The sequence below is a fragment of the Ranitomeya variabilis genome, chromosome 4 (assembly GCF_051348905.1).
Source record: "Ranitomeya variabilis isolate aRanVar5 chromosome 4, aRanVar5.hap1, whole genome shotgun sequence".
Lineage (NCBI taxonomy): Eukaryota > Metazoa > Chordata > Amphibia > Anura > Dendrobatidae > Ranitomeya > Ranitomeya variabilis.
The window spans coordinates 720,409,622-720,481,710 of record NC_135235.1 but is presented as its reverse complement, the minus strand read 5'-3'; the positions used below and the strand labels follow the sequence as shown (position 1 = coordinate 720,481,710).

General features: G+C 46.0%; 3 long non-coding RNA genes across 3 annotated transcripts; all 3 read right to left on the bottom strand.

The window, feature by feature from the left end:
* Window positions 1-28,097: 28,097 nt before the first annotated feature.
* On the bottom strand, window positions 28,098-54,495 carry LOC143766632 (uncharacterized). The gene is made up of 4 exons (XR_013213606.1): window positions 54,391-54,495; window positions 54,210-54,307; window positions 51,185-51,275; window positions 28,098-28,215 (listed from the first exon to the last, which is right to left on the bottom strand). It is a non-coding gene; the product is annotated as an uncharacterized LOC143766632 (long non-coding RNA).
* Window positions 54,496-57,550: 3,055 nt separating this feature from the next.
* On the bottom strand, window positions 57,551-59,562 carry LOC143769338 (uncharacterized). Its single transcript, XR_013214357.1, has 2 exons — window positions 57,993-59,562; window positions 57,551-57,709 (listed from the first exon to the last, which is right to left on the bottom strand). It is a non-coding gene; the product is annotated as an uncharacterized LOC143769338 (long non-coding RNA).
* A 9,490-nt stretch (window positions 59,563-69,052) lies between these two features.
* LOC143769337 (uncharacterized) lies at window positions 69,053-69,651 on the bottom strand. Its single transcript, XR_013214356.1, has 2 exons — window positions 69,493-69,651; window positions 69,053-69,211 (listed from the first exon to the last, which is right to left on the bottom strand). It is a non-coding gene; the product is annotated as an uncharacterized LOC143769337 (long non-coding RNA).
* Window positions 69,652-72,089: the final 2,438 nt, after the last annotated feature.

Here is a 72,089-nt window from a genome sequence, read left to right as displayed (position 1 = left end):
AGCATCATGTGCGGTCATTATACAGTATGCAGCATCATGTGCTGTCATTATACAGTATGGAGCATCATGTGCAGTCATTATACAGTATGGAGCATCATGTGCGGTCATTATACAGTATGGAGCATCATGTGCGGTCATTATACAGTATGGAGCATCATGTGTGGTCATTATACAGTATGGACCACTGTGTGGCCATTATACAGTATGGAGCACTGTGTGGCCATTATACAGAATGGAGCATCATGTGCGGTCATTATACAGTATGGAGCATCATGTGCGGCCATTATACAGTATGGAGCATCATGTGTGGCCATTATGCAGTATGGAGCAGCATGTGCGGTCATTAGACAGTATGGAGCATCATGTGCGGTCATTAGACAGTATGGAGCATCATGTGGGGCCATTATACAGTATTGAGCATCATGTGCGGTCATTATACAGTATTGAGCATCATGTGCGGTCATTATACAGTATGGAGCATCATGTGTGGTTATTATACAGTATGGAGCATCATGTGTGGTCATTATACAGTATGGAGCACTGTGTGGCCATTATACAGTATAGAGCACTGTGTGGCCATTATACAGTATGGAGCATCATGTACGGTCATTATACAGTATGGAGCATCATGTGCGGCCATTATACAGTATGGAGCATCATGTGTGGCCATTATGCAGTATGGAGCATCATGTGTGGCCATTATGCAGTATGGAGCATCATGTGTGACCATTATACAGTATGGAGCACTGTGTGGCCATTATACAGTATGGAGCACTGTGTGGCCATTATACAGTATGGAGCATCATGTGCGGTCATTATACAGTATGGAGCACTGTGTGGCCATTATACAGTATGGAGCACTGTGTGGCCATTATACAGTATGGAGCATCATGTGCGGTCATTATACAGTATGGAGCATCATGTGCGGTCATTATACAGTATGGAGCGTCATGTGTGGCCATTATACAGTATGGGGCATCATGTGTGGTCATTATACAGTATGGAGCACTGTGTGGCCATTATACAGTATGGAGCATCATGTGTGACCATTATACAGTATGGAGCATCATGTGTGGCCATTATACAGTATGGAGCACTGTGTGGCCATATTTTTTTGTTTATAATTATTGTATATGAAACGGTTGGGACGTGGATATGGGTGTGACTAATTATGAATGAGTGTGGTCAGAGGCGTGGCCTAAAATTTGCCGCGGCGCGCGAACTTTTTCCCTCTTCAAAAGTTGGGAGGTATGCAGACCCCCTGTGTAGGCTGTATACACCCGTGCACCTCCAGCTTCAGTCATAGACCCCTCTGTGCACTCTTTAAACACCCATATACCCCCTTCTTCGGTCACAGACCCCTCTGTGTATGCTGTGTACAACCATATACCCCCTGCTTCGGTCGCAGACCCCTCTGTACTCTGTATTCACCCGTATACCCTCAGCTTCAGTCCAAGACCCCTCTGTGTACACTGTATACACCCGTATACCCCCAGCTTCGTTCACAGACCCCTCTGTGTACACTATATACACCCGGATACCCCCAGCTTCGGTCACAGACCCCTCTGTGTACACTGTATACACCTGTATACCCTCAGCTTCGGTCACAGACCCCTCTGTGTACACTGACATCCTGACACCTGGACCTATGAAAGGTAGGAGAATTCTTTAACTACAACACAACCTATAGACTTGTTACAAATTAATCTTCTTAGAAATAAGGATTATAATTAACATATAACTACAAAATGGAAAACACAAATTTGGAACAAGTAAATGAACAAAGCCCAGAGCCAGAGACACAGGAAGGCTGGGGGTTAGATCTGGAGATAACACAGGGGCAGTGGAGCAATAAACCCAAGAAGGACTATATTAGAGAGAATCCTGAGACTCTTTATGCAGATTTCACAAAGGAAGAACCAAAAAGAAAAACCAATTTATTATTCTATACAGACCAACTCTCAGCCTGGCACACTGCCCTGTGCAATCAATATAAACATGTATCTAAAAGCAACACTAATAATACCCAGCGGATTAAAAATAACAGCCAAGCAGATGATGACACCAATGTGCTCACCATAAGCCTATACAACAGTGGCACAGTCATGGTGCAGGGGACTGAGGAGATTCTGCAGCAATTTGAAAATTGTTTTTCTTATATCAAAGCGCAGGCACAAACCTATAAAGGACTACAAGCCCCAGCAGCTACCTCTAATGCTCACATAGAGATTCCCACCAGACAGAGCCGCCTAACCCCCGACACTTCACACCTCTCGCCTGATAACATCAGAGACTTCTTATCTCAATTAGAAAGAGACTTAAGGCTGAGTCACACATAACGATATCGTTAACGATATCGTTGCAACGTCACGCTTTTGGTGACGTAGCAACGATCCCGCTAACGATCTCGTTATAGTGTGACAGCGACCAACGATCAGGCCCCTGCTGGGAGATCGTTGGTCGTTGGGGAATGATCAGGACCATTTTTTGGTCGCTGATCACCCGCTGTCATCGCTGGATCGGCGTGTGTGACGCCAATCCAGCGATGTGTTCACTTGTAACCAGGGTAAACATCGGGTTACTAAGCGTAGGGCCACTGACACATTCAGTGCAGGGAAGCTCTCGGCAGCAGCGCGTGCATTTAGCAGCGCTCTTGCCGAAAGCAGTTTTAACTGCTCAATGCACTGTGCAGCAGACTAATGTGGCTGGATGGAACCAAGCACTTCTATAAAACAGTCAGAAATCCAGTTTGTCCCACACAGCCATACTCATTACAAGGTATATACACACAAAATACACTGAAAAATGTCTTCACTTACAATCAGCAGCTGGAATATTCAGGGTCTCAACGCCTCAACCTTTGGATCTAAAACAAAGGACCCTGATTTTATACAAAGACTAAAAAATATAGACATTCAGATCCTCCTGGAAACATGGACTAGAGCCGAAAACGAATCCTTGGTACCTATTGGATATAAGGAATTCTCGGTCCATGCCCAGAAAAATAAAAACATCAAACAGGGCCAGGGCTCAGGAGGAGTATTGATCTGGTATAAAGAGGAGCTCCACCAGTACATCAAACCGGTGAAAAAAGGAGGCAGCCACATATGGATCAGAATCAGCAGCTCCATCCTCACCTGCCAGTCTGACGTCCACCTCTGTGCCACCTATATACCACCACCAGAGTCCCCCTACTTCAATCCAGACTGCTTCGAGATCTTACAAAGAGAAGCCGCCCATTATCAAGCCCTGGGCAAAATTCTCATCTTTGGAGACCTCAATGCAAGAACAGGGAGAGAGAGAGACTTCCTAACCACGGATGGAAACATCTACATACTTGGAGCAGAGAATGACGGCCAAGACCCTGTACACACTGAGAGAAACAGCTATGACAGTACAGTCAACAAAAGTGGCAGAAAGCTCCTGAACGTATGTACAAGTTTAGGACTTCATATCCTTTATGGACGAAGCAAGGGTGACTCCTTAGGAAGGTATACACTTAACTCCCATGTAGGGAGGAGTATAGTAGATTACGCCATTACAGAACTGAACCTGGCAGATGTCAGCGCCTTCATAGTCACCCCACAAACGCACCTGTCAGACCACAGCCAACTTCTTCTGTACATGAAATCTACAGAGAAACCATCCACTCAGAAGCCACAGCAGAGCAGCCTCTTCATCCGGCCTCCATCCTATAAATGGTCCAAAATGTCGGCACTAAAGTATAAAGAAGCTTCCAGCAGACCTGAAATACAGCGGATGCTCCACCACTTCTACAACCTCGAGTACAAGCCAAACCCAGAGTGAGTGAGCCAAGCCGCAAAGGACCTCAACAATATATTCTATGAAATGGCCAGACTGTCCGACCTTAAAAAAGTCGACTACAAGAGACCAAAAGAAACACAGGTCAATGGCTGGTTTGACAAAGAATGTAAAGCTGTATGGAAGACCCTGAGAACAGCCTCCAACAAGAAACACAGAGACCCCAACCACCTGGGTCTGAGGGAAGCCTATGACTCCATACAACGGCAGTACACAACCATCCTCAGGAGGAAGAAGCAGAGTTACATCTCTACCAAGCTTAACCAACTCCAAGACGCCCTCCAAGACAACTCCTTCTGGAAACTATGGAACCACATGGGCACCAAAGACAAGAAAAACAACACCCATATCCAAAATGGCAACCTCTGGCTCCAATACTTCAGAGACCTCTATAAAGTTATTCCAAAGGAAGAACTAAGCCAAGAACAGGAAAACATAATGGCGAAACTAAAAGCAATGGAGGAAAAAATCAAAAACTTCCAAAACCCGGTGGATACACCTATAACACTACAGGAAGTAGCCGAGAAACTCTCCTCCATAAGATGTAGAAAAGCCGGTGGCCTGGATGGAATCCTACCAGAAATGCTGAAGTACAGCCCACCAGAAATACAGGCTGCAATGGTTAAACTCTTCAATATTGTGCTGTGTGCCAGCTACTTCCCTCATACCTGGAACCAAGGCCTTATCACACCCATCCACAAGAGTGGGGACAGGTATGACCCAGCCAACTACAGAGGCATATGTGTCAGCAGCAACCTGGGAAAACTGTTCAACAGTATCCTGAACAAGAGGATCCTCACCTTCCTCACCGAGCACAACGTCCTCAGCAAGAGCCAAGCAGGGTTCATGCCGAACCACCGCACCACGGACCACATCTACACTCTGCACAGCCTCATTCAGAGACACGTCTACAATACAAAGAATGGGAAGATATACGCCTGCTTTGTGGACGTTAAAAAGGCCTTTGATTCAGTGTGGCACCCGGGCTTATTCCTGAAACTGCTGGAGAGCGGAATAGGAGGAAAGACCTACAATGTCATCAAAAGCTCCTACACCGAGAACCGCTGCAGCGTGAGTGTGAATGGCAGAAGAACAGCTTATTTCCAGCAGAGCCGCGGTGTCAGACAAGGCTGCAGCCTAAGTCCATCGCTCTTCAATATTTACATCAACAAGCTGGCTACCGCCCTGGAATCCTCCTCAGCACCAGGTCTCACCCTCCACGACGCTCAGGTGAAATTCCCGCTGTATGCAGATGACCTGCTGCTGCTGTCACCAACCGAGAAAGGCCTCCAGGACAAGCTGAAAATCCTAGAGAAATTCAGCTCCACCTGGGCTCTACTGGTCAACCTAAAGAAAACCAACACCATGGTATTCCAGAGGAGAAAGAGAAGATCAGACCAGCACCCATCATTTGTCCTCAACAACTGCGACCTCACAGGAACGGACAAATATACCTACCTGGGCCTAGAGATTCACCAGTCAGGGAGCTTCAAACAAGCCATAGAGACCCTGAAAGACAAGGCCTGCAAAACCTTCTATGCCATCCAAAGGAAACTCTACCATCTGAAGCCACCAGTGAGGGTCTGGCTAAAAATTTTCAACTCCATCATCGCCCCAATCCTCCTGTATGGCAGCGAAGTCTGGGGTCCTCACACCTACCCAGACTGGTCAAGGTGGGATTCCAGTCCAATGGAAATATTCCACCTGGAATTCTGCAAGCACCTTCTCCAGGTCCATCGGAGCACCTTCAACAGTGCTTGTTGGGCCAAGCTGGGCAGATTCCCTCTGCACCTAACAGTTCTAAAGAGGGCGCTGTTATTCCGGGCTCACCTGCATAGGAGTAATCCAAGCTCCCATCACCATAAAGCCCTGATACATGTAGGTGAAACAGAAAAACCAGAACCCTCGAACAGCCCAGCCAAACCCAACCGGACCAGAACACCAATCACAACAACCTGACAAAAGCCGAAATCAGGACGATGGCAGACGAAGGCCAGGAGAGGTATGTCAGTGACTGGAAGAATGATATCATCAGCTCACAGAAACTGATCATGTACCGGAGCCTACAGAGAGACTACAGACTGGCCCCATATCTGGAGAAGCTCCCGGACCCCAGAGATCGCAAGATCCTGAGCCGATATAGACTCAGTGCCCACAGTCTGGCCATCCAATGTGGCCAACACAGGCAGAACTACAAGCCCAGGGAGGAAAGACTGTGCCAACACTGTGATCAGGAGGCCATAGAGGACGAAACCCACTTCCTGCTACACTGCTCCAAATACTCAGCAGTGAGGGACACTCACTTCAGGAGACTCTCACATCTCTTCCCGGACTTCATCACCATGAAGGAGGAAGAGAAAACATATATCCTGCTGGGAGAAGAAGAGAGAGCAGTGGAGATAGCAGCGTGCTATGTGAGCGAATGTCAAAGACTGCGAGAAAGAGAACTATGATGCCATGGACTATAGCCCCCACAATGGATCTGCCCCCATCCACCTTCCCTATGCCATGGACTATAGCCCCCACCCTGGATCTGCCCCCATCCACCTCCCCTATGCCATGGACTATAGCCCCTACCCTGGATCTGTCCCCATCCACCTCCCCTACAGCTCCTACCCAACATCCCCACAGTCCCTATCCCTATTGCCTTTATACACTTGCTTTGGCAAAACTGATGTGTATTTGGTCCTGCCAATAAAGCTTCTTTGAATCTTGAATCTGTATACACCCGTATACCCTCAGCTTCGATCGCAGACCCCCTCCTGTGTACACTGTATACACTCTTATACCCCCAGCTTCGGCCGCACACCCCTCTGTGTACACTGTATACACCCGTATACCCTCAGCTTCAGTCATAGACCCCTCTGTGTACACTGTATACACCCGTATACCCTCAGCTTTGGTCACAGACCCCTCTGTGTACACTGTATACACCCATATACCCTCAGCTTCGGTTGCAGACCCCCCTGTGTACGCTATATACACCCGTATATCCCTTGCTTCGGCTGCCACATCCCTCTGTGTACACTGTATACACCCGTATACCCCCATCTTCAGTCGCAGACCCCCTGTGTACACTTTATACCGCCGTATACCCCCAGCTTCGGTCACACACCCCTCTGTGTACACTGTATACACCCATATACCCTCAGCTTCGGTCACAGACCCCTCTGTGTACATTGTATACACCCGTTTACCCCCGTTTTCGGTCACACACCCCTCTGTGTACACTGTATACACCCATATACACCCAGCTTCGCTCACAGACCCCTCTGTGTATGCTGTTTACACCCATATACCCCAAGCTTCGGTCACAGACCCCTCTGTGTACGCTGTATACACCCGTATACCCCCAGCTTCGGTCGCCGACCCCTCTGTGTACGCTGTATACATCCATATACCCCCAGCTTCAGTCGCAGACCCCTGTGTGTATGCTGTATACACCCGTATACCTTAAGCTTCGGTCACAGACCCCCCTGTGTACGCTGTATACACCCGTGTACCCCCAGCTTCAGTCGCAGACCCTTCTTGGGTATACTGTATACACCTGTATACCCCCAGCTTTGGTCACAGACTCCCCTGTGTACGCTTTATACACCCTTATACCCCCTTCTTTGGTCACAGACCCCTCTGTGTACGCTGTATACACCCATATACCCCCAGCTTCGGTCGCAGACCCCTCTGTGTATGATGAATACACCCGTATAACCCCAGCTTCGGTCACAGACCCCCCTGTTTAGGCTGTATACACCCGTATACCCCCAGCTTCGGTCACAGACCCCCTGTGTACGCTGTATACACCCATATACCCCCAGCTTCAGTCGCAGACCCCACTGTGTATGCTGTATACACCCTTATAACCCCAGCTTCGGTCACAGACCCCCCTGTTTAGGCTGTATACACCCGTATACCCCCAGCTTCGGTCACAGACCCCCCTGTGTACACTGTATAAACCCGTATACCCCCAGTTTCAGTCGCAGACCCCTCTGTGTATGCTGTATACACCCTTATAACCCCAGCTTCGGTCACAGACCCCTCTGTGTATGCTGTATACACCCTTATAACCCCAGCTTCGGTCACAGACCCCCCTGTGTAGGCTGTATACACCCGTATACCCCAGCTTCAGTGACAGACCCCTGTGTACTGTATACACCCCGTATACCCCCAGCTTCGGTCACAGACCCCTACGTGTACAGTGTATACACCTTATACCCCCAGCTTCGGTCGCAGACCCCCCTGTGTACGCTGTATACACCCGTATACCCCAGCTTCGGTCATAGACCCCCCTGTGTACTGTATACACCCATATACCCCAGCTTCGGTCACAGACCCCTCTGTGTATGCTGTATACACCCTTATAACCATAGCTCCCAACCGTCCCTCATTGTGCCGTACTGTCCTGGTTTTGAGCGTTTGCCCCGCTGTCCAGCACGGGACACTCTGCTTCCCGCAGACAGCAGGACCGACACGCCCCCTTGTGTTAAGCCATGCCCCGGGCCCTTACCCTTCCGTATGGCTGCTTGCTTTCTGCACACAGGACCTGTGATGAGGTCACAGGAGGGGAGAAGTCAGGGGTCACATGATCAGGACTTCCGTGGATTGCAGGACTCGGCTGTGCTGGTTGGCAACTTGCCACATGGTGCTGCAGGATGAGGTAAGTAATGCCTTGTGTGGGGTCAGGAGGTGTGTACAGTGTGGATGTAGCAGAGCCATGTGTGTACGAGGTGTATGGAGCGGAGCCCTGTGTGTATGAGGTGTATGGAGCGGAGCCGTGTGTGTATGAGGTGTATGGAGCGGAGCCATGTGTGTATGAGGTGTATGGAGCGGAGCCGTGTGTGTATGAGGTGTATGGAGCGGAGCCATGTGTGTACGAGGTGTACGGAGCGGAGCCGTGTGTATGAGGTGTATGGAGCAGAGCTGAATGTGTACAAGGTGTACAGAGCAGAGCCGTGTGTGTATGAGGTGTATGGAGCAGAGCTGAATGTTTACGAGGTGTATGGAGCGGAGCTAAATGTGTACGAGGTGTACGGAGCGGAGCCGTGTGTGTGCAAGGTGTATGGAGTGGAGCCATGTGTGCAAGTTGTACGGAGCGCAGCTGCGTGTGTAGGAGTAGCTATGTGTGGCCATTATATGGTACGAAGTATCATGTGCAGCCAATATACAGTATGGAGCATCATGTTCGGTCATTATACAGTATGGACCATCATGTGTGGTCATTATACAGTATGGAGCATCATGTGTGGTCATTATACAGCATGGAGCATCATGTGCGGTCATTATACAGTATTGAGCATCATGTGGGGTCATTATAGAGTATGGAGCATCATGTGGGGTCATTATAGAGTATGGAGCATCATGTGCGGTCATTACAGTATGGAGCATCATGTGGGGTCATTATACAGTTTGGAGCATCATGTGGGGTCATTATACAGTATGAAGCATCATGTGGGGCCATTATACAGTATGGAGCATCATGTGCAGCCAGTATACAGTATGGAGCATCATGTGCGGTCATTATACAGTATGGAGCATCATGTGCATTCATTATACAGTATAGAGCATCATGTGGGGCCATTATACAGTATGGAGCATCATGAGCAGTTATTACACAGTATGGAGAATCATGTGCAGTCATTATACAGTATGGAGCATCATGTGCGGTCATTATACAGTATGGAGCATCATGTGCAGCCAGTATACAGTATGGAGCATCATGTGCGGTCATTATACAGTATGGAGCATCATGTGTGGTCATTATACAGAATGGAGCATCATGTGGGGCCATTATACAGTATGGAGCATCATGTGCGGTCATTATACAGTATTGAGCATCATGTGGGGTCATTATACAGTATGGAGCATCATGTGCGGTCATTATACAGTATGGAGCATCATGTGGGTCCATAATACAGTATGGAGCATCATGTGCAGTTATTATACAGTATGGAGCATCATGTGCGGTCATTATACAGTATGGAGCATCATGTGCAGCCAGTATACAGTATGGAGCATCATGTGCAGTCATTATACAGTATGGAGCATCATGTGCAGTCATTATACAGTATGGAGCATCATGTGCAGTCATTATACAGTATGGAGCATCATGTGCGGTCATTATACAGTATGGAGCATCATGTGCAGCCAGTATACAGTATGGAGCATCATATGCAGTCATTATACAGTATGGAGCATCATGTGTGATCATTATGCAGTGTGGAGAATCATGTGGGGCCATTACACAGTATGGAGCATCATGTGCGGTCATTATACAGTATTGAGCATCATGTGGGGTCAATATACAGTATGGAGCATCATGTGCGATCATCTATATATATGAGGAATCGTGATTACTCGCTAATCCCACCCCTGCACAGTAGCTCCGCCCCCACCACATCACCACACATAATCCTGCCCCCACACCCCATTACCACACATAATCCCGACCCCCACCACATTACCACACATAATCCCGACCCCCACCACATTACCACACACAATCCCGCCCCCAACACATTACCACACACAATCCCGCCCCCCACCACATTACCACACACAATCCCGCCCCCCACATTACCACACACAATCCCACCCCCACCACAATACCACACACAATCTCGCCCCCCACCACATTACCACACACAATCCTGCCCCCACCACATCACCACACAATCCCGCCCCAAACACATCACCACATAATCCCACCCCCCCACCACATTACCACACACAATCCCATCCCCCCACATCATGACCACACATAATCCCGCACGCCCACCACATCACCACACATAATCCCGGCCCCCCACCACATTACCACACACAATCCCGTCCCCCCACCACATTACCACACACAATCCCGCCCCCCCACCACATCACATTACCAAACACAATCCCGCCCCCCACCACACATAATCCCCCCCACCACATCACCATACATAATCCTGCCCGCCCACATCACCACACATAATCCCGCCCCCCACATCACCACACACAATTTAGCCCTCCCACATCACCACACATAATCCCGCCCCCCACCACATTACCACACACAATCCCCTCCTCACATTACCACACACAATCCACACCACATCACCACAAACAATCCCACCCCCCCACATCACCACACATAATCCCGCCCCCACCACACATAATCCCGCCCGCCAACCACATCACCACACATAATCCTGCCCCACCACATCACCACACATAATCCCGCCCCCCACCATATCACCACACATAATCCCGCCCCCCAACACATCAACATACATAATCCCGCCCCAACACCATTACCACACATAATCCCGCCCCCCACGTCACCACACATAATCCCGCCCCCCCACCAATATTACCACACATAATCCCACCCCCCACATCAACAGACATAATCCCGCCCGCCTACCACATCACCACACATAATCCCTCCCCCCACCACATCACCACACATAATCCCGCCCCCCAACACATCACCACACATAATCCCGCTCCCCCACCACATCACCACACATAATATCGCCCCCCACCCCATTAACACACATAATCCCGCCCCCCCACCCCATTACCACACATAATCCCACCCCCATCAGCACACATAATCCCGCCCCCCACCACACATAATCCCGCCTCCCCACAAACATTACCACATAATCCGACCCCACCACATTATCACACATAATCCCGCCCCCCACCACATCACCACACATAATCCCGCCTCTCCACTACAACTGCCACACATAATCCCGCTCCCCCACCACATCACCACACATAATCCCGCTCCCCCACCACATCACCACACACAATCCCATCCCCCCACATCATGACCACACATAATCCCGCACGTCCACCACATCACCACACATAATCCCGGCCCCCCACCACATTACCACACACAGTCCCGTCCCCCCACCACATTACCACACACAATCCCGCCCCCCCACCACATCACATTACCAAACACAATCCCAATTACACCACACATAATCCCGCTCCCCCACCACATCACCACACATAATATCGCTTCCCACCCCATTACCACACATAATTCCGCCCCCCACCACCATTACCACATAATCCCGCCCCCCCACCCCATTACCACACATAATCCCACCCCCATCACCACACATAATCCCGCCCCCCACCACACATAATCCCGCCTCCCCACAAACATTACCACATAATCAGACCCCACCACATTATCACACATAATCCCGCCCCCCAACCACATCACCACACATAATCCCGCCTCTCCACTACATCGCAACACATAATCCCGCTCTCCCACCACATCACCACACATAATCCCGCTCCCCCACCACATCACCACACATAATCCCGCCCCCCAACACATCACCACACATAATCCCACCCCCAACACATCACCACACATAATCCCACCCCCAACTCATTACCACACATAATCCTGCCCCCAACTCATTACCACACATAATCCTGCCCCCAACTCATTACCACACATAATCCCGCCCCAGCCCATTACCACACATAATCCCGCCCCCCACATCATCACACATAATCCCGCCCCCCCACGACATTACCACACAAAATTGTGCCCCCACATTACCACACACAATCCACACATCACCACAAATAATCCCGCCCTCCCACCACATTACCATACATAATCCCGCCTACCACATCACCACACATTATCACGCCCCCCCACCACATTACCACAATAATCCCGCCCTCCCCCCACATTACCACAAATCTCACCCCCCCACCCGATCACCACACATAATCCCGCCCCCACCACATTACCACACATAATACCGTCCCCCACCACATTACCACACATAATCCCGCCCCCCACCACACATAATCCCGCCCCCACACATTACCACACATAATCTCGCCCCCACCACATTACCACACATAATCCTGCCCCCCACATTACCACATATAATCCCACCCCTCCACCACATCACCACACATAATCTTGCCCCCCACCTCATCACCACACATAATCCCGCCTCCCTACCACATCACCACACATAATCCCACCTCCCACGACATTACCACAGATAATCCCGCCCCCCACCACATCATCACATGTAATCCAGCCCCCCACATCACCACACATAATCCCGCCCTTTGACTCATAGACTTACATTGGTTGCTCTTTTTCCTGTCTTATAACCACATATGGCGATTTGCCGCTATATTCATAGCCTCTACCATATTAGAACAACACTAGTAACTTATGGAATATGATTTTTAGTTATTTGCACATTACCTCATTTTGAAATACTTAAAGGGAACCTGTCACCTGAATTTGGCGGGACTAGTTTTGGGTCATATGGGCGGGGTTTTCGGGTGTTTGATTCACCCTTTCCTTACCCGCTGGCTGCATGCTGGCCGCAATATTGGATTGAAGTTCATGCTCTGTCCTCCGGAGTACACGCCAGCGCAAGGCAATATTGCCTTTCGCAGGCGTGTACTCCGGAGGACAGAGAATGAACTTCAATCTAATATTGCGGCCAGCATGCAGCCAGCGGGTAAGGAAAGGGTGAATCAAACACCTGAAAACCCCGCCCATATGACCCAAAACTGGTCCCGCCAAATTCAGGTGACAGGTTCCCTTTAAGCCTATAGCCTATGACCTTTTGGGAACCATTTACAATACCCAGATAGATTAGCGAAATTAGGATTATTTAGTCTAGAAAAAAGACGACTGAGGGGCGATCTAATAACCATGTATAAGTATATAAGGGGACAATACAAATATCTCGCTGAGGATCTGTTTATACCAAGGAAGGTGACGGGCACAAGGGGGCATTCTTTGCGTCTGGAGGAGAGAAGGTTTTTCCACCAACATAGAAGAGGATTCTTTACTGTTAGGGCAGTGAGAATCTGGAATTGCTTGCCTGAGGAGGTGGTGATGGCGAACTCAGTCGAGGGGTTCAAGAGAGGCCTGGGTGTCTTCCTGGAGCAGAACAATATTGTATCATACAATTATTAGGTTCTGTAGAAGGACGTAGATCTGGGGATTTATTATGATGGAATATAGGCTGAACTGGATGGACAAATGTCTTTTTTCGGCCTTACTATGTTACTATCTCCAAATAGCCACATATTGACAGTTCTCACAAAAGCCCTATAGTCCTGACAGAGAACAGCTGTATCTACCAAAGTCCTCAGAATAACTCAGTCACCCACTAACGAGTTAGCCTTAACTGCATGTGTTAAGTAATCTATATTTTTCATTATTGAAATAGATATTTTGCAGTCCCCCTGATTATGATTTGAGAAATATTATAATCAATCCTAAACTCATTCTCTCACCATTCATATCACATTCATTCTTTATTCTGAAATCGTTGTATCAACACCTGTGTTGAATGACATCTGAGCTTAGAAAATTATATAAAAATTAAATCAGTTACATTTTTCCGTTTTATCATCTCTCTTAAAATATCATCTCTTTTCAATTCTGTCTTTATCTTTTTATAAATTCTCTCAATTTTACACATAACTATTTGATATATTATACACAGCAAAACTATAATAAATATAATAGCAATCAATTAGATAATACATTTCCTGCTGCCATTTTCGCTGAAGACTGTGACCAGTTAGTGATTTTCCTAAATTTCTCCACCAAGATGAGCCTGACATACTCATCCACTCATGTTCAATATCATTTAGGCTACTTTCAGACATAGCGCATTTTTGAGCGCTATTTTGCGGGCGCTTTTCAAAAATGCGCAATGTCATTTTCGTCTGCCGGCAAAGTGAATGAGAAATTCACTTTGCCGTTCAGACACACCGCAAAAAAACGCGGCGCTTTTGTCTGCAAACACGCCGGCGTAAAAAGAATTGACATGTCAATTCTTTACGCAGCGGCGTGTCTGCGTATCCCCCTAGGGCCCCATATTAACGTGCACACACAGCGCCTTTGTCCTGGGTGTCGGCGTCTTTGTACGGAGGGGTTGACACCCAGGACCGGACGTGACGTCGGACAGGAAGAGGGAAGCCCCCGCCCCCCAGTGAAGCAGCATGGAGTGTGAGTGTGAGTGTGTGTGTGTGTAGCGACGCTGCAGCGATAGCGACAACGATGCCGATCGCTGCAGCGTCGCTGTTTGATCGCTGGAGAGCTGTCACACAGACCGCTCTCCAGCGACCAAGGATGCCGAGGCCCCCGGGTAACCAGAGTAAACATCGGGTTACTAAGCGCAGGGCCGCGCTTAGTAACCCGATGTTTACCCTGGTTACCAGCGTAAAAGTAAAAAAAACAAACAGTACATACTCACCTGCACGTCCCCCAGCCTCTGCTTCCTGACACTGACTGAGCTCCGGCCTTAACAGCACAGCGGTGACGTCACCGCTCTGCTTTCACTTTCACTTTAGGGCCGGCGCTCAGTCACTTTGATACGTGGCACTTTGATACGTGGCACGTGGCACTGAAATATGTGGCACTGAAATATGTGGCACGTGGCACGTGTCACTTAAATACGTGGCACTTTGATACGTGGCACTTTGATATGTGGCACGTGGCACTTTGATACGTGGCACTGAAATATGTGGCACTTTGATACGTGGCACGTGGCACTTTGATACGTGGCACTTAAATACGTGGCACTGAAATACGTGGCACGTGGCACTGAAATACGTGGCACGTGGCACTGAAATATGTGGCACGTGGCACTTTGATACGTGGCACGTGGCACTTTGATACGTGGCACTGAAATACGTGGCACTGAAATACGTGATACGTGGCACTTAAATACGTGGCACGTGGCACTTAAATACGTGGCACTGAAATACGTGGCACTGAAATACGTGGCACGTGGCACTGAAATATGTGGCACGTGGCACTTTGATACGTGGCACGTGGCACTTTGATACGTGGCACTGAAATACGTGGCACTGAAATACGTGATACGTGGCACTTAAATACGTGGCACTTAAATACGTGGCACTGAAATACGTGGCACTGAAATACGTGGTACGTGGCACTGAAATACGTGGCACGTGGCACTGAAATACGTGGCACTTAAATACGTGGCACTTAAATACGTGGCACTTAGGCTATGTTCACATTTGCGTTGTGCGCCGCATGCGTCCTTTTTTTGATTGATTTTGGACGCAGCAAAAATGCAACTTGCTGCGTCCTCTGCGGCCGGATGCGTGCGCTGCAGTGACGCATGCGGCCGGCGCAAAACGCAAGTGCGACGCATGTCCATGCGCCCCCATGTTAAATATAGGGGCGCATGACGCATGCGGCGCCCGACGCTGCGGCGCAGACCGCAAATGTGAACGTAGACTTAAATAGCTGGATAGAGCTGGATCCGCGGGCTGTGATCTGGCCTACGCTCAGCACTCTGCGGAGCGCTGTCATTCAAAACACGTCCACTCATTTTGGTGTTTAGTCCCAAAATGGAGGATGGAAGAAGAAAAGGGTTGGACAAGGAAATGACATCATTTCTTTTTTTTTTCCCCCACTGCAGTTAAAGCTTTATTTGTGTCAAACACAGACAATCTGCAGAGAAAACTGCATAAAAAACCGCATCAAAAACCGCATCAAAAACGCACCAAAAACGCACCTGCGTTTTCTGCCAAGAGCTGCGGTTTTTGTCCTGAAAAAAAAAGGATTGAAATCAGGATCGTGTGAACATACCCTTACCGTACAGGGTTACGAGGGGGGGCGTCTGACTGACGCCTGCCCTAATAACCTGGGGTTAGTGACAGTGGGGTTAGTAAACCCCAGCTGATGTCTGTTCCGCTTGCTGAGGCGTCTTTGGCTCAAGGCCATTGCAGCTGGCAGAATCGACATGATGTTAACTCCAGTGTGTATTGTATTCTGAGTCATAAAGACAGGAAATGACCTCAATGACTCTTTTTTTTTTTTCCCCTTTTTTTTTTTTTCAAACAAACTTTATTTTCAGTACACAATGCTGAAAAAAACGCAGCTGCAAAAAACGCAGCAAAAAACGCTGTGTGTGAAAGCAGCTGCGTTTTTTGCCTGCGTAAAAAAACGCAGGTAAAGCAGCAGCAAAATACGCGCGCGTAAAAATACGCAGCAAATATGCTGTGTGTGAAAGTAGCCTTAAATTCCCTTGCTCATGTCTGAATACAGTTTCAGCTTCTTTTAATTGTTTTGTTAACACATTTAAAGGGAACCTGTCACCCCCAAAATCGAAGGTGAGCTAAGCCCACCAGCATCAGGGGCTTATCTACAGCATTCTGTAATGCATTCTGTAATGCTGTAGATAAGCCTCCTTTGTATCCTGAAAGATGAGAAAAAGAGGTTATATTATACTCACCTGGGCGGGCGGTGCGATCTGATGGGCGTCGCAGTCCGGGGCCTTCCATCTTCTTACGATGACGTCATCTTCTTGTCTTTACGCTGCAGCTCCGGCGCAGGCGTACTTTGTCTTCCCTGTTGAGGGCAGAGCAAAGTACTGCAGTGCGCAGGCGCCGGGAAAGGTCAGAGAGGCCCAGCGCCTGCGCACTGCAGTACTTTGCTCTGCCCTCAACAGGGAAGACAAAGTACGCCTGCGCCGGAGCCGCAGCGTGAAGACAAGAGGACGTCATCGTAAGAATATAAGAGGCCCCGGACCACAGCGGGACCGCCCCTGGGAGAGTATAATCTAACCTCTTTTTTATCTTTCAGGTTAAATTGGGGGCTTATCTACAGCATTACAGAATGCATTACAGAATGCTGTAGATAAGCCCCTGATACCGGTGGCCTTAGCTCACCTTCGATTTTGGGGGTGACAGGTTCCCTTTAACAAACCCTTGTCTTTCTTTATCTCATTTGTCCACATATACCAAGGAAAATTATTCGTGACAAACTGAACTGTAACTGTATCGGGAGGATTTTCAGATTTCTTGCGCCTGTTGATGTAATATTTATACTTCCTTCCTTTTTTGAGAGCTTTCACATTTTCCTCAATACAATATAAACCGATTTTCAGACTTTCAGCTTGTACACAAGATGAAAATAATGCAGAAACAACTTCTTTTTCTGACATAACTTGGAAACAAATCTTGTCAGCGCTTACTGGTGTCACCAAGTTATGGATCGTGTGTACATTCTCCACTCTGGCATTTCATGAGGTGTGATTATGGAAACATGAATAATTAATGACTTTATCGAGTCCAGGTAGACACATTACCTTAGAAACAACATTTAAGCCTGACTAAATGTCTAATTGTTCAGTGTTTTCGCCATCAAATGCAAAATCTGTGTCCTGTAATTAATAATATAACAATTGTGTTCGACTAACCGGAATTCCCAGAACAGTTATAGGAACCTGGGTTTCTTCTCTTCCCGACAACCATTGTTCTATTCCCATTTCCATGTTAATGAGATGTGATTGACACTGGGGATATCTAGAAGATATTTTCCAGTTAGACATGTTAAAAGTCCATATCATAGTCATAAACACTCCATCTCGTAATAAAGGTTTAGATTGGAACTGATTGATTTGGAAAGGAGTAGATGGTTGAAACCTTGTCTACTGCTGACCATCCATTTCACATTCACATCTTTACATTTTGTGTAGTTATTTTTACTTAAAACTCAACATTGGTAAAGTCCAGAATCCCAAGGAGATGGATTATCTACAGAGAAAATAAAGTTCTTATTCAACCAACTCACATTACCGGATTCACCTCTGTGTATAACATTTATTGGACCATTTGAAAAACTTCCCAAAAAGAATCTATCTTTGGTCCATGTCAACAGAGATTCTGAAGGTAACTCTAACCTTTTGTTGCATTTTAATAGAAAAGGAGACTTTTTTTGGAATATATATTGCTTGTGGTATAACCCTTACTTCTGGAGCTAGAGTATTTGTTACCTCTACTTGTACTGGTTCTCTGTAAGTTCCATGTTTTTACCCAATCTTCATCTCCTTCTGTAACAGAAAGTAATAAAGGATCCAACATTTTCCCAAAAAGTTGTGTCGTTAACCAAATATCTGTTTTGGATCTTCCATCTTTCTGTTTTGTGATCACATCATTTGTAATATCACCTGACCACACAGCTTTTTCTTCACCTCTTACCTCTATATTCCAGTATAACAGATCTGTAGGATAGCATTTTCATGATTCAGGGAAGAACCCGAGAGTGGACCCTCTGGGTCGTGACTCTAGAGCCCCGAGGACGAGTGGACCAGATGGAACCACCCCCTATACAGAGAGCGTTAGGAGCAGGTCCAAGGGGGAATGGAGACACAACAGCTAGAGCCTAAGGGGCGACCAAAACAAAAGAGGGAGACAGAGGACTGGCTAAAGGGAACTGTAACAGACTCGGTAACATAAATATATTTGGAGACACAGGAGAGGGACACGGAAACCACGAGGCTGCAAAAGACAAAAAAAAGAGAAAGAACTGGGATACCAATAGGAAGGGATAGGAAAGGGAAAAGTGGCGCTGAACTGTGAAAGGGCAGATAAAGCAGAGACACACATTGGACTGGAACACTGGACTGACACGGCGGAGACACAGAGCGGGCAAAGCTGGAACCAAGGGCAAACACAGCAGACAAAGGCAACAGGCGTAGAGAATGGTACAGAGACTGGGGAGCCTTGGGCATAGGAACGCTGAACAAAGTTCAGAGAAACCTACAAAGCAAAGGCGTCTTACCTGGGAAGACGCCGGGAAGAAATACCCGATGGGCGCCGCCATGTTGGGGCGGAGCCATCGGGTCGCGACCTCCCAGGAGGCTCTGCGGCACAGGAGACGCGACTGCGCATGCACGATGGACCCAGATGCCGTGACCCAGCGAAGAGAGAAGCAGAGCGGCATGGGACAGAGTTGTGAGCGCGCTGAGGGATATGTAAAGACTGGTCAGTATGTGCGGTCGTAACACCTATCTTATTATTGTGCACATAATATCCTTGTAACTGTGTAAACCCAGTCTTAGGTCCTGTGGTAGCATGTAATATTATGTCAGTGTCATGTATAAAGTGTAGCTCAATACAGCATTTTACACCATAACCCATGCAAATGTTTTCGGTAATATCTACTGAATCGTCCAGTATTTCTCTATCTATTAGGTTTTGTAGACTAGATCCTCTTGGTTTCTGTGAATGTAGAGTTCTTTTGAAAGGTTCATTCATTTCACTAGTATTCATTCCATGATGTAAAATATCTTCTGCACAGATCACAGTTGAAATAGTACAAAGTAGCAGAAATGTAATTCCCATCAGATAGTAGCTTTTCCTGGGAAATGTCTTCTTCTCCTGAAGAATTGATGTTGAATCCCTTCCATCAAGGACATGGTGTTTCATATTCCAGCTCTTATTGGAATCCATTTCTTCCTAAAAGAAAAGCCGTATCATTATTTTGCAACATACAATTTGCATTGATCGACATGTACCCACACTCTTTGTTGTCTGCGGGTATTTTTAACCACATTAGATGCTTGTTGTACAAGAATCATACCTTGTCCCATGGTTTCGATTATCTGAAAGGGACCTTCCCAGTTACTTTCCCATGGTCCATTCTTCCTGAAAGTTTTTATCATCATCTTGAATTTGGATTCATATGGTGGCTCTATTCTCTGCATTCTTGATGCAACATGTGGAAGAATAGTTTTCCGGCAACAATTGGAACCATTTGGACCTTGCAATAGCATCTTTTTAAGGTGTGAACAAAAATGGTTCAGGAGGAAAAATCAATGGCATTTTTCTTCCTGTCATTAGTTCAAAAGGAGTAAATTGAGTTGTGGAAGAAGTTGTTCCTCTCACACTCAACAGTACCAAAGGTACGGCATCGACCCAAGTACTGCCTTTGTTCAATAACATATTGGCAATTCTGGATTTTATTGTTCTGTTCATCCTTTCCACAATAACAGCAGACTGTGGATGGTAAGGTACATGGAATTGTAGTTTTTTCCCTAGAATAGTACAAACTGCTTGCATGACTTTTCCTGTAAAGTGACTTCCTCGATCAGAGATCATTCTTGGGATCCCCGAGTACAAAAGACATGATAAACTAATGCTCTAATTGTAGACAAAGCATCATCTTTCCTGACAGGTAATATTTCAATCCATTTAGAGAAAACATCTACTACAACCAATGCATAACTGAGACCATTTTTACCTGATGGTAACGGACCAATGTAGTCAATTTACAATGTAGATCATGGACCATCTGCAGGTGCGGTTCGGAGTAGTGGTGGTTTCTGTCCTTTTGGCCTTGGATAAATTTGGGCACAAATGAGACATAATTGAACAATAATTTATAATTTATACAGTCTCTTCCATCTTTTCCCAGTAAAATATCTCTCTGAGAATGCCTAACAATTTCTGTTGACCCATGATTATATTTTGTGAACTCAACCTGTAGATGTTTTGGTACAACAGGACGCAACTCTCAGTTTAAGTCATGGCGCAAAGCCCCGTTTTCACAAACAAAGGGAGGTTTTGCATCAAAGCAACAAGAGATGTGTCTTTTTCTTGTTCTTCCACAAAAGAAGGGATATGCGTGTCTGTTCTTTGAACTGCTAAAATCTCAGAAGTTTCAGGGTGAAACACTTCTTCTCCTGTCAGGGCTGCTTCTTTGGCTAACACATCTGTGGTTGCATTTCCAACAGATAATTCATCTGATTTTTTATGGGCAGGGACTTTGACAATAGCAAAACCATTAGGGTTTTTTGATGCGATTTCAAAAATTGTTTTCAGTGAGTCACTATGTACAAGAGTCTTATTAGAAGAATCTACATAACCTCTTTTCCCCAAACCGGCAAATAATCTGTCAGTGATCTAACAACATAGGAGCTCTCACAGTAGATTACAATGGGACACTGATCATCAGCTTCGTTCAGCTGTAGTACCATTTTTATCACTTCTAGCTCTGCCCTTTGAGCTGAAAAATGACACAGTAATTTGTGTTTTACAACCTGTCCTCTTTTGGGATAAAAAAATGTCATACTCTGAATAGTAGTGCCCATCTGAATAAAATCTGGAACCATCTACAAAAATTGGCTCATCTATTGCCTCTGGGTTCCGTCTGAAAAGCGATGGACTAGGATCATGAAAAAACTGTAAACAATCATGAGTTTGCCCTTCATATTGCATCAACTGAGGAAGAACATATTTGGCCTTATAATCTACCTCAATTTGTTGGGAGACAATGACAATAACCAATGAGCAAATCTCTGTGACACACCTGGGATATTGCTCTCAAAGAGAAGTTTTAGTGTAGAATGAGGAGTTTGCAAAGTGATTTTGTTGAACCCAACAATGTGTTCAGTTACTTTAACTGCAAAGTATTCACCTACCAAGTGTCTTGCACAGGTCTCAAATCCTTTTTCAACAGGTGAGAGAAGCTTAGAAAAATAGCCCAAAATTCTCCACTCTTCTCCGTACAACTGTAGCAGCACAGCAGACACAGATGTCTCTGATGTGTGTACTTGCAAAGCAAATGGAGCCGAAGGATCTACTGTGGACAAAGCAGGTGCATTTTGTAAATTCATTTTCAATTGTTCAAATGAAGTATGTTGTTCATCACCCCAAGGACCAAAGTAATCACTATTTCCACCTTTTAAAAGATCATACAAAGGCCTGGCCTTGCCTGCAAAATATTCAATGAAGTCCCTTGAAAAGTTCATAAGACACACGAAATGTCACAATGCCTTGTGTGATGTTGGAATTGGTAGAGAAGCAATTGCCTCTATTCTTTCCTGCAGTAGCTGTCTTTTTCCTGGACTCAACAACACTCCTAAAAACCTGACCTCGGATTGCATCAATTTGACCTTTTTGGTGTTCAATTTCAACCCTGCATCATGCAGCAGCTCAAACAATTCTGTCAGAAGAGAAACATGTGACTCTTTATCCTCAGTAGACAACAGAATATCATCCACATATTGCAAAATACAATCTGGCCTAGAAAATCTAGATAATACCTTTTACAATGCCTGATGGAAAACACTAGGTGACAAGTGAGTTAATTGAAGTAACCGACAAAACAGATATTGTTCATCCAAGAAAGTAAATGCAAACTTGTACTGACAACTCTTTTCAAGAGGTATACTGAAAAAACATTACTGATGTCCAGTACAGAGAAGTATTTTGCCTCTGCATTCAACCTTGCCATCATGTCATGAGTAGCTGTAACAATGGGTGCTACATTGGGAGTATGTTTGTTAAACATCCGCAAATCCAATATCATTTGATAAGAACCATCAAATTTTAAGACACCACAAAGGATTGTTACTTACAGAATTAGCCTTTCGGATTACACCTTGATCTAACAATTCCTGTATGATCTTTGACCTAGAATCAATTGATTCTGGAGGCAATTTATACTGACCTTGTGGTGGAAGATCTCGCCCTTCCACATTTACAACAACATCCTTCATTGTACCAACCTCATTCCTGAACAGAGCCCAAAGGGAAGGAAAAAGCTGTACAATTTCTGTCAATACCTCATCACCACCAGTTTCAGGCCACAAATGATCTGGTGACACAACATCATTTAAGCAAATACTTCCAACATGGCTATAATCACTAGGGTCAATGACTACAGGTTTACAACCATTAGAATCTTTCCAGATCACTTGATTTCCTAGATCGACTACCCATCCGAATTTCTGCACAAAATCTGTGCCAAGTATATTTTCAGAATCACGACAATAGCAAATGTCAATTCCTGTTTTGAAAGAACTAGGTATTTCCAACATCACATTGATAACCAAGGTTGCTTTAGTTCCACCTTTCCACTAAAACCAACAATAGTACAAACTGGTGAATCTGGTTGTAGCTTCAAATCAAGATTTGTAACACTTAATTGAGCTCTTGTGTCAATAAGAAATACAACATTCTGTCCTGCTAAATTTCCTTTGATAAATGGTCTTCCACAGTCATCCAATGTAACGAGTCACAAATTCCAATGGATGGGGTGTAGGAATAGTCTGTGATTGTCAGAGAGATGGAGGAGATGGAAGAAGACCAATGTCCTTTTTAAAAGCCCTTGGAATTCTGTCCCTGGACTCAGTCTCCTTCACGGTCATCTCTCTGATCTGTCGGATTAATGGTGCATACGGTGACTGCGTTTGTCTGTTGTCAGTCTGAGTGAGTGCAGAAGAATGTAATGGAGGTGCAGAAGGTTTTGTGGATGATTTTGGCATGAGTCCATTTTCCCTTCCAAGCTTACCTGTTCCTTGTGTACCTTTCTCTGATTCTGCTCTCAAGAATTTTCTGCACTGCCATTTAATTTGTCCAGGTATACCACAAAAATAACAATGGATATTGTTTCCTTTGTGTAGTATTTTTACCTCTATGATCAATGTAATCTCTGTTCTTGGATGTTCCTGTGGGTCTAGGTTTCTGCTGACTTCTTTCTCATGAACTACAGCTACTTTAGTCAATAAAAACTGTTGCTTCTTGCAATGATGGCTGAGCACTAGCCAATTGCTCTGAGGCAGGATCTAAATATTTGACCTTTTTTTCAAAAAATCTGATCATGGATGTTGGCTCCGGATGAGGCCTAAGATCCGTCACCATCCTAAAGGCCTGTTCAAATTTTACTAAAAATGCAAATGGGTCATCATTAATATTAGTTCGTACATTTTCCAGAACATCTATTGTAGGAGTGGCTTCGCCGGTTGCAAACAGTATTAATTGTCTAAGTCTGTCTTCTTTTATGCTATGTGTCAATTCATTATCATTTAATCTGGGTGTGGTCTGTAACCTTTTTCCCATATGTGAGGGTAACCATACTTTGAATATCTTGTTTTTTTGTTCATCATTAAGATTGAATTTATCTGTGTTTGATTCAAAAATGTCCACATTATATAAGGCATCCATCTTGTCATTGAGGTTTGGAACGTCTTTTACAATTTTCATTAACTGATCGTGTATTTTCAGATTAATTTGTGCTGCTCTGTCATGGAATTTTTTCTGTTGTTGTTCATCTGCCTGTAAATCTTCTACTGAAACATGTGGATTTTGTGTGTCTGGTACAAATGATGTGGTGGCATTGTCTTCATATTTGATCGTGTAACAACAGAAGCCTTCTTTATATCTTGGTGCAATTTGGACAATAATTCTGCTCGAGTATCAATTTGATCTTCCAATTGTTCATTATGTTCTGACAATATCAAACATTTTGGACAATCGAAGTAATCCCGGTCAGACTCTTGTGTGTTACCTTGGTTGTCAGTATGACCAATGTCCTGTGTGATAGTACATGCTTTATGTATTTTTGTTTCAGTTTTCTCAAAGACTAAATTATTGTACACTCGGACCATGTGCATGACATTTTGAAGCTTTCTCTGTAACTTGTTTTACTGAGAAAAACTTCTTATCAATCCTAAGATTCTCTGCTTCACATTGGCTATACAAACTAGACCATAATTGTGAATCTGTATGGCTATGAACAAACTTAAACTCTATATTACTTTTCTAAGAATAATCATGAATAAAATCCATTTTCTCACCTATGGAATGTCTTTTCCTCTAGTGGATTGATCCAACCGTCAATGGATGGTCCTCCGTACCTTTACTGACTCCTCAGACCTCCGCCTGGATGGGACACATGCAGCTCTTTATGGTTGGAGACACAAATCTTCACTCCTCTGTAGGCTCGGTCTGATCCTTGTGACGTGAAATAGTGGAATTCCTGCGCCTTGAACAACAGGTGTTTAGCAGAGCTCTCCTCCCCCTGTGTGCAGTCAAAAGGAATCCACCCAAAATAGCACAAAAATCAGATTTGGCTGGGCTCCCCAAAATGTTAGAAAAAATAACACTTTCTTACTTTTTTTTTTTTTTTTAAGTAAGAGCATGGTGAGGATAGAAAGGAACGCAATATTGAATTATGTGGATAAAACAAATCTTGTTTAATGTTTATTCAAAAAGTGATTACAAAAATGAAGAAAAGTTCATAGCACCCAAAAATAAGTATTAGATTATAAAAGAGAAAACAAGCATTCAGTGGTTCTTACATATGGTCATGAAGTTGATGTGGTCCGGGTTGGAGATTCTTAAAATATGAGATCTCCTGAACAAGAGTTAGGACGGCCTATATACTATTTTGACCCATAGACTTACATTGGTTTCTATTTTTCCTGTCTCATAACAACATAAAATGTTCTGCCGCTATGTTCATAGCCTCTACCATATTAGAAGAACACTAGCAACTTGCGGAATATGAATATTAGTTTTTTGTACATTACCTCATTTTGAAATGCTTAAGCATATAGCCTGTGACCTTTAAGAACCATTTACTATCTCCAAATAGCCACATATTGACAGTTCTGACAAAAGCCCTGGTGTTTTTATTCTAATTTACTGACATAATGACTTTTGGGTTTTCATTGGCTATAGGATATAGTCATCAACAGAAATAAACGCTTGAGATAGATCACTCTGTAATGACTAATATAAGAGTTTCATTTTTTGCATTGAAGAACTGAAATAAATTAACTTTTTGATAATATTCTAATTTAGTTAGAAGCACTTGTGTGTGACTATGTAAAAACAATTAAGAACTTAAAAAAAGCTTCTCCCCTGTGTGAATTCTTTGGTGGCTAGAAAGAGATGGTTTCTTCACAAAACATTTCCCACATTCTGAAAATGAAAAAGGCTTCTCCCCTGTGTGGGTTTTCTGGTGGCTAACAAGATTCGATTTCTGGTTAAAACATTTCCCACATTCTGAACAGGAAAAAGGCTTCTCCCCTGTGTGGGTTTTCTGGTGGCTAACAAGATTCGATTTCTGGTTAAAACATTTCCCACATTCTGAACAGGAAAAAGGCTTCTCCCCTGTGTGGGTTTTCTGGTGGCTAACAAGATTCGATTTCTGGTTAAAACATTTCCCACATTCTGAACAGGAAAAAGGCTTCTCCCCTGTGTGGGTTTTCTGGTGGCTATCAAGATTCGCTTTCCTGGTAAAACATTTGCCACATTCTGAACAGGAAAAAGGCTTCTCCCCTGTGTGGGTTTTCTGGTGGCTAACAAGATGCGCTTTGTGGTTAAAACATTTCCCACATTCTGAACAGGAAAAAGGCTTCTCCCCTGTGTGGGTTTTCTGGTGGCTAACAAGATTCGATTTCTGGTTAAAACATTTCCCACATTCTGAACATGAAAAAGGCTTCTCCCCTGTGTGGGTTTTCTGGTGGCTATCAAGATACGCTATTTGGTTAAAACATTTCCCACATTCTGAACAGAAAAAAGGCTTCTCCCCTGTGTGGGTTTTATGGTGGCTATCAAGATTCGCTTTCCTGGTAAAACATTTCCCACATTCTGAACAGAAAAAAGGCTTCTCCCCTGTGTGGGTTTTCTGGTGGCTAACAAGATTCGTTTTCTGGTTAAAACATTTCCCACATTCTGAACATGAAAAAGGCTTCTCCCCTGTATGGGTTTTCTGGTGGCTAACAAGATTCGCTATGTGGTTAAAACATTTCCCACATTCTGAACAGGAAAAAGGCTTCTCCCCTGTGTGGGTTTTATGGTGGCTATCAAGATTCGCTTTCCTGGTAAAACATTTCCCACATTCTGAACAGGAAAAAGGCTTCTCCCCTGTGTGGGTTTTATGGTGGCTAACAAGACTCGCTTTGTGGTTAAAACATTTCCCACATTCTGAACAGGAAAAAGGCTTCTCCCCTGTGTGGGTTTTCTGGTGGCTAACAAGATTCGCTTTGTGGTTAAAACATTTCCCACATTCTGAACAGGAAAAAGGCTTCTCCCCTGTGTGAGATCTATGATGTCTGACAAGAAATGATTTAGCTAGAAAACATTTCCCACATTCTGAACAGGAAAAAGCCTTCTCCCCTCTGTGGGTTTTCTGGTGGCTAACAAGATTCGCTTTGTGGTTAAAACATTTCCCACATTCTGAACAGGAAAAAGCCTTCTCCCCTCTGTGGGTTTTCTGGTGGCTAACAAGATTCGCTTTGTGGTTAAAACATTTCCCACATTCTGAACAGGAAAAAGGCTTCTCCCCTCTGTGGGTTTTCTGGTGGCTAACAAGATTCGCTTTGTGGTTAAAACATTTCCCACATTCTGAACAGGAAAATGGCTTCTTCCCTTTGTGAATGCTCTGGTGACTGACAAAAGCTGATTTCTGGTTAAAACATCTCCCACACTTGGAACAAGAAAATCTATTGTCTGCTTTGTGAAGTTTTTGTTGTTTGAGAAATGACTTTTCTATGGGAAAACTATTTCCATATTTTGAAAATGAAAATGTCTTCATTGCTTTAGGAGCAGTTTGATTTTTAATGCTTATTTTGTGACTTCGATTTTCATTAGTACTAGGCAATGAATCAGAAGACAGGACCTGTTCCAAATGATCAGATGACAGATCTTTGCTGTGAAGGGATGATGGTATATTTGGAGTAATGGCATTTACTTCAATTGTATCCTGAGGGATCTCAAGATTATCTGATTTAAACATTGAAGATGTCAGCTGTCCTGCTGATCTCCTGGTACGGTCATCTGCCAAGAATAAAACCAATTATTATTTTAGAATAAAATATCCTTGAATTCTATATTTTTGAACATTTCTACTTAAACGGTCTGTAAAAATGGTAAGTTATGCAAAATTATTGAATTATTCACCAAGACAATGACAGTTTTCAGTTTACTAGACTGTGCTCAAAACCACATTAAGCATCCATGCTTTTGGCATTACTATAGTGAGAAGAAACCACTTATTTTACGGCATGTGTATCTCCTGGAGCACAATCTGGGCACTATGTGTTGGGTAATAACTTGGGATATTTGCAAAGTTTCACTCTCCAACATCTACTGCGCGTGCTAATATCTGGAAACTGCAGTGCAGTCAAAATAGTCACTATTCCTATAGATTAATTTATTGAGGGTTATAATTTACAAAATGGAGTCACTTTATAGGGATTTCATCTGATCTGGTTTTCTGCAATTTTGTCATATTAGGGATTCTGCAAATGGTGTGCCCCATCTCCTCTGGGATCTGCTCCTGCAACGTCTGCTTCGGACACCAGACGCGGCTTACTAATTCTGCAGGCGATGCTAGTAACAGAGGTGGGGTTGGAACCAGAAGCTCTTGGCGGTGCAGGCTCTTCCCAGCCAATAAGAATAGGGTGCCTGGCATCTGTAGTACCATCCAGTCTGGCAGTATGGGTGTGTGGGCTGTCAGCTGCAGTAATCTGCTCCCTGTTTTAGCCAATTGGAAAGCACCACACCTTTTTAATCAGATAAATTTGTATTAACCATAACAAGATTTACAACAGATCACATGTTCATACTCATTTTATGTTTTACAGTAAATTAACCCCCCGATGGAGACCATATCAGGAGCAAACAATAATTCATCCATAGTTGACAATATCAGAGTTCCAGTTTACCATAAGTTGTACTCTATAATACTATATACTAGTATACCATAAATTAATCCTATCCAACCACGGCTGCCATAATTTATGGAAGAAATCCAGCTCGTCTCTCCTGGTGTAAATACTTATCTCAAGTTGAATTATGTGGTTCGTTTGAGCAATGAATTTGCGTCTGGATGGAGGCTCCTCTCTAACCCAATATTTTGCAGTCAGTTTCCTTGCAGCAAACAATAATCTTGCAATTACAATTTTAGCCGTATTGTCAGTTAATATTTCCTCCACATACCCTAATATAGATATCAATGGATCCCTAGGGATAACCCACCCATACACCGCTCCAATGAAGTTCAACACTACAATCCAATAGGAGAAAATCTGGGACAATCCCAAAGCATATGGAATATGTCCGCCTGAGATTGCGAACACCTTGGGCAATCAGAATTGGACTTCGAAAGCCCCACACCTTACTAAAGCTTGAAGAATATTGCCGGAATCTGCCAGATACAGCCTTGATCTCCTCTAGTTCAGTCCTCTGTGCTCAGCTCCCGGCTTGTGTATTTGTTTCCTGTTGTGACCCTGGCCTGTTTACTGACTACTCTTATGTCTCCTGAGTTAGTATTTTCTCTGGCCTCTTGGTTCTGACATGGTTATCTGTCTATTCTTCTTCCCATCTTACTCCACAGAACAGTAGGTAGCACTGGGCTTCAAGCCCAAAAATGAGTAGTGGTGAAACTTCTCTGGAGTAATTGGAGTATGGGACTTGGTGGCTCTAAGCAATATAAACTATCGTAAGGACCAATATTTTCTGTCAGATAAATGTCAAGAAGAAATATTAGACATTTAAATATAACTTTTTATAATAGTGCAGAGCTGAGGGATCTTAAATTTAGATCTCAGATATTTGGTAACTGAAACCTTTTTCTAAACACTACCAGGGTGTTACAGACTCAGATAAGTGAGGCAGGCCGATCCCACCACAATCTAACTATCATAAAAAATGAACTTGAAAAAAAATAAATAAGTTACATCCTCAACAACAACATATGTATGAGGGGAGAACTCCAACACTAAACCGGAGTTGCACTCATTTATGGTGGACTACTGCAGCTACTATGAGTCCCGACCAGAAGAGTAGAGAAAGTATTAGCGCCCCCATTTCAGGAGAGATTACTGCACAATCAGAATTACCGTATATACTCGATATAAGCCGACCAGAGTATAAGCAGAGAACCCTAATTTTGCCACAAAAAACTGGGAAAACTTAATGACTCGAGTATAAGCCTAGTGTGGAAAATGCAGCAGCTACCGGTAAATGTCAAAAATAAAAATAAATAGATACCAATAAAAGAAAAATTAATGGAGACATCAGTAGGTTAAGTGTTTTTGAATATCCATATTGAATCAGGAGCCCCATATAATGCTCCATACAGTTCATGATGGTCCCCATAAGATGCTCCATACAAAATACACCCCATATAATGCTGCATAAATGCTGATTATGGCCCCATAAGATGCTCCATACAGTCATTTGCCCCATATATTGCTCCATAAATGCTGATTATGGCCCCATAAGATGCTCCATACAGTCATTTTCCCCATGTAATGCTCCATAAATGCTGATTATGGCCCCATAAGATGCTCCATACAGTCATTTGCCCCATGTAATGCTCCATAAATGCTGATTATGGCCCCATAAGATGCTCCATACAGTAATTTGCCCCATATGCTGTTGCTGCGACAAAAAAATCACATACTCACCTCTCGTCGCTCAGGCCCCCGGCACTTTCTATATTCACTTGCTCCGCGTTCCACCGCTGCCAGCCGCAGCCACGTTCCCCGTCCACTGCACTGACTGCTCAGGCAGAGGGCGGCGTGCACTAATTGCGTCACCGCACCCTCTGACCTGAGCATCAGTGCAGTGGACGGGGAATGTAGCGGCGGTGGAACGGGGAGCAGGTGAATATCGCGCACTGCTTATACTCATCTGCTCCTGGCGCAGTCCCTGCTTCCCTGACGCCGGCAGTTTCTTCCTGTAGTGAGCGGTCACATGGTACCGCTCATTACAGTAATGAATATGTGGCCCTATGAGAGTGGAGTTGGGTCCATATTCATTACTGTAATGAGCAGTACCATGTGACCGCTCACTACAGGAAGAAGCTGCCGGCGCCGGGGAACCAGGGACACCGCATCAGGAGCAGGTGAGTATGCTTAGACAGCTGCAACTCCACCTCCCCTGCCAACCCTTGGGTATGACTCGAGTATAAGCCAAGAGGGGCAATTTCAGCCTAAAAAAAGGGCTGAAATTCTCGGCTTCTACTCGAGTATATACGGTATTTAGGATTGAAAACATAATGTATTTTATGACATGGAGTGAATCCATGAAACCATGGCGCGAGCCATGCCAACACATCTCCTGCAGGCGTGAATAAATGTACAGTGGGTACAGAAAGTATTCAGACCCCTTTAAATTTTTCACTCTGTTTCATTGCAGCTATTTGGTAAATTCAAAAAAGTTCATTTTTCTCATTAATGTGCACTCTGCACCCCATCTTGACTGAAAGCAAAACAGAAATGTAGAAATTTTTGCAAATTTAATATAAAAGAAAATCTAAAGTATCACATGGTCATAAGTATGCAGACCCTTTGCTCAGACACTCATATATAAGTCACATGCTCTCCATTTCCTTGCGATCCTCCTTGAGATGGTTCTACACCTTCATTGGAGGCCAGCTGTGTTTAATTAACCCCAGAAGCCTTTTTCAGTTTTGCGTTTTCGTTTTTCACTCCCCTTCTTCTCAGAGACATAACTTTTTTATTTTTCCATCAATATGGCCATGTGAGGACTTGTTTTTGCAGGACGAGTTGTACTTTTGAATGGCACCATTGATTTTATCATGTTGTGTACTAGAAAACGGGAAAAAATTCCAAGTGCGGTGAAATCTAAAAAATAAAAGTGCAATCTCACACTTTGTTTGGCTTTTTTGCTACGTTCACTAAATGCTGAAACTGACCGGCCATTATGATTCTCCAGGTCATTACGAGTTCATAGACACCAAACATGTCTAGGTTATTTTTTATCTATGTCGTGAAAAAAAAAAAAAACAAACTTTGTTAAAAAATAAAATTTGCACCATTTTCCGATACCCGTAGTGTCTCATTTTTCGTGATCTGAGGTCGGGTGAGGGCTTATTTTTTGCACGCCGAGCTGACGTTTTTAATTATACAATGTTGGTGCAGATATGATCTTTTGATTGCCCATTATTGCATTTTAACGCAATGTCGCGGGGACCAAAAAACCCATAATTCTGGTGTTTTGACTTTTTTTCTCGCTATGTCGTTTAGCAATCCAGATTAATCAGGCGATTCTGAATGCAGTGGTGCCAAATATGTGTATGTTTGATTTTATTTTTACTTTGAATGGGAAAAAGGGGGGGGGGGATTTTAGTTTTTATATTTTTAAAAACTTTTTTTGTTTTACTTTTGGCATACTTCAATAGTCTCCATAGGAGACTAGAAGCTGCCACAACCCGATTGGCTCTGCTACATAGAGGCGATGTTCAGATCATCTCTATGTAGCTGATTTACTCACTTGCTATGAGCGCCGACCTCTGGGTGGCGCTCACAGGAAGCCGGCACTAACCATAGAGGTTTCCAGGTGACCCGCGATCACCTGACGAGTTGTCACCGGTGTGCGTATTTCCTTCGCGATTGCCAGAAGCAAAATTTAAATGCCGCTTCAGAGTTTGACAGCAGCATTTAACTGATTAATAGCCGTGGCTGGATCTCGATTACACCCGTGGCTATTGTGGGCACATGTCAGCTGTTCAAAACAGATGACATGTCCCTGCAAAGATGTGGGCTCACCGCCGGAGCCAACATCAAAGGGAGGAAGTCTGACATCGGCGTACTATTACTCCCGATGTCAGTAAGGGGTTAAACTGATAGGAACGGATTTGGAAAGGCACACACCTGTCTATATAAGACCTCATAGCTCACAGTGCATGTCAGACCAAATGAGAATCATGAGGTCAAAGGAACTGGCCAAGGAGCGCAGAGACAGAATTGTGGCAAGGCACAGATCTGGCCAAGGTTACAAAAGAATTTCTGCAGTACTCAAGGTTCCTAAGAGCACAGTGGCCTCCATAATCTTTAAATGGAAGAAGTTTGGGACCATAAGAAGTCTTCCTAGACCTGGCCATTCGACAAATTGTGCAATCGTGGGAGAAGAGCCTTGGTGAGAGAGGTAAAGAAGAACCCCAAGATCAGTGTGGCTGAGCTCCACAGATGCAGTAGGCGGATGGGAGAAAGTCAACTATCACTGCAACCCTCCACCAGTCGGGCCTTTATGGCACAGTGGCCCGGAAGCCTCTCTTCAGTGCCAGACATATGAAAGCCCGCATAGAGTTTGCTAAAAAACACATGAAGGACTCTCAGACTATGAGAAATAAGATTCTCTGGTCTGATGAGACAAAGATGGACCTTTTTAGTGAAAATTCAAAGCGGTATGTGTGGAGAAAACCAGGCACTGCTCATCACCTGCCCAATACAATCCCAACAGTGAAACATGATGGTAGCCGCATCATGTTATGGGGGTGTTTTTCAGCTGCAGGGACAGGATGACTGGTTGTGATTGAAGGAAACATGAATGCGGCCAAGTACAGAGATATCCTGGATGAAAACCACTTGCAGAGAGCTCTGGACCTCAGACTTGGCCGAAGGTTCACCTTCCAACAAGACAATGACACTAAGCACACAAAGGAGTGGCTTCAGAACAACTCTGTGACCATTCTTGACTGGCCCAGCCAGAGCCCTGACCTAAACCCAATTGAGCATCTCTGGAGAGACCTGAAAATGGCTGTCCACCAACATTAACCATCCAACCTGACGGAACTGGAGAGGATCTGGAAGGAAGAATGGCAGAGGATCCCCAAATCCAGATGTGAAAAACTTGTTGCATCATTCCCAAGAAGACTCATGGCTGTACTAGCTCTAAAGGTGCTTCTACTCAATACTGAGCAAAGGGTCTGAATACTTATGACCATGTGATATTTCAGTTTTTCTTTTTTAATAAATTTGCAAAAATTACTACATTCCTGTTTTTTTCAGTCAATATGGGGTGCAGAGTGTACATTAATGAGAAAAAAATGAACTTTTTTGAATTTACCAAATGGCTGTTATTGTACAGAAATTCACACTTGGCCTCACTGCACATTTAATGTTGTCAATCATAAAAGTGAAGTTTGGTCAGAAAGACTGGACCTCGTCTTGTAGGGACCATATGAGCACATTCAGCAGCACAGAACGGGAGAAGGTGGATTCATCCAATATCAGGGATCTAAAAATGACCCAAGCGATCCATAATAGGGTGACCAGCCATAGACATAATATTAGGAAAGGTGTAATCTGTCTGTTTAGGCATTTCATTTTAGAATATGAATGAGACCCCACCAGTTTAAGACTCAATATATTAGAACAAATATCAGAACGTGTGTCTAATAGATCCCAAAGACTTGTGAATAGGTAATCCTATTGTGGATTTTTAAACTATCCACACTTAAAATGGAGGATTTTCCATGTACATATATTTTTCTTTATATGGATTTTATTGTGCATCCAATATGCATTTTACATCTATTTGTATTGTTTTGTATACAAAGAAAGGTTTTAACACAAAAAACTGCACCAAAGGCGCGGTTTAATTAACGAATTAAGCAATTGGATCAGTGACGCCTTTCTAGAGGATATAAAACATCCACGATGTATCATTTGTATATGCCTGAGGAAGGAGCTGGTTCACATCGGAAATGGGTAGAATATTAAAATGAAAAGTTTGTTGCTTTTTTTTTAACGTTCATTTGTTTTGATACCCAACTTTATAGCTCAGCACTTGGCAGAGCTTTTGAAAGCCCTGATTTTTTCCTTCCTCCCATATCAGAGATTTTGGAAGCCAACAGCATCAGTACTAGAGATGAGCCACCTCCCTAGTGTTCGGGTTCGGTTCGTCGAACACCGTCGAACCCCATTGAAACCAATGGCAGGCAAACACAAACACATACAAACACATGGAAAACACATAGAAAACACCTTGAAAGGTGTCCAAAAGCTGACAAACTGCTCAGAAGACACAACAAACACATGGAAAAGTCACAACTACATATAGTCATGTGAAAAGAAAGGAGATGGAGGAGTAAAAGGAGGAGGAGACACAGATATAGGCATGTCATACCATTCTAAAATCAAGAAAGGATCAAAACTCACTCTACCAACACCCAGACGTCTTGACAAAAAAAATAAAAAAAAGAAATATCTTTAGGTAGAATGGCGGTCCATTCAGAACACTTTCCTTAGTAGACGTAGTGATACCCCCGTTGGGAGTTGTGCCAAAAAATGAACCCAATACATTTAGACTAATCCACCATTTGTCATATCCAAGGGGCAGGTCAGTAAACAACAACATCGACGCGGAACCAAGTACAGTACTATGTACTGTACCTCCTTTGACGAGGCAATCAGGCGGGTCAAGAGGTTGGTAAGGGGCACCCTAATGGCCAAAACAGACATTCAGGGGGTGTTCCGGTTACTACCTGTGCCTCTGAATAGTGTCCTCCCATTGGGCTGCTTCTGTGCCCATAGATGGGGTGCTCCATATCCTGCTCACTATTTGAGGCGTTTAGTTGCTTCCTCGAATGTGTCGTCATGGAAGTTTGTAAGGCGACACATATTATCCATTACCTCGACGACTTCTTATGCCTGGGCCCAAAAGATTCGGCACGGTGTGAAAACACGCGGTAGTCCACCTGTGAGAAGGAGAGGGCTGGAGGGAAAGTGGATACCCCAGAGCTGAGGGGTTAGATTGAGAAAGAAAGAAGTAGGTGTAGCTTGCTTCATGGGTGGGGTACGCTGCTGAGTAGCACTAAATTCTACTAGGCCCAAAAGGATTTCCCGGGCTAGATGCCGTTACAAAACAGTAGTTAGGTAAACAGGCGGTGTAGCTTGCTTCATGGGTGGGGTACGCTGCTGAGTAGCACCAAATTCTACTCGGCCCAAAAGGATTTCCTGGGCCAGATGCCGTTAAAATAGTACTTAGGTAAACAGGCGGTGGGTGGCTGGGCTACTCTGCTGACAAGCAGACACTGAAGCTTTGGAGCAGACCTCTGAATCCCAGGCCATAGTATGAGTAAACAACTCTGCAGACGACCCCACCCACCTGGAATTGAAGATGGCAATGTCATGTAAAACTCAGCAAGGGGACTAAATAAAAGAGTCTCCATTTTTTTTTTTTAATTCGGCCACAGACACCAATTAAGTGGCATCAATTTCGCCAGAGTTTTTTTAAAACTGTTGGTGAGGTGATTTTCAAAAATCATCAAGCTTTTAGTCTCCCCAAGATCCAGGATTTGTTCATCTTGATGAACGTTAGTCTGTCTACATTGTCACTGGACAGCCGCGTGCGCTTATCTGTCAGCACACCACCAGCAGCACTGAACACACGTTCAGAGAGAACGCTGGCTGCAGGGCACATGCAAGATCTCCAAGGCGTGAGTGGCGAGCTCAGGCGATTATTCAAGATTGGAAGCCCAAAATGAGCAAGGGTCCAGTTCCACAGTCATGGCATCGATGTTAACTTGGAGATACTCTTGTACCATCCTCTCTAGGCGTTGGCTGTGCGTCAGACTTCTTGTCTCCTGTGGCCTTGCAAAGGATGGTCTAAAAAAAAATCTTGAAACGATTGGAAAAAATTGCTGTTACCACCAGATACGATGTTACTGTTACGGTTAGAGTGATGACTCGATAGTCCCACGGTTGGCAAGTTAGAACTCAGAGATTGACTATGTGCACCACTGGTGTTTTGTGGAAATGCAGATGTTAGATTCTGTAACAGTCTCTGCTGATACTCCTTAATGCGTGAATCCCTTTTTATGGCAGGAATTATTTTGCCAAATTAGCTTTTGTACCGGGGATCTAAGAGTGTGGCAACCCAGTAGTCGGCATTACTTCGGAGTCTGACTGTCATGGGGAGACTAGGTGGGCGAGAGCTAATAACCCGGGCCCCTGCAATTTCCCTCAGACAAGGGAAATCCTGGCTGACCCTTTACCTGAAGTTTACACTGATGGTGTGCATGTCCAGGCCTCGAACCTCACCCTGCCTCCTGTTTTAACCCTAGGCTGAAAACCTCCGCCCACCACCCAGTGAATGCTATACACCAATACCCACAGTTTGCACAGACAAGGATAAAGGAAAATATACACCACGCCGCAGTCACTCAGGAATACACTATAAATGTGCAGGACAAAATAAACACAAATATAGGAAGGAGTAAATAAGACAAAGTAAAATACACCACCAGCTACGATTCTCCAACAACCAGCTTTCCACTCCAGACCGAGATAACAATGCACAAGACAGAAGCTATAATCGGCGACGCCTAATGATCAGGAGAACTATTTAAAAGGCAATGGGCATGGCCCAGCTTCCAATCCGAGGATAAGGTAAATTAACCCCGGAACAGCTAGATAAAATCTAGCCGATGCCAATGAGCAAATAGTGGTCAAAAGTGGAATTACCGCTGTCTGTCGGACGACCTGGTCTGAACAGCGTCCGACATGACAGTACCCCGCCTTCTACGAGGGACCCCAGGGCCCTCACGGCTTATAAGACCCGGCTTGTCTGGATGGCGACGATGAAAAAACCTGACCAGCCGATCCGCATGAATGTCCGAGGCTGGTACCCAGGACCTCTCCTCAGGCCCATAACCACGCCAGTGTACCAAGTACTGTAAGGTGCGGCGCACTACACGAGAGTCAACCACCTCGGAGACTTCAAATTCCAGGTTACCATCCACCAAGACTGGAGGTGGCATAGGCGTCGCGTCCACAGAACCCACCACCTTCTTCAGAAGAGACCTGTGGAACACGTTGTGTATCTTATACACCGTAGGGAGCTCCAGTCGGTACGCTACTGGGTTAATGACGGCGGTGACCCTAAATGGACCAATAAACCGTGGACCCAATTTAAGGGACGGAATTTTGAGTCTTTTGTTTTTTGTGGATAACCACACCCAGTCATCCACACTCAGGTCCGGACCTGGCACACGCCTACTGTCAGCCACACGTTTGTACCTAGCACCCACACTCAACAGGCGCTGTTTAACTCTCCTCCAGACTGACGACAATTGTGCTCCTAACTGGTCCTCCTCCGGAACACCGGAGGAGCCCCTCTGACTCAAAGTACAAAATTGAGGATGTAGCCCGTAAACACAAAAAAACGGAGACTCCCCAGATGACTCCTGGCGGCGATTATTGATGGCAAACTCAGCCAAAGGAAGAAAGGTAGACCACTCCTCCTGGTTATCAGAGACAAAGCAGCGTAGGTACTGTTCCAAATTTTGGTTCATACGCTCAGTCTGACCATTTGACTGAGGATGAAATGCCGAAGAATGAGACAACTTGATCCCCAGCCGTGAGCAAAATGCTTTGCAAAATTTTGCCACAAACTGAGACCCCCTATCAGACACGATGTCAGACGGAACCCCATGAAGTCTGACCACCTCCTGCACAAATACCTGAGCCAGAGTCTTAGCGTTAGGCAATGAAAGCAAAGACACAAAGTGCGACATTTTTGAGAACCGATCAACAATCACCAAGATGACCGTGTTCCCAGCTGATGAGGGCAAATCAGTGATGAAATCCATGGAGATTTCCATCCATGGCTTACTAGGTACCTCAAGAGGAAGTAGTGTGCCAACAGGACGGGAGCAGGGCGTCTTAGCCCTAGCGCACGTGGTACAAGCTGACACGTATGAGACCATGTCCTGTCGGATCTTGGGCCACCAAAACCGACGTGACACCAACTCCAAGGTAACTCTAACCCCTGGGTGGCCAGCCAGGACAGCATCATGATGCTCCGCCAAAACCTTTAAGCGGAGATGAAGTGGTACAAAATATTTGTTGATGGGAAGCTCAGATGGTACCTCCTCCTGAGCCTCGGCAATCTCAGCCTCAACCTCGGTAGTGAGAGCCGAAATCACAACACCCTTTTGGAGGATGGGTACTGGATCCTCCCGAGGTTCTCCCTCCGGAAAACACCTGGACAGAGCATCTGCCTTAGTGTTTTTAGACCCCGGTCTGTAAGTGACAAAAAAATTGAACCGCGTCAAAAACAATGCCCAGCGAGCCTGCCTGGGAGACAGACGCTTGGCAGACTCCAAATAAAGCAAATTCTTATGGTCGGTAATAACAGTGACCTGATGAATCGACCCCTCCAAGAAGTGTCACCATTCCTCAAAGGCCAATTTGATTGCAAACAACTCTCTGTTTCCGATATCGTAGTTACGTTCGGCAGGCGACAGTTTCTTGGAAAAATAGGCGCACGGACGCAAAGCGCTCAAGGATGAGCCTTGTGACAGCACCGCCCCCACACCAACCTCAGATGCATCGACTTCCACCACAAAAGGTTTCGATACATCTGGCTGCACCAGAATGGGGGCCGAAACAAACCTGTTCTTAAGAGATTCGAATGCGCGCACAGCAGCCTCAGGCCAAACGGAGAAATTGGTACCCTTTTTAGTCATGTCAGTTAGTGGTTTAGCAATGGTGGAAAAATCCTTGATAAATTTCCTATAGTAGTTAGAAAACCCAAGGAACCACTGAAGTGCTTTCAGGTTATCAGGCCGTTCCCAATGCAACACCGCTTGCACCTTAGCGGCGTCCATTTTAAAACCAGAAGCAGACACAATATAGCCCAAGAAAGGCAACTCCTGTACGGAAAACACAAATTTCTCCAGTTTTGCATACAGCTTATTCTCTCTGAGAAGCTGTAACACCTGCCTGACATGATCTAAATGAGTATCATGGTCGCAAGAATATATGAGGATGTCTGTTGTGGATTCTGTTTGTGGGCTCCCTCTGGTGGTTACTGCTGGTACTGGGTGACTTTGGTGGGTTGCGGCCTTTGGTTTCCACCTGTCCATCAGAGGCTGGGTGTTTCCTATTTTACCTGGCCTTTCTGTCATTCCCTTGCCGGCTATCAATGTATTCAGATGTGCTCTGTTTGGTTCCTGCCTACCTGCTCCCAGATCTTTCAGGATAAGCTAAGTGCTGATTTTCAGTTGTTTGGTTTTTTTGTCCAGCTTGCTTATTATGTCTCTATGCTAGCTGGTAGCTCTAGTGGACTGAGGTTCTCCCCATGTGCCATGAGTTGGCACATGGGTTCTTGTAATCTCAGGATGGTTTTTTTTTTATTAGGGTTTTTTGCTGACCGCTCAGTCCCCTTTTGTATCGTTCTGCTTTCTAGTTTACAGCGGGCCTCAATTTGCTAAAACTATATATATCATCTCTATGTGTGTGCCTTCCTCTCATTTCACCGTCAATACATGTGAGGGGGCAACTATATCTTTTGGGGTTCATTCCTCTGGAGGCAAGTGAGGTCTTTATTTTCTCTGCAGTACTAGTTAGCTCTTAGGCTGGTGCGTGGCATCTAGAACCAACGTAGGCACGCTCCCTGGCTATCTCTAGTTGCGTTTGTCAGGCGTAGGGCAGCGGTCAGCCCAGGTTCCATCACCCTAGAGCTCGTCCGTTATCTATTTGTACTTTGCTTGTCCTGTGCTATCCCTAGCCATTGGGGATTCATGACAGTATAGCCGGCCCACAAAGTGTTAATTGTTTGGGCTGAAGCAGGAGAAAAAGAAGTGTTTAAGGGAAATTTTTTTTTTTTTTTTTTTCCCTTCAGAGTTTTGCTGCCTAGCCCTTAATTGCTGTCTAGCTGCTTCTTACCTCCTCTTAACCCTTGAATGGCTCTGATCTTAGCTGTTCATCATGGATGTCCAGAGTTTGGCTTCCAGCCTGAGTAATCTCGCGGCAAAGGTTCAAAACATACAGGATTTCGTTGTTCACACTCCCATGTCTGAACCTAGAATTCCTATTCCAGAGTTCTTTTCTGGAGATAGATCTACCTTCCTGAATTTCAGGAACAATTGTAAATTGTTTCTTTCTTTAAAATCTCGCTCCTCTGGAGACCCTGCTCAACAGGTCAGGATTGTAATATCTTTCCTGCGGGGCGACCCTCAGAATTGGGCATTTGCATTGGCACCAGGGGATCCTGCATTGCTCAGTGTGGATGCGTTTTTTCTGGCATTGGGATTGCTCTATGAGGAACCCAACCTGGAGATTCAGGCTGAAAAGGCTTTATTAGCCCTCTCTCAGGGGCATGATGAAGCGGAAATATATTGTCAAAAATTTTGGAAATGGTCGGTGCTTACTCAGTGGAATGAGTGCGCCCTGGCTGCAAACTTCAGAAATGGTCTTTCTGAGGCCATTAAGGATATTATGGTGGGGTTCCCTACGCCTACAGGTCTGAATGAGTCTATGGCTATGGCCATTCAGATTGATCGGCGTTTACGGGAGCGCAAACCCGTGCACCAGTTGGCGGTGTCTTCTGAACAGGCACCTGAGACTATGCAATGTGATAGAATTCAGTCCAGAAGTGAACGGCAAAATTATAGGCGGAAAAATGGATTGTGTTTTTATTGTGGTGATTCAGCTCATGTTATATCAGCATGCTCTAAACGCACAAAAAGGGTTGATAAATCTTTTGCCATTGGTACTCTGCAGCCTAAGTTCATTTTGTCTGTGACTGATTTTTTCACTGTCTTCCATTTCCGTCGATGCCTATGTGGATTCGAGCGCTGCCCTGAGTCTTATGGATTGGTCATTTGCTAAACGCTGCGGTTTTAGTCTGGAGCCTCTGGAAGTTCCTATTCCTCTGAAGGGAATTGACTCTACACCATTGGCTATGAATAAACCGCAGTATTGGACACAAGTGACCATGCGCATGACTCCCGTTCATCAGGAGGTGATTCGCTTCCTTGTACTGTATAATTTACATGATGTACTAGTGCTTGGTCTGCCATGGTTACAAACTCATAATCCTGTCCTGGACTGGAAAACAATGTCTGTGTTAAGCTGGGGATGTCAGGGGGTTCATGATGATGCACCTCCGATTTCAATCGCTTCATCTACTCCTTCTGAGATCCCTGCGTTTTTGTCTGACTATAGGGATGTTTTTGAGGAGCCTAAGCTCAATTCGCTCCCTCCTCATAGAGAGTGTGACTGTGCTATAGAATTGATTCCTGGCAGTAAGTTCCCTAAGGGTCGTTTATTTAATCTGTCACTGCCAGAGCATACTGCTATGCGGAATTATATTAAGGAGTCCTTGGAAAAGGGACATATTCGTCCATCTTCGTCCCCTCTGGGAGCAGGTTTCTTTTTCGTGGCAAAAAAAGATGGTTCCCTGAGGCCTTGTATAGATTATCGCCTTCTGAATAAGATTACAGTCAAATACCAGTATCCATTGCCATTATTAACTGATTTGTTTGCTCGCATTAAGGGGGCTAGGTGGTTCACTAAGATAGATCTTCGCGGTGCGTATAATCTGGTGCGGATAAAACAGGGTGATGAGTGGAAAACCGCATTTAATACGCCTGAGGGCCATTTTGAGTATTTGGTAATGCCTTTTGGACTCTCCAATGCTCCGTCAGTTTTTCAGTCCTTTATGCACAATATTTTCCGTGAATATCTGGATAAGTTTATGATTGTGTATTTGGATGATATTTTGGTGTTTTCTGATGACTGGGAGTCTCATGTTCTACAGGTCAGGAAGGTGTTTCAGGTTCTGCGGGCCAATTCTCTGTTTGTGAAGGGTTCAAAGTGTCTCTTCGGAGTCCAGAAGATTTCTTTTTTGGGGTACATTTTTTCTCCTTCTACTATTGAGATGGATCCCGTCAAGGTTCAGGCTATTTGTGACTGGACACAACCTACATCTGTTAAGAGCCTTCAGAAGTTCTTGGGGTTTGCTAATTTTTATCGTCGGTTCATTGCTAATTTTTCCAGTATTGTCAAACCTTTGACTGATTTGACTAAAAAGGGTGCTGATGTTGCTGATTGGTCTCCTGCGGCCGTGGAGGCCTTTCAGGAACTTAAGCGCCGGTTTTCTTCTGCTCCTGTGTTGTGTCAACCAGATGTTTCACTTCCTTTTCAGGTTGAGGTTGATGCTTCCGAGATTGGAGCGGGGGCGGTTTTGTCACAGAGAAGTTCTAATGGCTCGGTGATGAAGCCATGTGCATTCTTCTCTAGAAAATCCTCGCCCGCCGAGCGCAATTATGATGTGGGTAATCGGGAGCTTTTGGCCATGAAGTGGGCATTTGAGGAGTGGCGTCATTGGCTTGAGGGTGCTAAACATCGTGTGGTGGTCTTGACTGATCACAAGAATCTCATTTACCTTGAGTCTGCCAGGCGTTTGAATCCTAGACAGGCTCGTTGGTCGTTGTTTATTTCTCGTTTCAATTTCGTGGTTTCATACCTGCCAGGTTCAAAGAATGTGAAGGCAGATGCTCTTTCCAGGAGTTTTGTGCCTGACTCTCCTGGAGACTCTGGGCCTACTGGTATCCTTAGGGATGGGGTAATATTGTCCGCCGTATCCCCAGACTTGCGACGTGCATTGCAGGAGTTTCAGGTGGATAAACCGGATCGTTGTCCACCAGAAAGACTGTTTGTTCCGGATGATTGGACCAGTAGAGTCATCTCCGAGGTCCATTCTTCTGTGTTGGCTGGTCATCCTGGATAATTTGGTACTAGAGACTTGGTGGCCAGGTCTTTTTGGTGGCCTTCCTTGTCTAGGGATGTGCGTACCTTTGTGCAGTCTTGTGAAGTGTGTGCTCGAGCTAAGCCTTGCTGTTCTCGGGCCAGTGGGTTGTTGTTATCCTTGCCCATCCCGAAGAGGCCTTGGACGCACATTTCCATGGATTTTATTTCTGATCTTCCGGTTTCACAGAAAATGTCCGTTATCTGGGTTGTGTGTGACCGCTTTTCTAAGATGGTTCATTTGGTGCCTTTGCCTAAGTTGCCCTCCTCCTCTGAGTTGGTCCCTTTATTTTTTCAGAACGTGGTCCGTTTGCATGGGATTCCGGAGAATATCGTTTCTGACAGGGGATCCCAGTTTGTGTCTAGATTTTGGCGGACGTTTTGTGCCAAAATGGGCATTGATTTGTCTTTCTCGTCTGCATTCCATCCTCAGACGAATGGCCAGACGGAGCGAACTAATCAGACCTTGGAAACTTATTTGAGGTGTTTTGTTTCTGCTGATCAAGATGACTGGGTTGCTTTTTTGCCACTGGCCGAATTTGCTCTTAATAATCGGGCTAGTTCTGCCACGTTGGTCTCTCCTTTTTTTTGTAATTCGGGGTTTCATCCTCGTTTTTCCTCTGGTCAGGTGGAGTCTTCGGATTGTCCTGGAGTGGACGTGGTGGTGGACAGGCTACATCAGATTTGGAATCAGGTGGTGGACAATTTGAAGTTATCTCAGGAGAAGACTCAGCAGTTTGCTAATCGCCGTCGCCGCGTGGGTCCCCGACTTCTTGTTGGGGATTTGGTGTGGTTGTCTTCTCGTTTTGTCCCTATGAAGGTCTCTTCTCCTAAGTTCAAGCCTCGGTTCATCGGTCCTTATAGGATCTCGGAGATTCTTAACCCTGTATCTTTTCGTTTGGATCTCCCAGCATCGTTTGCTATTCATAATGTGTTCCATCGGTCATTGTTGCGGAGGTATGAGGTGCCCATTGTTCCTTCGGTTGAGCCTCCTGCTCCGGTGCTGGTGGAGGGAGAATTGGAGTATGTTGTTGAGAAGATCTTGGATTCTCGTGTTTCCAGACGCAAACTCCAGTATTTGGTTAAGTGGAAGGGTTATGGTCAGGAGGATAATTCCTGGGTGGTCGCCTCCGATGTTCATGCGACTGATTTGGTCCGCGCCTTCCATAGAGCTCACCCTGATCGCCCTGGGGGTTCTCGTGAGGGTTCGGTGACCCCTCCTCAGGGGGGGGTACTGTTGTGGATTCTGTTTGTGGGCTCCCTCTGGTGGTTACTGCTGGTACTGGGTGACTTTGGTGGGTTGCGGCCTTTGGTTTCCACCTGTCCATCAGAGGCTGGGTGTTTCCTATTTTACCTGGCCTTTCTGTCATTCCCTTGCCGGCTATCAATGTATTCAGATGTGCTCTGTTTGGTTCCTGCCTACCTGCTCCCAGATCTTTCAGGATAAGCTAAGTGCTGATTTTCAGTTGTTTGTTTTTTTTGTCCAGCTTGCTTATTATGTCTCTATGCTAGCTGGTAGCTCTAGTGGACTGAGGTTCTCCCCATGTGCCATGAGTTGGCACATGGGTTCTTGTAATCTCAGGATGGTTTTTTTTTGATTAGGGTTTTTTGCTGACCGCTCAGTCCCCTTTTGTATCGTTCTGCTTTCTAGTTTACAGCGGGCCTCAATTTGCTAAAACTATATATATCATCTCTATGTGTGTGCCTTCCTCTCATTTCACCGTCAATACATGTGAGGGGGCAACTATATCTTTTGGGGTTCATTCCTCTGGAGGCAAGTGAGGTCTTTATTTTCTCTGCAATACTAGTTAGCTCTTAGGCTGGTGCATGGCGTCTAGAACCAACGTAGGCACGCTCCCTGGCTATCTCTAGTTGCGTTTGTCAGGCGTAGGGCAGCGGTCAGCCCAGGTTCCATCACCCTAGAGCTCGTCCGTTATCTATTTGTACTTTGCTTGTCCTGTGCTATCCCTAGCCATTGGGGATTCATGACAGATGTCATCAAGGTACACAATAACGAATTTCCCCAAAACATGCGAGAATACATCATTTATGAAATGCTGAAACACTGCAGGTGCGTTTGTCAACCCAAATGGCATCACCAAATTTTCAAAATGACCCTCAGGGGTATTAAAAGCCGTCTTCCACTCATCACCTTGACGGACTCTTATGAGGTTGTACGCCCCCCTGAGGTCAAGCTTGGTAAACCACTTAGCACCTGCCACCTGGTTGAACAAATCCGGTATCAATGGCATAGGGTGTGGATCACGAACCGTAATCTGGTTTAACTCCCTGAAATCCAGACACGGCCGTAGTCCACCATCTTTCTTCTTAACGAAGAAGAACCCTGCTGCCACCAGAGAGGATGAAGGCCTGATGTGCCCTTTGCTCAAACTTTCAGCAATGTATTCCTTTAGCGCTTGTCTCTCCGGACCGGAGATGTTAAACATCCTTGCTTTAGGCAATTTAGCCCCTGGTTTAAACCTGATAGTACAGTCATAGGAGCGATGTGGTGGCAACTCTGAACAACCCTTCTCAGAGAACACATCCACATAATCCAGAAGTGACTCAGGGACGCTTGAAGTCACAGCAGCAACACATGTGGCCAAGCAATTCTCCTGGCAGAAATCACTCCACTGAATTATGTCCTGAGTTTTCCAGTCTATCACCGGGTTGTGTGTAGACAACCATGGAAAACCCAGAACCAATTGTGCCGGAAGACTCTTGAGCACCTTACATGTAACCTGCTCAGAATTAAGAATCCCAATGTGGAGTTTAATCTCAGACACAAACTCAGTAATCTCCCCCTGTGGGAGAGGAGCAGAATTGATGGTGACCACGCGGATAGGATAAGGCAGTTTTTCGATCCTAAAACCAGCAGTGCGCGCAAACTCCTCATCAATGAGATTTGTGGCAGAACCACTATCCACAAAAACAGTGATTGGCAGCTCTCTGCCAGCGACAACAACTTTGGCAGGGAGCATGCACTGAGATACCATCATGGAGGACATACACAAGCTCAGATTGGACTCCTCCACACCCTCTGAGCTTAGGAGTCTTTCCGCCGTTGCGTTTTTCTTTGACAGCAGAGGACAGATATTAATAAAATGACCAGTTTTACCGCAGAAAAAACAGACTCCCTGCTTCCTAAGTACAGGAGCCCGATGCTTAACATGTGATACCCCTGCGATTTGCATAGGTTCCTTGGGCTCACCTGCAGCAACCTCACGTAAACCCAAACCTCCTCCCACAGGTGGCGTCACATGCTCTCCCAGACGCAAACGGCGATCAATGCGGACAACAAGACTCATAGCGGAATCTAGTGAAGTAGGAGTCTCGTACATCAGGAGGGCTTTTTTAACCCTATCAGAAACTCAATGAATAAAATGACTCCGCAGCGGGGAATCATTCCACTGAGTGTCGACCGCCCAGTGGCGAAATTCAGAACAGTAATCCTCTGCAACTCGCTCCCCCTGGCAAATAGTGCGTATCTTAGATTCTGCTAGAGCCATTCTGTCAGGCTCGTCGTAGATGTTTCCAAGAGCAGAAAAAAAACTCTCCACAGAGTCAAATGCAGCAGAATCAGATGGCAAAGAAAACGCCCATGCTTGGGGATCCCCGCTTAGTAATGACAACACCAGACCCACACGCTGAGCCTCATTACCGGAGGAGATCGGACGCATCCGAAAATACAGTTTGCAAGCTTCACGAAAAGTAACAAATTTACTGCGTTCCACAGCAAATTTTTCAGGCAAAGGATACTTAGGCTCAGCAACTTTATCTGTAACAACTGCTTGCACATTAGATACTGTTAGACCCTGTTGCTGCACTGCCCCCCTTAACTCAGTGACCTGTAGGAACAGCGTCCTCAACTGGCGGTTTATGGAAATCATGGGATCCATGGATATAATGTTGGCCGATTATAATGTCACGGGGAGACTAGGTGGGCGAGAGCTAATAACCCGGGCCCCTGCAATTTCCCTCAGACTAGGGAAATCCTGACTGACCCTCTACCTGAAGTTTACACTGATAGTGTGCATGTCCAGGCCTCGAACCTCACCCTGCCTCCTGTTTTAACCCTAGGCTGAAAACCTCCGCCCACCATCCAGTGAATGCTATACACCAATACCCACAGTTTGCACAGACAAGGATAAAGGAAAATATACACCACGCCACAGTCACTCAGGAATACACTATAAATGTGCAGGGCAAAATAAACACAAATATAGGAAGGAGTAAATAAGGCAAAGGAAAATACACCACCAGCTACGATTCTCCAACAACCAGCTCTCCACTCCAGACCGAGATAACAATGCACAAGACAGAAGCTATAATCGGCGACGCCCAATGATCAGGAGAACTATTTAAAGGCAATGGGCATGGCCCAGCTTCCAATCCGAGGATAAGGTAAATTAACCCCGGAACAGCTAGATAAAATCTATCCGACGCCAATGAGCAAATAGTGGTCAAAAGCGGAATTATCGCTGTCTGTCGGATGACCTGGTCCGAACAGCGTCCGACATGACACTGACAATCCGAGGGTCATGTTGCAGGTAGTGCAGCAAGAAGGCACTCATGTGTCTTGCGCATCCAGGAGGACCAAGTCCTTGTTGTCTTGGTGGTGGCGAGGTGAGAATCATGCTTCCTTCGTCTGCCCTCTCCCCCCAACCACGCACAACAGAAATTTGATCAAGGTCTCCCTCATCTGATGAGTCTTCCATGCCCAGCGCCAGTTCGTCCTCCACTTCTTCCTCGCCTCCTGCACCTTTCTCAACAGTTTGGCTGCTACCATGCACCCTCTGTAATCCCTCTTCCCCAGCCTCCAATGCCAGCCGCCTTGGTGCTGCCAACCTTCTTGATCTTGGAGATATTATCCCTTCCGCATACGACTCCTCCTGTTCATCCTCCTCCTCTTGTTCCACCACCTGACTCCGAACACTGTGTAAGGTGTGCTCCAGCATGTAAATCACCGGAATAGTCATGCTGATAATGGCATCGTCAGCACTAAACATCTTCGTTGCTATTTCATAACTGTGTAGAAGGGTGCACAGGTAACTGATCTGAGACCACTCATGCAGCGTGATTTGCCCCACCTCTTGAGCTCGTTGGCCCAGGCTATACGTCATAACATATTGCACCAGGGCTCGTCGGACAGTGCAGACACTGCTCCTAGGCCCAAAACTATTAACTGGATTAGATGCAGTAAAAATTGAGATATACAAGCGGTATAGTTTGTTTCACAGGCGGGCTACTCTGCTGACATGCAGACACTGCTCCTAGGCCCTAAACTATTAACTGGATTAGATGCAGTGAAAATAGAGATACACAGGCGGTGTAGTTAGTTTCACAGGCGGGCTACTCTGCTAATGTGCAGACACTGCTCCTAGGCCCAAAACTATTAACTGGATTAGATGCAGTAAAAATAGAGATACACAGGCGGTATAGTTTGTTTCACAGGCGGGCTACTCCGCTGATGTGCAGACACTGCTACTAAAGGCCCCGTCTCACATAGCGATTTACCAACGATCACGACCAGCGATACAACCTGGCCGTGATTGTTGGTAAGTCGTTGTGTGGTCGCTGGGGAGCTGTCACACAGACAGCTCTCTCCCGCGACCAACGATCAGGGGAACGACTTCGGCATCGTTGAAACTGTCTTCAACGATGCCGAAGTCCCCCTGCAGCACCCGGGTAACCAGGGTAAACATCGCAGGGCCGAGCTTAGTAACCCGATGTTTACCCTGGTTACCAGCGTAAATGTAAAAAAAAACAGTACATACTCACCATCTGATGTCCGTCAGGTCCCTTGCCGTCTGCTTCCTGCTCTGAGTGCTGCCGTACAGTGAGAGCAGAGCGCACCGGTGACGTCACTGCTGTGCTGTGCTCTCACTGTACGGCCGGCAGACAGTCAGAGCAGGAAGCAGACGGCAAGGGACCTGACGGACATCAGATGGTGAGTATGTACTGTTTGGTTTTTTTTACATTTACGCTGGTAACCAGGGTAAACATCGGGTTACTAAGCTCGGCCCTGCGCTTAGTAACCCGATGTTTACCCTGGTTACCAGTGAAGACATCGCTGGATCAGTGTCACACACACTGATTCAGCGATGTCAGCGGGACCTCAACGACCAAAAAATGGTCCAGGCCATTCCGACACGACCAGCGATCTCACAGCAGGGGCCTGATCGCTGGTACGTGTCACACATAGCGAGATCGCTACTGAGGTCGCTGTTGCGTCACAAAACTTGTGACTCAGCAGCGATATCGCTAGCGATCTCGCTATGTGAGACGGGGCCTTAAGCCCTAAACTATTAACTGGATTAGATGCAGTAAAAATAGAGATACACAGGCGGTATAGTTTGTTTTACAGGCGGGCTACTCTGCTGACGTGCAGACACTGCTACTAAGCCCAAAACCCCAAAAAGATTTAATGGGTTAGATGCAGTAAAAATTGGGATACACAGGCGGTGTAGCTAGCTTCACAGGCGGGCTACTCAGATGACTATCAGACAATGCTACTAGCCCAAAAGGATTGGCTGAGCTAGATTACACCAAATGCTGTGACTAACACTTGCACAGCACTGGCTCAGACCTGCCTGGCAAACAGTGCTATGAACTGCTGTAACCTACCCTGAAAAGGGCTGATATTACAACTAGTCCCAACTCACTAAACCTCTCTCTCTGACAATTCGCTCCGAAAAACCACTCAAAGTCTGTATAGCGCCCACAGCAGCAGCGGTGCCATCTAACACTAAGCTGCAGCAGTGAGGAAATGGTGACGACGGGGCAAATGGCTGGTTCTTATAGGGCAAGGACATGTGACAAACACAGCCAATGACACATGCCCTAGCTTGTGTGCATCACATGCACATTGCTGTGTGTGTGCACTGCTGATAGGCTGAGAGACTGCACCGCCCCTCTGTAAATGCGGGAAAAAAAAAAAAAAGGAGATTGGCGCTACTTCAGCACAGATCTATCCCCCGCCCACTATACACAGAAACAGTCTATTAACAATGATAAACAGTTTTAATGTGCAAATCAAGCTAGGCTTTTGGTGAACGAACGGTTATCGAACAGAAACTCGAACAGCCGAATTTTAGGCAAATTGTTCGGGTTCGTCGAACGACTCGAACACCGCTCATCTCTAATCATTACCCTCCGTTTTCTCTAAAAGGCTCATTATAATATTTTTCTAACTTGTCAGCACATTTACGCACGCAGGTAACGGTCAGAGTCTTCTAATCTCAGGGGGTAGTTGGATCCTCCAGGTTGTAAGTTCTATAGAAAAGGGCTTAAAATGCCCAAAGTCACTTGGACAGTTTTGGGTGGAGGAGAATGTTGTGGTCTAGAGGCAAAATGGTGATCACATGATTATGATACGGCCGGACTACACCACCGATAAAGCAGCCACAGCCGGAGACTGAGAAGAATCTGTGCATTTAGTGGTCACTACTCACCTGGGTAGTCATATGTAGGAATCTACTCTTTACACCACTCATCACCCCTCACATATGTCTCTGTAGTATTAATATGGGTCAGATCTTCACCCTGAAACAAATATTATAAAAGTCACAGACAGATGGAGAAGTCCCATCTATGATGAGCTCTAATCCTGCCATCTCCACCGTTCTCATTACACAAGTATAAAACATATAATACTGGTGGATAAAACAACACTGAACACAAGACCTTCACAGCCGTCTACACATTGTGACAGAGTCACTGGTAAGGTGATAGAGGGGAGATATGTGTCACTGCGCTTAACGGCATCAGTAGTGTGAAACCAGAGCATTTTTCTCCAGCACACTACGTGTTGTGAGGGTTAAGTTGCATAAACAGGGCTGGTTTTATGTGGACCTTCACAGAGCGGGTGGGAGAAGGTCCACTTTATCTCCCCTGGCAGACCTGCCAGGACCTGCATGAGGACATGATCATGTGATCAATCACATGATGGGGAAGTTACAGGCTTGGGGTGAAATAACCGAGCTCTGCAGGCAATCTGGGCTCAGCTAGCCTGGAGAGAGGACTCCAGAGGCTTTGTGGCTCGTCGAGTACAGACTGAACCTGTCCTGCTCCAGAGCGGGGGGCCACTAGCAACATACGGACTGTGCTGCAGCATTTTGTTTTCTTTTGTTGCTTTGTTCCTGTTTTAGCCAGCGCTTAGTAACCCGATGTTTACCCTGGTTACCATGGTAAAAGTAAAAAAAAAAAAAAACACTACATACTCACCCTCTGATGTCTGTTAGGTCCCCCGGCGTCCACGCTGCTGCTCAGAGTTTCCTGCACTGTGAAAGCAGAGCACAGCGGTGACGTCACCGCTGTGCTGTGCTTTACGCCGGCCGGCGCTCACACAGTGCAGGAAGCTCTGAGCAGCAGCGTGGACGCCGGGGGACCTGACAGACATCAGAGGGTGAGTATGTAGTGTTTTTTTTTTTTTTACTTTTACCATGGTAACCAGGGTAAACATCAGGGGCTGTACTGTGTGATCATCTGCTGCCTGCTGATTGGTAAGGAAGAACGCCAGGATATACATTACTTGGTGATATAAGAGAGTTATTGATAGTTTGGTCCTGGGGGTTTTTTCCTGGTCCCATTAAAAGGAATTATAGCACTGAGCACTTTATTGATGGTAATGGCAGTGAGTGGGTGATCACACAGGTCTGGTTCCGTTGCTGTTTCCCTATGCTGAACATGTAATTTTAGAGATATGGTATTTTATTACTGTTATCATTACTGGTGATTAATAAAATTTGTTATACTTTGATATACTAAATTGGACTTGTACTCCGTTTGTGTATATGGTCAAAAATTTGAGTATGGAGTGTCCTAATGTTATTTTATGGCCCAGGGTTCATGGTTCATCTATGGTAAGATGAACGAACATATAAGCAGGATTATATCCATAATGGGATTTAGTTATGCTAGAGTTTATATGAACCTAAAGGTACCTTCACACTCAGCAACTTTACAACGAGAACGACAACGATCCGTGACGTTGCAGCATCCTGGATAGCGATCTCGTTGTGTTTGACACGCAGCAGCGATCTGGATCCTGCTGTGATATCGCTGGTCGGAGCTAGAAGTCCAGAACTTTATTTGGTCGTCAGATCAGCGTGTATCGTCGTGTTTGACAGCAAAAGCAACGATGTCAGCAATGTATTTACATGGAGCGTGAATGATAAGTGAGTCGCCGTTACGTCACTGGATCGCTCCTGCATCGTTCTGGAGCTGCTGTGTTTGACGTCTCTACAGCGACGCTCCAGCGATCTAGTTTAGGTCGGATCACTGTCTATATCGCTGGAGCGTCGCTTAGTGTAACGGTACCTTAAGGCCAGACTCTATCAATCTCATTTGTACCAAGGTCTCGCTACCATTGTACTCCCAAACCTAGGCCCATTGTGTGGGTGGGGATAGTAGACTCAGGGGAGCCATCACCACGGGAGGTCTCACATACAGTCCCAGCTGATGGAATATGCCTTGTTCTGTGAGCTAAAGGAAAATGTTTAAGGGGGCAGGAGAAAAAGACATAGGGTTGAATCAGGCAGTTGTTGGAGGGATTTCGATGGAAGAGAATCCAAGCTGGAATGGATGGATGATCTATGGAGCTTTGGAGATTGTTGGCTGAAGGAGTATCCATGAGCTACGGTCGGGATATCCATTGTCTGGAGGAACATAGGCTGTGACTGCACACTATAACAGCTGGAGATACAAAATCTGTGGGCCAACCAAAAGTTGGGAGACAGTGGGCATCGCCTGGTATGGAGCCAGTGGAACTACCGATCTCAGATTGGGAACTTGTGGACTGAGGACATTGTATGTTGGCCATCTACCTAAATTTGTTGTACAACCATGGATGTATGGAATAAAAAAATTTAGTTGCATCGATAACCTGCCTAGGTGATTTTTATAACCCACAACCTCAGATCTTCACACCCTCTATTCTTGATAACCAACCTTGCTGAAGATGACAGCTGAGAGTTGCAGCCCCCAGCTGTGATATTTGCCAGGTTGGTTCAAGAAAATAGGGGAGAACCCACACCGGGTTTTTCATTCACTTATTTCATTATATCGCAAGTGGCGGCTGAGGAATACCCCGATCATCCGCTCCTGCTGTCACTGTTATTAGCGGCAGCAAGTGTCAGATGATGGGAGTAAGAGTCCCAAAAGCCCCCACCTGCTGTCATCGTTCAGACTTTAATATAACTCATCATTCTCTTCTGCTCCTGACGATCGCCGGCAGAGCGGGGGAGAACGATGAGAGCCGTCTTCAGCACCCGACACCGGGGAACAGCACTTACAGTAGCACTTCTTCCCAGGCGGCCGTCTGTGTGGTACTGAGGCGGTACACGGTTGCCACACGTGTGCTGCAAGTATTACACACACGGACACTGATATCTCCGGTATTGGTTTTTCCGGGATCGGAAATAAACGAAGTGTGAAATCGGCCTAAGGGAGATCTCATGACACCTTCTCTCCATCTACCTGATGATCCTGAGGAACATTGGGATCTTCTTGTTTACAGTCCTGTGGAAGAAGAGGACGGGGACATCTCTCTGGTGTTGTCCTCTTACTGGATAGATCTGGAGGAAACACATACAGTCACTGAATTCATTCTTTACATACAGATAATTATAGGCCGTGTGTATTTAGTCCAGTCTCTTACCTGGTGATGTGAGGGGCTGGGGAACCTCCATCATGACGTCCTTGTACAGATCTTTGTGTCCTTCTAAATACTCCCACTCCTCCATGGAGAAATAGACGGCGACATCCTGACACCTTATAGGAACCTGACACATACAATGATACCGTCATCCCCCCGATCCCTTCATAGCGTTACTGTATAATGTCCCAGCATTCCCAGCAGTGTCACCTCTCCAGTCAGCAGCTCAATCATCTTGTAGGTGAGTTCTAGGATCTTCTGGTCATTGATTTACTCATGTATCAGGGTGTGAGGTTGAGGCCCCGTGATTGGGCTCAGGGGTCTTCCCCATCCCTCAGACACAGGGTCCTGACAGCGCTCACTAGAGGTCTTCTTCACTACTGTGTAATCCTGGTTATGGAGAGACACATTAATAAATCTCACTACAGACATTTCCTGAGTCCTCACCTCTCCAGTTCTGTCCATCTGTTATTCCCATAGATAAGAATGATGTAATGTGACGTCATCAGAATCTCTCACCTCTCCAGTAAGCCGGAAGAGGATCTCTAGGGTGAGGTGTAATATCCTCTCCGCCATCTTGTCTCTGTCCGTATCCATCTTTGATGGGTAAATCAGGAAATTCTCTTATATAGAAGATCTTCACTGAGAGGATCCGATATTGTAGAGACCTGAATGAGAAGAAGATGAGCCGATGTAACATCATAAGAATCCTGTGTAATAATACAATTACTGGAGATAATAAGGGAAACATATGAGGAGATTTATTATTTTACAGTATTTAGTTTCCTTCTTTCCATCTACTAATAAAACCTATATATTTCGGCCACAGACAACAAGCAGTTTCTCCCTCGGAGTCGGCAGCTGAATACGTTCCTCATAGACTCATCTTCCATAACGCTAATTCTCGCCTCATTTCCCGACCCTGGAATCGGCATTAGTAATACTGCAGGAGATATTCATTACACGGGACAGGAGAAATAACGACTCCATGATGAGGACGACATCTCCATCTACTACTGCGGCTCTAGGAACAGATCTGTCCAGAGTCGGTCACTGACTCCATCCCCACCGGCCTCTATATGGAGGTTTCCCGTCTTCCCCGCACTGGAATCTTCTATCACGTTAGATCTCAGCTCTGAGTCACACACAGAAGTTTGAGGCTTTTATAGGAGATTGTCGGTAAGAACAAGACCGGAGATATCTGAGGCCGATGTCTCCATGTACGGGGTTTATTTCTCCGGATATGATGGTTTTTCTTTGGTACTTTCCCCCATTAGAAGGGACACCGGTGGATATTGGGGTCTTTACCTGCTACAGTCCTGGTGGGATTTACTCGGTACAGTGGCCGCTGGACAAATATCACCATCAATTCCCCTCAGACTGAAGGAACATCGCTCCTCTACTCGGCTCTATGGATCCAGGATGAAATCCACTGCGGCCCCTGCAAGAAAAGAAGGAGAAAGAGCAGAAGTTGGGGGAGACCACCGTGGCCTGAGGTTTCTACGGCTGCTCTGTGCGCACAGGACCTGTGATGAGGTCACAGGAGGGGAGGAGTCAGGGGTCACATGATCAGGGGCCTCAGTGTATGCAGGACTCTGCTGTGCTGGTTGTCATGGTGCTGGATGAGGGGAAGTTTCTGTGTGGGGTCAGGAGGGGTTTACAGTGTGGATGTAGCAGAGCCGCGTGTGTACGAGGTGTACGGAGCGGAGCCGTGTGTGTACGGAGCGGAGCTGTGTGTGTACGAGGTGTACGGAGCGGAGCCGTGTGTGTACGAGGTGTACGGAGCGGAGCCGTGTGTGTACGAGGTGTACGGAGCGGAGCCGTGTGTGTACGAGGTGTACGGAGCGGAGCCGTGTGTGTACGAGGTATATGGAGCGGAGCCGTGTGTGTACGAGGTGTACGGAGCGGAGCCGTGTGTGTACGAGGTGTACGGAGCGGAGCCGTGTGTGTACAAGGTGTACGGAGCGGAGCCGTGTGTGTATGAGGTGTACGGAGCGGAGCCGTGTGTGTACGAGGTGTACGGAGCGGAGCCGTGTGTGTACGAGGTGTACGAAGCGGAGCCGTGTGTGTACGAGGTGAGCGGAGCCGTGTGTGTTCGAGGTGTACGGAGCGGAGCCGTGTGTGTACGAGGTGTACGGAGCCGTGTGTGTACGAGGTGTACGGAGCCGTGTGTGTACGAGGTGTACGGAGCGGAGCCGTGTGTACGAGGTGTACGGAGTGGAACCGTGTGTGTACGAGGTGTACGGAGCGGAGCCGTGTGTGTTCGAGGTGTACGGAGCGGAGCCGTGTGTGTACGAGGTGTATGGAGCGGAGCCGTGTGTGTACAAGGAGAGCGGAGCTGTGTGTGTACGGAGCAGAGTCGGGCATGTAATGAGCGGAGCCCTGTTTGTATGTGATCCTGTGTACTGACCAACCATATACCCCCAGCTTCAGTCTCAGACCCCCCTGTGTACACTGTATACCCCCGTATACCCCCAGCTTCGGTCACAGACCCCTCTGTGTACACTGTATACCCCTGTATACCCCCAGCTTCAGTCGCAGACCCCTGTGTACACTGTATACACCTGTATACCCCCAGCTTCAGCCACATACCACTCTGTGTACACTGTATACACCCGTATACCCCCAGCTTCGGTCACAGACCCCTCTGTGTACACTGTATACCCCAAGCTTCAGTCGCAGACCCCTCTGTGTACACTGTATACACCTGTATACCCCCAGCTTCAGCCACATACCACTCTGTGTACACTGTATACACCCGTTTACCCCCAGCTTCGGTCACAGACCCCTCTGTGTACACTGTATACCCCCGTATATCCCCAGCTTCAGTCGCAGACCCCTCTGTGTACACTGTATACACCTGTATACCCCCAGCTTCAGCCACATACCACTCTGTGTACACTGTATACACCCGTATACCCCCAGCTTCAGTCGCAGACAACCTTTGTGTACACTATATACACCCGTATACCTCCAGCTTCGGTCAGAGACCCCCCTGTATACGCTGCATACACCCATATGCCCAGTGGCGTAACTACAAAGCTATGGGCCCCGATGCGAACTTTCAAATGGGGCCCCCTGTTCTGCCTTCCTCCACGTAGGATGCTGTGTGGATTCTGACATACGGCTAAACCTTCATCCACATCCCAGTAAACAGACTGTGTTGATGCTTAAGTCTTATTTATTAGGGTGATGATAACATAAACTAGAACGTTGAACAACAATGGTGGATAGCATTCATAGTAGATGATCGAATAGTGAATGATGTTGATGTACAAAGTGGATGTTCAGTGAATAATCATAGTGGATGACTGGTGAAAAACTGTAAAGAATAACAGCATATCAGTATATGCACATACAGGGTGCAATCGCATAAATAACTGGGACATTACGGCAAGAATTGTACAGAGTGCATTACACAGTAATTCTAGCAGCACTGCCCTATTCTATACAAAGATGCATCTATCTACATACAGAGTAAACATACATTAACCTAACTGCAATCTGCAGAGCACAATCTGCCTAACTATATCAGACTATAGGAGCTGCATAAGGCTCAGATACTAACACAAACATAAGATGCATTTAACCCTTTATAAACATACCGAGATCCGTTAGGACAGGGGTAGGAAAGTAAGTGAGACAGGAGCACGTGTGCCTCCCTTGAGTCCTGAGGAGAAATGGCTACTGAAGCTTGTCTTCCACAAGAAGAATGAGGGCGGAACTTACCCAGAAGGCACTGCTCTTCTGGGAAAAGAGTTGGTAAACAACATGAAAAGTAATCAACTGATGACCTCCAGTGGCCACAACTTGAATAACATGACAATTAACTTTTGCACATTAAGATGGGCAGAACACTCCCCGCTTGGCGTCAACAGATGCCACAATTAGGTTCTTTTGGGGAAAATAATAATACAAGCTCGGTAACGGGCCTGAGGAACAGTTTGTTCTCCCCAAGCTTGCACACTCTGACCTCTACTTTCCGCACTTTCCCGTCTTTGCTGGGAAGGGTCTTGATGACTAGGCCGAGTGGCCACTCGTTCCGATGTGACTGACTGTCTTTGACGAGTACAACATCGCCAGATTGAATATTTGGGCGGTCTTTCTACCACTTTGTCCTGGTTTGCAGAGTGGAGAGATACTGTTTCCTCCATCTATCCCAGAAGACGTTGGATACGCTTTGTACTTGCCTCCATTGTCGTCTGTAGAGGTCTTTGTCATTGAATTCTCCGAGTGGAGCTTTCGGGACACAAGTTTTCTGTGTGAGTAACATCGCAGGAGTAAGGATGGATGGATCTCCGGAATCACTAGAAAGTGCTGTCAGTGGCCTGGCATTCATGATGGCTGAGACCTCTGCCAAGAACGTGGTTAAACTTTCTTGTGTAAGTCTGGTGTTAGCTTGCAAGAAGATAGAGTCTAGTATTTTGCGTGCTATCCCTATCATCCTTTCCCACGCGCCTCCCATGTGCGAAGAGTGTGGTAGATTGAAAGTCCAGGTACATCCTTGCTCGCCTAGATACCTTTCCACATTAGCGATGTCCAGATTGAAATGGATTTGGAGTTCTCTTGCCACTCCGACGAAATTCGTACCTCGGTCAGAACAAATATGCTTCACAGGGCCTCTGATTGCGATGAAGCGTCGAAGTGCGTTTATAAAACTTGATGTGTCCATCGATTCGATTACCTCGATATGAACGGCTCTGATGGACAGACACGTGAATAGAACTGCCCAACACTTTGCTTCTGTAAGTATTTTCCTAGTCCGTCGTGTAGCCACAGACCAAGGACCGAATACATCTAGTCCAATGTTGGTGAAGGGGGGTTCTGTCATGATTCCCAATGGCAGGGACTGAAGCAAAAAACGGACTAGCTCTTAGGATGATGGTATCTCAGATGACCGCGATGCTGAACCTAACACACAAATAATAGTAGCCGGGGGGCGTTCCTAAGTTTTATCCCTGGACGTCTCGCACCAGCCGGAGATCTAGCTACCCCTAGTAGAGGAATACACAGACCTGGCTTGCCTCCAGGGAAACCCCAAAAGTGATAGTAGCCCCCCACATATAATAACGGTTAGGTAAGAGGAAAAAACATACGCAGTATGAATATAGGTTCAGCACAGTGAGGCCCTCTGACTAGATAGCAGAAAATACAAAAGAGGACTTCGCGGTCACCTCAAAACCCTGAAAAGCCATCCTGAAATTACCTTAACTCCGGTATCAACTCATCACACCGGAGTAGTAATTTCAGATCACTTAGAGCTTCCAGCAGCAAGAGAATATAAATGCGTGCTGGACAAAAATACAAACATAAGCAGAAGATCAAACTTAGCTGAATTGCAGACTTGGAGCAGGTAGCAAGCAACAGAGGTACTCTGGTAACATTGATTGCCGGCACTGGAATGACTGAAAAGCCAGACTAAATAGGAAACTCCCAATTCCTGATGGGAACAGGTGCACTGGAAACAAAAAACCAAAGTAAGCCAGTACCACCAGTAGCCACCAGAGGGAGCCAAAAACAGAATTCACAACAGTACCCCCCCTTAAGGAGGGGGCACCGAACCCTCATGAGAACCACCAGGGCGATCAGGATGCGCCTTGTGAAAGGCGCGAACCAAATCAGAGGCATGAACATCAGAGGCAGTCACCCAAGAATTATCTTCCTGACCGTATCCCTTCCATTTAACCAAATATTGAAGTCTCCGTCTGGAGACGCGAGAGTCCAAAATCTTTTCCACAACATACTCCAATTCACCCTCCACCAGCACAGGAGCAGGAGGATCAACAGAAGGAACAACCGGTACCTCGTACCTCCGCAACAACGACCGATGGAAGACATTATGAATGGTGAAGGATGCTGGTAGGTCCAAACGAAAAGATACAGGATTAAGAATCTCCAAAATCTTATAAGGACCTATGAACCGAGGTTTAAACTTAGGAGAAGAGACCCTCATAGGGACAAAACGAGAAGATAACCACACCAAGTCCCCAACACGAAAGCGATGACCCACACGACGATGACGATTAGCAAACTGCTGAGTCTTCTCCTGAGACAACCCCAAATTGTCCACCACATGACTCCAAATCTGGTGCAGTCTATCCACCACAGTGTCCACTCCAGGGCAATCCGAAGATTCCACCTGGCCAGATGAAAAACGAGGGTGAAACCCTGAATTGCAAAAGAAAGGAGAAACCAGAGTGGCAGAACTGGCCCGATTATTAAGGGCAAACTCTGCCAGTGGCAAAAAGGCGACCCAATCATCCTGATCAGCAGACTCAAAACACCTCAAATAAGTCTCCAAGGTCTGATTAGTTCGCTCCGTCTGGCCATTAGTCTGAGGATGGAATGCAGACGAAAAAGACAAATCAATGCCCATCCTGGCACAGAACGCTCGCCAGAACCTAGACACAAATTGAGATCCCCTGTCAGAAACGATGTTCTCCGGGATACCATGTAAACGAACCACATTCTGAAAAAACAAAGGAACCAACTCCGATGAAGAAGGCAATTTGGGCAAGGGTACCAAATGAACCATCTTAGAAAAATGGTCACACACCACCCAAATGACGGACATTTTCTGAGAAACCGGAAGGTCCGAGATAAAGTCCATAGAGATGTGCGTCCACGGCCTCTTCGGAATAGGCAGGGGCAACAACAATCCACTAGCCCAAGAACAGCAAGGCTTGGCCCGAGCACAAACATCACAAGACTGCACAAAAGTACGCACATCCCAAGACAGGGAAGGCCACCAGAAGGACCTGGCCACCAAATCTCTGGTACCAAAGATTCCAGGGTGGCCTGTCAACACAGAAGAATGAACCTCCGAGATGACTCTACTGGTCCACTCATCTGGAACAAACAGTCTCCCAGGCGGACAACGATCAGGCCTATCAGTCTGAAACTCCTGCAAAGCACGTCGCAAGTCTGGGGAGACAGCAGACAAAATCACCCCATCCTTAAGGATACCCGTAGGCTCAGAATCACCAGGGGAGTCAGGCTCAAAACTCCTAGAAAGGGCATCTGCCTTCACATTTTTAGAACCCGGCAAGTATGAAACCACAAAATTAAACCGGGAGAAAAACAACGACCAGCGCGCCTGTCTAGGATTCAGACGCCTTGCAGACTCAAGGTAAATCAGATTCTTGCGATCAGTCAAGACCACCACCTGATGTCTAGCACCCTCAAGCCAATGACGCCACTCCTCAAATGCCCACTTCATAGCCAAGAGCTCCCGATTACCGACATCATAATTTCGCTCAGCGGGCGAAAACTTTCGAGAGAAGAATGCACATGGTCTCATCACTGAGCAATCGGGACCTTTCTGCGACAAAACCGCCCCCGCTCCAATCTCGGAAGCATCAACCTCAACCTGAAAAGGGAGCGAAACATCAGGCTGGCGCAACACAGGGGCAGAAGAAAAGCGGCGCTTAAGCTCCCGAAAGGCCTCGACAGCCGCAGAGGACCAATTGGCAACATCAGCACCCTTCTTAGTCAAATCAGTCAGTGGCTTAACAACACTTGAAAACCCAGTTATAAATCGACGATAGAAATTAGCAAAGCCCAAGAATTTCTAAAGACTCTTCAGGGAAGTAGGCTGCGTCCAATCACAAATAGCCCGAACCTTAACAGGATCCATCTCAATAGAAGAAGGGGAAAAAATGTACCCCAAAAAAGAGATCTTCTGAACCCCAAAAATACACTTTGAACCCTTCACAAACAAAGAATTGGCCCGCAAAACCTGAAAAACCTTCCTAACCTGTTGAACATGCGACTCCCAGTCATCCGAAAAAATCAAAATATCATCCAAATACACAATCAAAAATTTATCCAGATATTCACGGAAAATATCGTGCATAAAGGACTGAAAGACTGAAGGGGCATTAGAAAGACCAAAAGGCATTACCAAGTACTCAAAATGACCCTCGGGCGTATTAAATGCAGTTTTCCACTCATCTCCTTGCTTAATCCGCACCAAATTATACGCACCCCGAAGATCAATCTTAGAGAACCACTTTGCCCCTTTAATACGAGCAAATAAATCAGTCAATAGAGGCAAAGGATACTGGTATTTGACTGTAATCTTATTCAACAGGCGGTAATCAATACAGGGCCTCAGGGAGCCATCTTTTTTACCCACGAAAAAAAAACCTGCTCCTAAAGGTGGACGAGGATGGACGGATATGTCCCTTTTCCAAGGACTCCTTAATATACTCTCGCATAGCAGCATGCTCAGGCACAGACAGATTGAACAAACGACCCTTAGGAAACTTGCTGCCAGGAATCAAGTCTATAGCACAATCGCAATCTCTGTGAGGAGGAAGAGAACTAAGTTTAGGCTCCTCAAAAACATCACAATAGTCAGACAAAAATGCCGGAACTTCAGAGGCAGTAGATGAAGCAATGGAAACCAAAGGTACTTCCCCATGAGCCCCCTGACATCCCCAGCTTAACACAGACATTGTTTTCCAGTCAAGAGCTGGATTATGAGTTTGCAACCATGGCAATCCAAGCACTAAGACATCGTGCATGTTATGCAACACAAGGAAGCAAATCACCTCCCGATGGTCAGGAGTCATACACATAGTCACTTGTGTCCAGTGCTGTGGTTTATTCCTAGCCAATGGTGTGGAGTCGATACCCTTCAAAGGAATAGGGACTTCTAAAGGCTCTAGGCTAAACCCACAGCGCCTGGCAAAGGACCAGTCCATAAGACTCAAAGAAGCGCCAGAATCCACATAGGCATCCACGGTAATAGATGATAATGAACAAATCAAAGTCACAGACAAAATAAATTTAGACTGTAAAGTGCCAATTGCAAAAGATTTATCAACCTTTTTTGTGCGTTTAGAGCATGCGGATATAACATGAGCAGAATCACCACAGTAGAAGCACAACCCATTTTTACGCCTATAATTCTGCCGTTCACTTCTGGACAGAATTCTATCACATTGCATATTCTCCGGTGCTTGCTCAGAAGACACCGCCAAATGGTGCACAGGTTTGCGCTCCCGTAAACGCCGATCAATCTGAATAGCCATTGTCATGGACTCATTCAGACCCGTGGGCGTAGGAAACCCCACCATGACATCTTTAACGGCGTCAGAGAGACCTTCTCTGAAATTAGCCGCCAGGGCGCACTCATTCCACTGAGTAAGCACAGACCATTTTCAAAATTTTTGACAATATATTTCAGCTTCATCATGCCCTTGAGACAGGGCTATCAAGGCTTTTTCAGCCTGAATCTCCAAATTAGGTTCCTCATAGAGCAACCCCAGTGCCAGAAAAAACGCATCCACATTGAGCAACGCAGGATCCCCTGGTGCCAATGCAAATGCCCAATTCTGGGGGTCACCCCGCAACAAGGAAATAATTTTAACCTGCTGAGCGGGGTCTCCAGCGGAGCGAGATCTCAGAGAAAGATACAATTTACAATTGTGCTTAAAATTCAAAAAACGAGATCTATCTCCAGAAAAAAACTCGGGTATAGGAATCTTGGGTTCAGACATAGGAGCATGTATAGCAAAGTCTTGGATATTTTGAACTCTAGAAGCAAGAGTATTCAGATTTGAAGCTAAACTCTGGATATCCATTTCTCAACAGCTGAGATCTGAGCCATTCAGGGATTAAGAAGAGAGGAAAAAAAAACCCAGCAGATTGCAATTATGGCTAGACAGAACTTCTGAGTAAAAAAAAAAAAAAAGTGTCAGAAACTTCTTTTTTCTCTCTTTCTTCAGCCAATACCTTTAATACATTTTAGGCCGGCAATACTGTCATGATTCCCAATGGCAGGGACTGAAGCAAAAAACGGACTAGCTCTTAGGATGATGGTATCTCAGATGACCGCGATGCTGAACCTAACACACAAATAATAGTAGCCGGGGGGCGTTCCTAAGTTTTATCCCTGGACGTCTCGCACCAGCCGGAGATCTAGCTACCCCTAGTAGAGGAATACACAGACCTGGCTTGCCTCCAGGGAAACCCCAAAAGTGATAGTAGCCCCCCACATATAACGGTTAGGTAAGAGGAAAAAACATACGCAGTATGAATATAGGTTCAGCACAGTGAGGCCCTCTGACTAGATAGCAGAAAATACAAAAGAGGACTTCGCGGTCACCTCAAAACCCTGAAAAGCCATCCTGAAATTACCTTAACTCCGGTATCAACTCATCACACCGGAGTAGTAATTTCAGATCACTTAGAGCTTCCAGCAGCAAGAGAATATAAATGCGTGCTGGACAAAAATACAAACATAAGCAGAAGATCAAACTTAGCTGGATTGCAGACTTGGAGCAGGTAGCAAGCAACAGAGGTACTCTGGTAACATTGATTGCCGGCACTGGAATGACTGAAAAGCCAGACTAAATAGGAAACTCCCAATTCCTGATGGGAACAGGTGCACTGGAAACAAAAAACCAAAGTAAGCCAGTACCACCAGTAGCCACCAGAGGGAGCCAAAAACAGAATTCACAACAGGGTTCAGTACTGAGTCTGTCGGGTGGAAGATTGGCCATCTTCGGATTTTGGAACGTGCCCCGGAGTTTCCGACACGTAACACAGTCGTAGATGAGTTTGCTCACTCTTCTCTTTGCTCCAACTATCCATAGTCCAGCCGCCCGTAGGTTTCCTTCAGTAAACAAACGGCCTTGGTGTCTCACTAAGACATGATGATGTTGAATTAGCAGGGTTGTTACGTGATGACGTCCAGGAATTATTATTGGGTGCTTCTCTGAAACTTCTACCTCAGCTTCTTGAAGACGGCCACCGACTCTCAGCAGCCCATCTTGATCGACAATCGGATCGAGCTTCCTCAGCCCACTGACTTCAGGAATGGGTTGTCCCTTGTTGAGGTTGTCTATTTCTCTGCCATAGGTTTCTCTTTGTACGACATGAAGTATTATAACCTTGGCTCTTTCCAGGTCGGGAGCAGTAAACGCAAGCCTGCAGTGATGCCAACCTTTACAAGGTCTCTGGCTATCAGGTAGTGCTGACTTGTAGGACTGGGTTACATGAAGTAGACAAGCTATAGCTCGAACAAGTGACTTCCAGGTGGAGAACCTGCTGAACCGTTGAGATTCGAGGTGACAGCTTGAAGTCTCTGTATGTAGAGCAGACACTTGAGGTCGGATCTCTTCATCTGTGTCTGGACTCACTAGTTCGAAAGTATCAGGCCTGCTGATGTGGGACATCGAACGGTACAAGGAGGTAGGACCTGTGAACCATGTAGTGTCCTTCAGATAACTGGGTGCAATGGATCTAGTCGCGTGGTCCGCAGGATTGTGGTGAGTAGGTACGTAGTGCCACTGATTAGGGCCAGTGGATCTTCTTATCCGAAGTACCCGGTTGCTGACGTAGACGTAGAAGCGTCGTGTCTCGTTACAGATGTACCCCAGTACCACCTTGCTATCGGTGTAGAACTCTGCTTGGTTGTTCTGGAATATCTTTCCCTTGAAGGTAAAGAAATGTTCCCTCGTCTCAGGTGACTTCTGAAGCTTGTGTCTTAGGGAGATGAATCTGCTGTAGACCAATTCCCCGTTGTTGGGTAGGCGTCTCCTCTGAGGTCGAAATGGTAGAGGTGCGACCCAACTGTTCGACGTATCCTTGACTGTTTGTTCATCCATGATGTCCAAGAACATCCTGTCTTCTATAGACATCGCTACCTTGTTGTCTTCTTTCGTCCTGTGGAAGACTGTACATCCTATGTGGTCTTGTTCACCTTCACAGGCATGGTCTTCGTTGATAGGAACTGAGAAAGGGCAAGGTAGGGGAATGCTGCTCGGTAGTTCCTTTACCAGCAGACTATTGTGACACGGCTGGAAGAGAGATGGATGTCCATTTTCTCGTGTGCTGGTAAGCATACTGTTGACTGAGACCGGCTTGTGTGCTCCTCCTAGGCAGACATCTCCTACAATGACCCATCCAAGGTCTTGCCTCTGGGCGTATGGAGCATTCCGGGGGCCGTTGATATATTCTCTAGTCTTGTGGACTCGTAGTATATCTCTTTCCAGAAGTAAAGCTATTGGAGCTTCTGGTTCCAACTCAGGTATCAGGTGGGCAATATGCTTCAGGTGGGGGTGATATGTTGCTACCTCTGGCGAAGGTATCTCCGACCTGTTGTCAGGAATCTGGTTGCACTCCAGGATGGTCGGTAGTGACAAGCAGGTCTGGCCATCTATGGACTCCACTTTGTATCCGGTTGCTTTCCTCCCCGCCATCTCGACGGTACCTGAACATGTCCTAAGGGAGTAGGGAGAACCGGGGCCTACAATGTTGGTTGTCAAAGAAGATGGACCTGGCTAAAGACCTATTACTTTGGTCATCCAGGATTGCATATATCTTGAGCGCTTTGTCTCTGTGGCCTGCTGGATAGACTCGGACAAGGCAGATTTTTGAACAGGATCTTCCTCCTGTGAGTCCCTTACAGATCTCCGTACATTGAGCGATAACCGCAGGGGTGTCTTCGTCAGTGTTCTTCTGCTTCTTATCGTGCTCCTCTGCCTGTGACAACACTTGTGGAGGTGGTCCAGGGTGCAAGGCTGTATTGTGATCCGTGCTGCTGCATTCTGCACATTTCACGCTAGCTTCACAGTTCCTGGCAAAGTGGGAGGTTGTAGCACAACATTTGAAGCAGATGTTGTTTTCCTTGAGGAAACCTTTGCGATCCTCTAAAGTCTTCTCCCTGAAGGTTCTGCACTTTAGTAGAGGATGTGGTTTCCTGTGTAGAGGACACTGCTTATTGACATCCTGAGGTTTGCTCTCTTCCGTAGGGGGCTTAGTTGTCTTGTGAGGAGGACCTGTGGAATCAATATTAGTTTTATGTACTGCCACGGGTGTCTTACTGGGTTTGACACCAGGGGTAGTGGAACATGACAGAGTGAAATCAAAACTAGGGTCATTTCTGATCTTGGCTTGCTGAGTGACAAACTCAACAAATACAGTAAAAGGAGGGAATGGTACATTATGAATTTGCTTATACTTTGAACCATGTATAATCCACCTTTCTTGTAGATTGTAAGGAAGTTTTTGTATTATTGGATTGACACCCCTAGCAGTGTCTAAGAATGCCAATCCAGCCAAGTGACCTTCCTTCTGGGCAACCTGTAACTCTATCAATAAATCACTCAATTCTCTAAGCCTTTGATAACCTTTGGGCCCTATCTTAGGGAAATCATCAATTCTTTTGAATAAAGCATTCTCTATTACTTCTACGGACCCATAGCATTCATCAAGTCTTTCCCACACTTTACGTAGACCTATGTGTGGGTGTTCTATGTTAATGTCTCTCAGTCTTTTAGCATGCTCGACCGGTTCAGTTCCAAGCCACTTTACCAGGAGATCTAACTCCTCACTACTAGAAAGATCCAGTCCCTGAATGGCGTTCTGGAACGAAGCTCGCCATGACCTATAGTTTTCGGCTTTGTCAGTGAACTTTACAAGTCCTTTTGTTACCAGTTCTCGGCGGGCAAAGAACTTTGCAAAGTCTATGGTGGCTTGATCAGTGTTGGTACGAGCCGGTATGTTATAGTCATGTCTAGTGTGTGGTGCATCACCATACCTGTGAGACGCTCTTGGCTTTGGACAGTCTGCATAGTACCTTTCTGGTGAAGAAGATGTCTCTTTAAGGTGAGGTGGGTGCTGTACCTTCTTTTCAGTGGAACAGTAGCTGTGGTCGACTCCTTTATGCTGGACGTCTTCTTGTTTGTAGTAGCGAAGTTCGGGGTTGGATCGATGATAATCGGCGTAGGCTGATCGATGTAGTCTGTCGAGGGTGTCGTCCATGCTGGAGTGTCGATGGACATACTCTGCAACGCGCTGAGCTGGATCTTGCTGCTCTAGATCTGTTCCAAGAACGTTGCTGCGTCTCTCATAATCAGGATCCTTCATGGCTTCCAAGTACTCTGCCTTAGCTATTGCAGCTGCTGTCTCTTTGTCTGCCATAAGTCTTTCTAGAGACACTTGCAGGCGCGCACTTTCTGCCTCTTGCTCTGCCCGCAAACGTGCGGTTTCGGCTTGCAGGCGTGCACTTTCTGCCTCTTGCTCTGCCCGCAAACGTGCAGTTTCGGCTTGCAGGCGTGCACTTTCGGCTTGCAGGCGTGCAGTTTGTTCTGCCTGCAGACGTGCATTCTCTGCTTCATGCTCTGCTTGTCTCAGCTTTAGATGCATTTCTTTCTCGGCGAAGGAGGACCTTGCTTTGGCTGCTTCAGCTTCAGCATGGGCGACAGCAGCCAGCTCTGCTAATGATGACCTGCTAGAGCTTGCTCGTGATCTCGTCTTGAGTGAGGATGTGCTGTTTTGAGACATTGTGCGCTTAGCTGCGTACTGCTGAGTGTTTTGGCGGGAAACTGAGTCTATGTGCGGTGGGCTTCCGCGTGGCGGGACTGATTAGCTCTTCTTGGCTGGCTGCAGTAAGTTCTGCGGCTGTATGGCGGCTGCTGTGATACCCGAATGCAGAGCAGTGTGGGTGTTAGCGGTTCCGTACAGTCTGATCAACTACAGCCTGCGACCGGCTATCAGTTTCACTGAAGGCAGCTAGTCTGTTCTTGCTTTACAATCACCGCCTGCGACTGGCGGTCTCGTTTTTCACTGTTCTGCCTTCCTCCACGTAGGATGCTGTGTGGATTCCAACATACGGCTAAACCTTCATGCACATCCCAGTAAACAGACTGTGTTGATGCTTAAGTCTTATTTATTAGGGTGATGATAACATAAACTAGAACGTTGAACAACAATGGTGGATAGCATTCATAGTAGATGATCGAATAGTGAATGATGTTGATGTACAAAGTGGATGTTCAGTGAATAATCATAGTGGATGACTGGTGAAAAACTGTAAAGAATAACAGCATATCAGTATATGCACATACAGGGTGCAATCGCATAAATAACTGGGACATTACGGCAAGAATTGTACAGAGTGCATTACACAGTAATTCTAGCAGCACTGCCCTATTCTATACAAAGATGCATCTGTCTACATACAGAGTAAACATACATTAACCTAACTGCAAGCTGCAGAGCACAATCTGTCTAACTATATCAGACTATAGGAGCTGCATAAGGCTGAATACTAACACAAACATAGATGCATTTAAACCTTTAAAAATGTACCGAGATCCGTTAGGACAGGGGTAGGAAAGTAAGTGAGACAGGAGCACGTGTGCCTCCCTTGAGTCCTGAGGAGAAATGGCTACTGAAGCTTGTCTTCCACAAGAAGAATGAGGGCGGAACTTACCCAGAAGGCACTGCTCTTCTGGGAAAAGAGTTGGTAAACAATATGAAAAGTAATCAACTGATGACCTCCAGTGGCCACAACTTGAATAACATGACAATTAACTTTTGCACATTAAAGGTACCGTCACACTAGGCGATATCGCCAGCAATCCGTGACGTTGCAGCGACCTGGATGGCGATATCGCTGTATTTGACACGCAGCAGCGATCTGGATCCCGCTGTGAAATTGCTGGTCGCTGCTAGAAGGTCTGCACATTATTTGGTCGCTAGGTCGCCGTGTATCGCCGTGTTTGACAGCAAAAGCGACGATACCAGCGATATTTTACACTGGTAACCAGGGTAAACATCGGGTTACTAAGCGCAGGGCCGCGCTTAGTAACCCGATGTTTACCCTGGTTACCAGCGTAAAAGTTAAAAAAACAAACAGTACATACTCACCTGCGCGTCCCCCAGCCTCTGCTTCCTGACACTAAAGCGCCGGCCCTAAACTGAAAGTGAAAGCAACAGCGGTGACGTCACCGCTCTGCTGTTAGGGCCGGAGCTCAGTCAGCGTCAGGATGCAGAGGCTGGGGGACGCGCAGGTGAGCATGTACTGTTTGTTTTTTTAACTTTTACGCTGGTAACCAGGGTAAACATCGGGTTACTAAGCGCGGCCCTGCGCTTAGCAACCCGATGTTTACCCTGGTTACCCGGGGACCTCGGCATCGCTGGTCGCTGGAGAGCGGTCTGTGTGACAGCTCTCCAGCGACCACACAGCGACGCTGCAGCGATCGGCATTGCTGTCGCTATCGCTGCAGCGTCGCTTAGTGTGACGGTACCTTTAGATGGGCAGAACACCCCCCATACCAAAATATACAGGTGAATTAGAAATGGCGACACACAAACGTCATCTGCGTTAGTAATACATGCACCATTACAGAATTAGTCGTGGGCTGGGTATGTGTATGACTAAAATATGTGTTCTGTGGCTATGTGGGATCATTATGGGATGTCTGCAGCTAGCCAGACTCTGCTCCACTATGCATATGGCTATAATATTTGCTCTGTGGCTATGGGGGATCATTATGGGATGGCCGCACCCAGCCGTAAAACTGCATCCCATAAATTGGTGCATGGGTCCCACATCTCTAAGCTCCTGCCCGCAGAGTACATGACATGTGTACTCCATACCTCCCAACTTTTGAAAAAGGGAAAGAGGGACAAAGTTTGCGGCGCGTGCAGCGGGTCGTGGCAAATTTTAGGCCACACCTCTGACCACACCCATTTCACAACTAGTCACACCCAAATCCACATCCCAACCACACCCATTTAGCACTGCTGATAACACTGTTTCATAAACAATAATTATAAACAAAAAAATAGATACACATGATGTTCCATACTGTATAATGGCCCCACATGGTGCTCCATACTGTATAATGGCCACACAGTGCTCCATACTGTACAATGGCCACACATGGTGCTCCATACTGTATAATGGCCACACATGATGCTCCATACTGTATAATGGCCACACATGATGCTCCATACTGTATAATGCCACAAATGATGCTCCATACTGTATAATGGCCACACATGATGCTCCATACTGTATAATGACAGCACATGATGCTCCATACTGTATAATGGCCACACATGATGCTCCATACTGTATAATGGCTGCACATGATACTCCATACTGTATAATGGCCGCACATGATGCTCCATACTGTATAATAGCCACACATGGTGCTCCATACTGTATAATGACTGCACATGATGCTCCATACTGTATAATGCCACAAATGATGCTCCATACTGTATAATGGCCACACATGATGCTCCATACCGTATAATGACCGCACATGATGCTCCATACTGTATAATGACTGCACATGATGCTCCATACTGTATAATGCCACAAATGATGCTCCATACTGTATAATAGCCACACATGGTGCTCCATACTGTATAATGACAACCCATGGTGCTCCATACTGTGTAAGGCCGGTTTCACAAGTCAGTGTCTCCAGTATGTGAGGTGACAGTTTCCTCACTTACCGGAGACACTGACACACGTAGACCCATTAAAATCAATGCATCTGTTCAGATGTCATTGATTTTTTGCGGACCGTGTCTCCGTGTGCCAAACACGGAGACATGTCAGTGTTCGTGGGAGCGCACGTATTACACGGACCCATTAAAGTCAATGGGTCCGTGTAAAACACGGACCTCACACGGACGTTCTCCGTCTGGGGTCCGCGTGCGTGCAGGAGACAGCGCTACAGTAAGCGCTGTCCCCCCCACATGGTGCTGAAGCCGCGATTCATATCCTCTATGCAGCAGCGTTTGCTGCATAGAAGATATGAATAATAGTGTTTAAAAGAAAGATCTATGTGTCCCGTGCCCTCCCACGCCCTGTGCGCCCCCACACCCCCTGTGCGCCCCCCCGCTGTTCTAAAAATACTCACCCGCTTCCCTCGTTGGCTGTCGCT